The sequence below is a fragment of the Mchenga conophoros genome, linkage group LG4 (assembly GCF_057382185.1).
Source record: "Mchenga conophoros isolate Kocher_MC1m ecotype Shallow Benthic linkage group LG4, M_conophoros_male_GT1.1, whole genome shotgun sequence".
Lineage (NCBI taxonomy): Eukaryota > Metazoa > Chordata > Actinopteri > Cichliformes > Cichlidae > Mchenga > Mchenga conophoros.
Genome location: NC_140529.1, coordinates 1,116,020 through 1,188,108, shown reverse-complemented (window position 1 = coordinate 1,188,108; position 72,089 = coordinate 1,116,020). Strand labels below are relative to the sequence as shown.

The 72,089-nt window shown below is 40.7% G+C and overlaps 1 protein-coding gene, 1 long non-coding RNA gene and 1 pseudogene across 4 annotated transcripts; 1 reads left to right on the top strand and 2 right to left on the bottom strand.

Annotated features, from left to right (window-relative positions):
* The first annotated feature begins 14,920 nt into the window (after positions 1–14,920).
* On the top strand, positions 14,921–19,702 carry LOC146575221 (uncharacterized). The gene is made up of 3 exons (XM_085269838.1): positions 14,921–15,888; positions 15,998–16,279; positions 16,775–19,702. The coding sequence occupies exons 1-3, from the start codon at positions 15,672–15,674 to the stop codon at positions 17,803–17,805; spliced, it is 1,530 nt and encodes a 509-aa protein (XP_085125964.1). The 5' UTR covers positions 14,921–15,671; the 3' UTR covers positions 17,806–19,702.
* A 16,575-nt stretch (positions 19,703–36,277) lies between these two features.
* On the bottom strand, positions 36,278–42,887 carry LOC146575220 (sterile alpha motif domain-containing protein 3-like; annotated as a pseudogene).
* Positions 42,888–57,998: 15,111 nt separating this feature from the next.
* Positions 57,999–69,570, bottom strand: LOC146575219 (uncharacterized). 3 transcript variants are annotated; one of them, XR_014892084.1, is made up of 5 exons: positions 69,089–69,570; positions 66,142–66,188; positions 65,693–65,762; positions 63,432–63,564; positions 57,999–61,951 (listed from the first exon to the last, which is right to left on the bottom strand). It is a non-coding gene; the product is annotated as an uncharacterized LOC146575219 (long non-coding RNA). The 3 variants fall into 3 exon arrangements; XR_014892085.1 differs by lacking the exon at positions 69,089–69,570 and having other exon boundaries at positions 65,693–65,759; positions 66,142–67,113; XR_014892083.1 differs by lacking the exon at positions 69,089–69,570 and having other exon boundaries at positions 66,142–67,112.
* Between the last annotated feature and the right edge of the window lie 2,519 nt (positions 69,571–72,089).

The window sequence follows — 72,089 nt, the reverse complement described above, 5'->3', positions numbered from 1 at the left end:
TAAATTTCACCAACTTGCTGATGCCCACGGTTGTGAGTGCGGCTTCTTGCTGTACATGGGTGGATGGTTGTAAATCACATCACAGATGCCAAAAACCTCTCAAACCAAGCCCCCTTGCCGGTGATGCTGTGCGCAACCTCGTGACGGAGTCAAGCATATTCAAAACACCCCCTCACCTCCCGTGTCAAACTCAAATGTCAGCCTATTTCATGTGTCACTTTTGGAGCAGTTGCCATCCCGACGAGCCATGGAGAAGTTCGTGTTTGTGTTATTTTACTTATTTGGTGTTCTGGTGTGTTTGGGCACCGGTCAGCACCATCGTGTTGAGCACGTGTTCAGTGGGAGAATAACGGTCAGGTGTACAGTTTACTGAGCACTGGGACTCAGTATCGTTTACCAGCACAGACACGGAGACGCGCTCAGCTTCTATTGAGAGCAAACAACCAAGTGAACCCTCCGGCTGCGTCCAGTAGACGAGACACACCGTCTGGGCCGGGAGCTTTCCGAGCATTCAGACTCTTAAACTACTTCCTCGCATCTGCTTCATGAATATGAAGGGTTGTGGTGGGAGGAGGTGGTGTGAAATCCTCTTTTGTGTGGGGTGAGGAGGGGGGTGTTGTAAAAGTCCCCAAGAGCAATGATGAGAGAGTCCGGGAATGTCCGCTCCATGTGCAGTATCTGCTCCGCGAGTGCGCACTGAGCTGCCTGCGCATCCGCATCTGGCGGGATGTAAACAGCGGCCAAGATGAATGAAGCAAACTCCCGCGGAGAATAAAACGGTTTGCAGTGAATAAAAAGGTATTCCAGAGAGGAAGAGCAGTGCTGAGCAATCACTGTTACATCTGTGCACCAGCCACTATTAATGTAGAAGCAGACACGTCCACCTGTGGTCTTACCAGAGAGAGAGGCCTGCCGGTCCGCGCGCAGCAGATGAAAGCCCTCCAGCTTGAGCGCGCTGTCCGGGATGTCCTCACAGAGCCACGACTCCGTAAAACACAAGACACAGGAGGAGGCAACGTCTCTGTTCATGCTTCTCATCAGGGCCAGCTCGTCCATCTCATTCCTGAGTGAGCGTACGTCGGAAAGGAAGATCCCAGGAAGAGCAGTTCGCAGTCCGCGTCTCCTCAGACGCACGAGTGCGCCGGCTCGCTTTCCTCGCTTTCGGCGTCTCACTTTCCTGATCAGAGTCTGCAGTAAATCTGCCGCAGATGCGACAAATATTGGAAGTAAATCCACAGGTGTTGTAGTCCTGTAGTTAAGAAGCTCTTCTCTAGTGTAAGAATATCCAGAGGAGTGCCCAGACACAGAAGTTATGCACAAAAACAAAACAGAAGTAACGCACTGAAGCACCGGGGCATCCATACGCGGCGGCGCCATCTTGGAACAAGGGACTTGTCTTTGAAAGGTAGAGTGTTAATTACTAAAGCTGAAGGGATATCCCGATGAACATATGCTGCTCTCTCCTTACATCTGGATAAGAAAAGTAGTAAAGATATTGACCGTATGCTCTTTAATTTTATATGGAAAAACCGTACGCACTATATTAGAAAAACTGTTGTGATGAATAAGTACGAATCAGGTGGGCTTAACGTCTTAGACTTTTCTACTTTAAATAACACTTTCAAAATTAATTGGGCCAAACATTTTCTTAAAACCCTACCTCTATCTGGAACTTTATACCATACCACATTTTCTCTCGTTTTGGTGGCTTTACTTTTATTTGAAATTGTAATTACAATGTTGAGAAAGTCCCTGTAAAGCTTTCATCCTTCCATAAGCAGGTCCTCTTAGCGTGGACCCTCATTTATAAACACAACTTCTCACCTCACAAATACCTTATCTGGAACAACAGAGATATTTTATAGAAAAATAAATCACTTTTCCTGGAAACTTGGCTCCAAAATGGGATCCTATTGGTGGCTCAGCTGGTTAGTAAAGAGGGACAACTACTTACTTACAACGACTTTATTGCACTATATAATTTTCCAATCAGTGTTCCAGATATCAAGCGGAAGACAGTCTGGATGGTCCCCCATAAATATTTGATTGTAAATAAGGTGAAAGAAGTCTCTTTTAAAATTCGACATACATGTTATCCAGCCAGTCACTACATGGTCAAATTTAAAAGGGACATAAATACTAATTGTACTTTCTGTGGGGATCATCCAGAAACGGTGACACATCTTTTTTGGTACTGTTCTTTTACACAGAGATTCTGGAAGGAATTTAGCAGCTTTGTTATTGTCCATATTTTAAGGGAGTTTTCTTTACGATGGGAAAATGTTTTATTCTGTTTCTTTAAGTTCCCCAAGAAGTATGAGAAATGTTTTTTATGATAAATTTCTTAATACTTTTAGCTAAATTTTTTATCCATAAATGTAAGTTTACTAACAAAACACCATATTTCTGTCATTATTTTAAGGATGTGCACATGCACATACAATCAATATCAGACTGCACCAACAAAAAGGCTCTCACAACAATATATGTATGTGAATTTTTGCGTGTATTCTTATAATTGTTACCTTTTTCTTTCACCCTTGGCTTTTTGTGTTCATGTTCTGTTGTATACTTCATCTGTTCGTATGTTGTATACTCATTGTTTGTTAAATAAAGTTTTTAAAAAAAGACACGCTTTGTTTAGACCCCCAAAATCCTTTCCACGCCCACCCCCGTGACATCACGCTCCAAAGCCCTGTTACGTCACAGAACGTGGTGATGTCATAGTGACAGTCCTTTCATCCTTTGATGTTCAAGTCTATAAATAGAGGACAGCTGTCAAAGGGAATTCATTAAGCTATCGTTTTGTTGGAGTGATACAGCACATAAAAAAGCAGAAATGAGTTCGAAAGCTAACAAAGACAGAAATGTTAATTTCTCGAAAACAATGGTTAAAAAAAGTGAAAAAGAAAAAGAAACATATGCCAGACAGTTCGAGCAAAGACTGCAGCCAATGATCGACGAGGTTGAAAAGCTCAAAACTGAGCTTGACTACTTCAAAAACCTGCATACAGTCAATAAGAAACGGATCGAGGATCTAACAAAAGAAAACAATGAACTTTTGCAGAATAATAAGCTGCTGGGTTCGGTCTTGGATGACAGGACAAACATCGCAGACAGGTTGGACTCGATAAAAGATGACCACGAAGCTCTGGTAAAGTTCCGCGCAGAGACGGAGAAAACTCTGGCTGAGCTTAAAGAAAAACACGAGGACGAAGTCCAAGTCCTGCAAGGACTGCTGGAAACAGAGAAAGAAAAGGTGGCACGTCAGCAATTTCACAACAGCCAAGTTGTTGAATTATTATTGAAACGCCACAAAGAGGAAAAAAATAAGATGCAGCAGTTTTACCAGGAAAATACTAAAAAACTGGAAAACAAAGCAAATGCTGCAGACAGGAAGTTAGAAGAGGTGATCAACATGTATGACTCCAAAATAGAAAAGCTGCAGACGGCAGTAAAAAATAGTAGAGGTGTGACCGTCAATGCGGTTAAGGAACGCGAGGAAGAACGTCAATCCTCGCAGGGTTGGATTGACGGTGTTTTGTGGCATAATACACAGTTACAAGACGAAAATGAATTTATGGTTAAAAACATGAAAGAATTAACAGAGGAGAAAGGTCAAATGGGCAAAGTGATAGACGACCAAAAGGCCCAGAATATGGCGATCAAGCAGAAATGCCAGAGTAATATTAGAGCTCTGGCCTTGGAAAAGAAAATGAAGGCTATGCTTGAAGACGAAGTTGATTCTTTGAAAAAGAAAATTGAAGACGTCAAAAAGGCCCTAAGCACAGAGCAGGAAAACCACAGAAAGACAGCAGTGGACCGGCACAAAGTAAAAGCGGCACACAATCAGGCACTGGCTGAAAAGGTGGCGCTGGAAGAGAAACTGCGCTCCACAAAAAAGCAACGGGAAAGATTTATATCCAAAGTGAATTGGCTGGAGAAGAAAGAGCGCTACTTCCAAGAGGAATTGTGCCAGTGCGTTTTGTCCTTTGAAAAGGCATTTCCACATGAAGGTCACTTGAGAGGAAAAGAAAAGGTGGAATTTAGGGATATGTTCCACTACTTGAAAAAGAAATACGTAGACGGAGTGGAAGGCACCCCCTTTGTTGGAACAACGAAGGAGTTTCTTGAAAAACAGCTGAACTGTCTACGTATCAGATGCAAGGATCTAGATGCAGCTTTACTAGATAAAACACGGGAGCTGGAATCATTTAAAAAGCAGTACAATGACATGGTAAAGTCTTCCGAGTACGCTTTATTCCGACAAAGAGAGGAGCTCATTGGACCAGTGAACCAGATTATCCAAAAGGCTGCCAATGAAGAAAAAGAGATAGGTCATCTAAAATCTAGAGTGAAAGACGCTCAACTCCAGCTTAAATTAGAAAAACAGAAAGGACAAAAGCTGGCATCGTTGGACCATAGAAGCATGATGGGGAGATGTTCTGAGGAGACTCCGTCTCAGATTAATCCTCGTCCACTTCCAGGGAAAACTACATTTATTCAGGTACGTCCAAGACACCCTGGCAGAAGTGCAGGTATGGCTTCCCCAGTGAATCCTCCTGTAGAGTCTCCATCAACACCACCTTTCCTCAATTCTGATGATGGATTACCACCAGTTGATTGTTAAAAATTAACTGCTAAAATAGGCCATTAGAAGTATACTTCATCTTGTCTCCCTATATCATGGGTGGGCATTCTCAGTCCACGAGGGCCGGTGTCCCTGCAGGTTTTAGATCTCACCTTGGCTCAACACACCTGAATCACATGATTAGTTCGTTACCAGGCCTCTGGAGAACTTCAGGACATGTTGAGGAGCTAATTTAGCCGTTTAAATCAGCTGTGTTGGTTCGAGGACACATCTAAAACCTGCAGGGACACCGGCCCTCGTGGACTGAGATTGCCCACCCACCCCCAACCGGTCGCAGCAGATGGCCGCCCCTTCTTGAGCCTGGTTCTGCCGGAGGTTTCTTCCTAAAGGGAGTTTTTCCTCCCCACTGTCGCCCAGTGCTTGCTCAAAGGGGATCATTGGATTGTTGGGGTTTTCTGGCTTTTACTGTAGTGTTTTTACCTTACAGTATAAAGCAGCTTGAGGAGACTGTTGTTTTGCCATGATGCAATATAGTATTAAATATGACTACATTTTAAAAACATCTATTATAGCATCAAAGTAAAACAAAAAAACTAAATGAAATGAATCAAAATGTCTAATCTGGCAAAACAAGAAAAGAAAAAAGGTTTCACCTTTAAATAAAAATCCAAATCACAAACACATTCTGATTTTTGTTGTGTGTGTTTTTTTGTGTATGTTGTCACGTATAAAATCGTTGCACTCTGTCTCGGTGTCTGCCCGGCCGGCTCCGCAAGGCTACATATGTTTATTGTGTTGCTGCTTTCTTCCACTCGTCATTCTGCCTGGGCGGAGCTCAGGCCCACGCACCTGTCTGCAATTACGCTGCAACGTGTCCTGTCTGTATGGAGACTGAGAGCTGCCAGAGTAATAATGTAGATACAGGCCTCTTTCTCCTTCTGCTGCTGTTCATGCTTTTATTCCATTGATGTTGCTATCATTTGTAAATATATTTATTTGCTCTTATTTTATCAATTTACTGTCGTTCATGTATTTAATCTTCTTTGTATTTAAATATGATTTTTTTTAAGTAATGCCGCGAGATGGACAGTTAAATAAAGGTTTCATTGAATTAAAAAAAAGATTTAAAGATGACTGGTGGCGGAAGCAGAGCACAGACTGTCTGTGAGAATCTATCGCCATCGTGTGGTGCAGAGATATATTGCCATTGAATTTAGACAACGAAAGCTTGGCTCACAGAGCAGCTGCAACACGAACAAAAAACATTAAATAGCAACATGATATATTATATTATATTATATTATATTATATTATATTATATTATATTATATTATATTATATTATATTTATAGCTGTCGAAATTAACGCGTTAATTGCGATAATTAAATTTTGGAATTAATTACGTTAGAATATTTAACTATTTAGCGCAACACGCAGATAAGTCGCTCCCATAATTCCACTTGATTTGTTTACCGCGCCACTGAAAATGGAGAAGCAGGAAGCGGATGGCCTTCTGGATGGGGAATTTAAATACAAGAAGAACATAGATGGGACAATAAACAAACGCGTTGTAATTTGCACTCACTGTAGTAAAGAGTTTCAATTTCACCGTTCAAATTCGACCTTAAAATACCACCTTAATGCCAAACACGCGTTTGTCGGGGCAGCAGCTTCACCCGGCCTGCGTCAGACCACTCTTAGTGAACGCAGGCCACTCGGTAAGTCTTCTTTGGACAAACTGACCGACAATATAGCCAAATGGATAGCAAAGGACTGCAGACCGCTAAGCATTGTGGAGGACAAGGGCTTTGCGGATGTTTTAAAGGTTGCATCTCAGGACGCGTCCTACAAGCCCCCAGCGAGAAGCACAATAACAATTCGAATCCACGAACTGTATGAAACGGAGAAAAAGAAAAAAGAAGAGGCTTTAGTTCACACAGAATGCGTGGCTCTGACAGGAGACCACTGGACATCATTGAGTAATGACAATTACCTGGGAGTTACTGCGCATTTAATCACTGAAGCCTGGGGTCTGACATCCTTTGCGCTGACTATAATGAAAACGGAAGAGCGGCACTTTGCGGAGGCTTGTGCAGAGCAGTTCCAGACTGTTGCTCGCAGGTGGAGAATTGAGGAGAAGGTGACAACAGTAGGCACGGACAGTGCGCGCAATATGATCGCCGCGGCTCGCATCATGCCATTCAATCACATGCCGTGTACCGCGCACATTCTACAGAGATGCATCACAGTGAGTCTCGCAGACAGTGGCTTTGTCACTGCGCTGGCCAAATGCCGCAAAATTGTTGGCCATTTTAAGCACAGCCCAGCAAACACAGCAGAGCTGAACGCAGAGCAGGTGTCACTGGGGCGCAAGCAGGAGCCGTTGGCCCAGGACGTGCCTACGCGCTGGAACTCCACGCTGGAGATGGTGAAGCGCTTGATCCGCAACCAAACTGCAGTAACCGCGACTCTGGATAAACAAAAGCATAAACTTGTCCTCCTGACGCCTCCAGAGTGGGACAAACTCCAGAGACTGGAGACACTTCTAGAGCCCTGCAGGTGAGCCTGTCATTGTGACCATAATTGTAGGTTTAGATTAAATGTATCAAACATACATCTTAAATCAGTTTTGTTATTATGAAAATGTCTTATTTAAAAAATAAATGAAATCAAATATTTTATTAATATTACCTAGTATTAAAAAGCTTTTTTTAATTTGCTGTCTTATCTCTCTCTCTCTCTCTGTGTGTGTGTGTGTGTGTGTGTGTGTGTGTGTGTGTGTGTATTCCACTGCAGATATGTGACTGAACTGCTGGGAGGAGAGGCCTACGTCTCCTGCTCTGTAGTTCTACCAGCCTTCTGCCACCTGCGCCGTGTCATGGAAGTAACTGATGAGGACCCTGCATATGTGGTGAGGTTTAAAGAGAAGTTTAAGGAAGACCTTGCTTCCCGCCAGGAACATACCAACTATGCATGGCTCCAGATCGCAACTGCACTGGACCCACGTTTTAAAGACCTACGCAGTGTGCCCAAGACTGACAGAGAAGCAGTGTGGACCACACTGGCAGGCATGCTGCATGAAGACTCTCCTAGAAGATCACACACTGCAGAAGAAGGTCCAGCCAAGAAGACTGCAACCCCCCCCCACTGTGCTTTGCCCTGATATCTGCAGTGTGAGGTTGGATCGCTCATTCTCATCCTCACACTGATGCCACTTATTTCGGTCTTTGTTTGACATAAAAGGGCATATTTGTCACTTTATTGCAACTATATTTGCACTCTTGAGCTCCTTCATTCACTGACTGATCATAAAGTTATTACTTGCGTTATGTATTCATCCGTTTGAACATAATTAATGAAGCCACATGTAATCACTAAAATTTGTATTTTGGGTACAATAAGAGAGTTTCAGATGGAATGCTGTTTTGTTTTGTTTAAATTTCACCAACTTGCTGATGCCCACGGTTGTGAGTGCGGCTTCTTGCTGTACATGGGTGGATGGTTGTAAATCACATCACAGATGCCAAAAACCTCTCAAACCAAGCCCCCTTGCCGGTGATGCTGTGCGCAACCTCGTGACGGAGTCAAGCATATTCAAAACACCCCCTCACCTCCCGTGTCAAACTCAAATGTCAGCCTATTTCATGTGTCACTTTTGGAGCAGTTGCCATCCCGACGAGCCATGGAGAAGTTCGTGTTTGTGTTATTTTACTTATTTGGTGTTCTGGTGTGTTTGGGCACCGGTCAGCACCATCGTGTTGAGCACGTGTTGGACCGTGGACACACCGGATTCAGTGGGAGAATAACGGTCAGGTGTACAGTTTACTGAGCACTGGGACTCAGTATCGTTTACCAGCACAGACACGGAGACGCGCTCAGCTTCTATTGAGAGCAAACAACCAAGTGAACCCTCCGGCTGCGTCCAGTAGACGAGACACACCGTCTGGGCTGGGAGCTTTCCGAGCATTCAGACTCTTAAACTGCTTCCTCGCATCTGCTTCATGAATATGAAGGGTTGTGGTGGGAGGAGGTGGTGTGAAATCCTCTTTTGTGTGGGGTGAGGAGGGGGGTGTTGTAAAAGTCCCCAAGAGCAATGATGAGAGAGTCCGGGAATGTCCGCTCCATGTGCAGTATCTGCTCCGCGAGTGCGCACTGAGCTGCCTGCGCATCCGCATCTGGCGGGATGTAAACAGCGGCCAAGATGAATGAAGCAAACTCCCGCGGAGAATAAAACGGTTTGCAGTGAATAAAAAGGTATTCCAGAGAGGAAGAGCAGTGCTGAGCAATCACTGTTACATCTGTGCACCAGCCACTATTAATGTAGAAGCAGACACGTCCACCTGTGGTCTTACCAGAGAGAGAGGCCTGCCGGTCCGCGCGCAGCAGATGAAAGCCCTCCAGCTTGAGCGCGCTGTCCGGGATGTCCTCACAGAGCCACGACTCCGTAAAACACAAGACACAGGAGGAGGCAACGTCTCTGTTCATGCTTCTCATCAGGGCCAGCTCGTCCATCTCATTCCTGAGTGAGCGTACGTTGGAAAGGAAGATCCCAGGAAGAGCAGTTCGCAGTCCGCGTCTCCTCAGACGCACGAGTGCGCCGGCTCGCTTTCCTCGCTTTCGGCGTCTCACTTTCCTGATCAGAGTCTGCAGTAAATCTGCCGCAGATGCGACAAATATTGGAAGTAAATCCACAGGTGTTGTAGTCCTGTAGTTAAGAAGCTCTTCTCTAGTGTAAGAATATCCAGAGGAGTGCCCAGACACAGAAGTTATGCACAAAAACAAAACAGAAGTAACGCACTGAAGCACCGGGGCATCCATACGCGGCGGCGCCATCTTGGAACAAGGGACTTGTCTTTGAAAGGTAGAGTGTTAATTACTAAAGCTGAAGGGATATCCCGATGAACATATGCTGCTCTCTCCTTACATCTGGATAAGAAAAGTAGTAAAGATATTGACCGTATGCTCTTTAATTTTATATGGAAAAACCGTACGCACTATATTAGAAAAACTGTTGTGATGAATAAGTACGAATCAGGTGGGCTTAACGTCTTAGACTTTTCTACTTTAAATAACACTTTCAAAATTAATTGGGCCAAACATTTTCTTAAAACCCTACCTCTATCTGGAACTTTATACCATACCACATTTTCTCTCGTTTTGGTGGCTTTACTTTTATTTGAAATTGTAATTACAATGTTGAGAAAGTCCCTGTAAAGCTTTCATCCTTCCATAAGCAGGTCCTCTTAGCGTGGACCCTCATTTATAAACACAACTTCTCACCTCACAAATACCTTATCTGGAACAACAGAGATATTTTATAGAAAAATAAATCACTTTTCCTGGAAACTTGGCTCCAAAATGGGATCCTATTGGTGGCTCAGCTGGTTAGTAAAGAGGGACAACTACTTACTTACAACGACTTTATTGCACTATATAATTTTCCAATCAGTGTTCCAGATATCAAGCGGAAGACAGTCTGGATGGTCCCCCATAAATATTTGATTGTAAATAAGGTGAAAGAAGTCTCTTTTAAAATTCGACATACATGTTATCCAGCCAGTCACTACATGGTCAAATTCAAAAGGGACATAAATACTAATTGTACTTTCTGTGGGGATCATCCAGAAACGGTGACACATCTTTTTTGGTACTGTTCTTTTACACAGAGATTCTGGAAGGAATTTAGCAGCTTTGTTATTGTCCATATTTTAAGGGAGTTTTCTTTACGATGGGAAAATGTTTTATTCTGTTTCTTTAAGTTCCCCAAGAAGTATGAGAAATGTTTTTTATGATAAATTTCTTAATACTTTTAGCTAAATTTTTTATCCATAAATGTAAGTTTACTAACAAAACACCATATTTCTGTCATTATTTTAAGGATGTGCACATGCACATACAATCAATATCAGACTGCACCAACAAAAAGGCTCTCACAACAATATATGTATGTGAATTTTTGCGTGTATTCTTATAATTGTTACCTTTTTCTTTCACCCTTGGCTTTTTGTGTTCATGTTCTGTTGTATACTTCATCTGTTCGTATGTTGTATACTCATTGTTTGTTAAATAAAGTTTTAAAAAAAAAAGACACGCTTTGTTTAGACCCCCAAAATCCTTTCCACGCCCACCCCCGTGACATCACGCTCCAAAGCCCTGTTACGTCACAGAACGTGGTGATGTCATAGTGACAGTCCTTTCATCCTTTGATGTTCAAGTCTATAAATAGAGGACAGCTGTCAAAGGGAATTCATTAAGCTATCGTTTTGTTGGAGTGATACAGCACATAAAAAAGCAGAAATGAGTTCGAAAGCTAACAAAGACAGAAATGTTAATTTCTCGAAAACAATGGTTAAAAAAAGTGAAAAAGAAAAAGAAACATATGCCAGACAGTTCGAGCAAAGACTGCAGCCAATGATCGACGAGGTTGAAAAGCTCAAAACTGAGCTTGACTACTTCAAAAACCTGCATACAGTCAATAAGAAACGGATCGAGGATCTAACAAAAGAAAACAATGAACTTTTGCAGAATAATAAGCTGCTGGGTTCGGTCTTGGATGACAGGACAAACATCGCAGACAGGTTGGACTCGATAAAAGATGACCACGAAGCTCTGGTAAAGTTCCGCGCAGAGACGGAGAAAACTCTGGCTGAGCTTAAAGAAAAACACGAGGACGAAGTCCAAGTCCTGCAAGGACTGCTGGAAACAGAGAAAGAAAAGGTGGCACGTCAGCAATTTCACAACAGCCAAGTTGTTGAATTATTATTGAAACGCCACAAAGAGGAAAAAAATAAGATGCAGCAGTTTTACCAGGAAAATACTAAAAAACTGGAAAACAAAGCAAATGCTGCAGACAGGAAGTTAGAAGAGGTGATCAACATGTATGACTCCAAAATAGAAAAGCTGCAGACGGCAGTAAAAAATAGTAGAGGTGTGACCGTCAATGCGGTTAAGGAACGCGAGGAAGAACGTCAATCCTCGCAGTGTTGGATTGACGGTGTTTTGTGGCATAATACACAGTTACAAGACGAAAATGAATTTATGGTTAAAAACATGAAAGAATTAACAGAGGAGAAAGGTCAAATGGGCAAAGTGATAGACGACCAAAAGGCCCAGAATATGGCGATCAAGTAGAAATGCCAGAGTAATATTAGAGCTCTGGCCTTGGAAAAGAAAATGAAGGCTATGCTTGAAGACGAAGTTGATTCTTTGAAAAAGAAAATTGAAGACGTCAAAAAGGCCCTAAGCACAGAGCAGGAAAACCACAGAAAGACAGCAGTGGACCGGCACAAAGTAAAAGCGGCACACAATCAGGCACTGGCTGAAAAGGTGGCGCTGGAAGAGAAACTGCGCTCCACAAAAAAGCAACGGGAAAGATTTATATCCAAAGTGAATTGGCTGGAGAAGAAAGAGCGCTACTTCCAAGAGGAATTGTGCCAGTGCGTTTTGTCCTTTGAAAAGGCATTTCCACATGCAGGTCACTTGAGAGGAAAAGAAAAGGTGGAATTTAGGGATATGTTCCACTACTTGAAAAAGAAATACGTAGACGGAGTGGAAGGCACCCCCTTTGTTGGAACAACGAAGGAGTTTCTTGAAAAACAGCTGAACTGTCTACGTACCAGATGCAAGGATCTAGATGCAGCTTTACTAGATAAAACACGGGAGCTGGAATCATTTAAAAAGCAGTACAATGATATGGTAAAGTCTTCCGAATACGCTTTATTCAAACAAAAACAGGAGCTCATTGGACCAGTGAACCAGATGATCAGAAAAGCTGGCAATGAAGAAAAAGAGATAGGTCATCTAAAATCTAGAGTGAAAGACGTTCAACTCCAGCTTAAATTAGAAAAACAGAAAGGACAAAAGCTCGCACCGTTGGTCCATAGAGGCGTGATGGGGAGATGTTATGGGGAGACTCCGACTCCGTCTCAGATCTTTCCACAGATTAAACCTCGTCCACCTCCAGTGCAAACTAAATTTATTCAAGTGGCTCCAAAACACCCTGGCAGACGAAGGCCTTCCCCAGAGTCTCCATCAACACCACCTTTCCTCAATTCTTATGATGTATTACCACCAATTGGAATAGGCCATTAGAAGTATACTTCATCTTGTCTCCCTCTATTCACAGAGCAGGAAAACCACAGAAAAGACAGCAGAATATGCATCTTCTTTTTGTTTTCATATTTTAATCTATATTTAATTGTTTTGTGGTTTGCAGTGTTTTGTGTTGTTTCACTTTAAATTTGTAAAAGGAAAAAGCTGAAAATTTAAATAGTTAAAAGTTGAAATGTGAATATTTGATTTTTGTATTATATGATTTATTTATTACATTTTATGTGAAGTGAATAAAAAGTATATTTACGGTTGCCCCTACAGACAAAGCACATACAAACTTCAAATCACGTATGAACTCTGAAGCACATACAAACTCCAAAACACGTAAAAACTCTGAAGCACGTAAAAACTCTGAAGCACGTAAAAACTCAAAACACGTACAAAAGACAACAGAAGTGCTCCAGGATGCTGGGCGCAGTGTTGAGCTTTTGTTACCTAGTGGCTACACAAGCCAGCAAGTACCAACGACCGGATTTGGTGTGTGGTAGTAACAGGTAAATGAACTTTTTTTTTTAATTATTTGGATATATATGAGTGCGTGTGTATAAATACACAAACAATACACACATGCTTTTAATTGTGTAATTTAAGTGATCTAGTAGCTCTGCTTTGGAAGTTCAGTTCATGCTAGAAATGTGTTTTGAAGTTTGTACGTGTTTTGTCTCTAGGGGCCACCGCATATATTTATATATAAACATATATGAATAAAACCACTTTTTTTTACGCTAGTAATTCCTTTTGTGCATAATTTTATATTATTGTTAATAATAAATTAATTAAAGCAACAAAACAACCCGAAGAGCCGGTTTGGAGCCGAAAGAGCCAGCTCTTTTTAGTGAGCCCAACCAAAAGAGCCGGATCTCTAAAAAGAGCCGGAAATCCCATCGCTATTAGGGTGGGTTAGGTTAGGGGAATGGAAATTCCTCCCTGCACAAGGAGGGCAGGAGTAGGTGCACGCTCCGCACCATGACCCTTCCCGAGACCCGCCATCCCATCTACCGTATCCGGCAATCCCCAGGTCCGAATTGAGGTAAGTACCGTCCTTTTCTTTTTCAGGTTCAGGTAAGTACCAAATTATGTTTAATTTTACCAAAGTTGTGTTTTATTTGTCCTGTTTTTTTAGGTTTCTAACTGTGTTTTAATAAAATTTGATTTCTCAATGAATTTAGTCTGTGTCATTTTTAATTCCAATTTTTAGGCTTTTAAACTGTTTTTATCCATAAATTATCCAATTTTTAGGTTATAAATTTATGATATTCCAATTTTTAGGCCAGTAAATCAATATGTAAATGAAAAAAACGTCAAAAGAAACCCCCCCCCCCCCAAAAATAACAAACTAAAACAACAAGCAAAAACACTTTTTAGCGCTGACGCATGGCTGTAGCTACATTTCGGCTGGGCTGTGCCTTCTTCAGGGTGTGCACATGCGTCGCTGGCCAAATTAAAATGAAGAAACTCTTCTCTGCCCCTCCTTTTATAGTGTGCTGTGTCTCCTCCCACTCTTGGGATTTCTGTTTTATTGGGGGTTTTTTTGTTCAGTATCTTTAATGTTTGTCCTGTGTTAGCTTAGGCTTTTTTTGTTTTTATTATTTTTCTGGCACCTCCTTCTGTAATGTCTTTTCCATTATCCATCCTTATTTTTCTATTGTTATGGCACCCCCTTCTTATTTGTCCTTTCCGTTAATTTTTTCGTGATTTTGTTCCTTTCCTGTGATTGTCCTATTCGTCCTGCTCTGTCCTTGTTATGAGATCCTCCGTGACCTTTTGTGCTATGTTGCGTTTTATTGTGTTGTCAAGTGGAATTTGTGCACACTTTCCCGAGGTTTCTTCCCATCATCTGGCACCTGGGAGTTTTTCCTTGTCTTCCTAGAGAGCCAGCTTGGCCTGGGTCAGGAGCTCTATCACAGCAAAACAACAAAAAAAAGACTTTTATGAAAGAACGACTTGAATTTTGTGTTATTTAAAAACACGTATTTAATTATTATTCAGTGTTGTGTGTGATAGCAAACTGCCAGCCTTAAACCTGAAAAAAACTCACGATTTTATAGAACTAGACAATGCATTTCCTGAAGAAAATTTCAATGTAATGATTATTTATTAATACGTTTTGTATTCAGTATTTAGTTTTATAAAGTAAATGCTGACCACACAAGTTTCCTTCTGGATTAATAAAGTTTTAAAAAATATCTGTAAAGTGTTATGAAATATAAAAATGTTTTTGTTGAGAATATGTCCACACAAAATAATTAAATAGGGCATTTTCTGTTATTTAACAGAGGTTTTCTGTTTTATAATTACACTGCAGTTTGGACGACGAGCTTCTGGAACGTTTTTAGGCATTTGTTCACATTTTGCAATTTAAGCCCCAAGAAACATAAAGATTTTATTATTTTATTCCAGCAGCACTCCATTATCATGTACACTGTAAAATCTAACATTGTGTTTAATTAAAAAAATGTAAGGATATACTAAACTCAATTTTTATCAGTTTGTTTAAATAAGTTACCAGTAGTTTTTATTCAAAAAGCTGATCAACCCAGTTTATTTGAGTTGTCTTGAATTGGAAAAACTAAGTAAGCTAGAAATTTTGCTTCTCAGTGCAGGCTTTTAAAAGATATGGTTTGAAAATGCCATGTCACTGCTATCCTCCTCACTTTGCACAGATCAGTCTGCATGTTCATGGCACCCACATTTTTTTATTGCATTAGTTTGAGCAAACCTGGGTTCAGATGGAGCAGCTTGAGCTCAAGAGATAATTTCTGTGATTTTTTGCGTGATACTCTGGCTTGGAAGTAAACTGTTTTTGTACCTTCTTTCAGTTTAGAACCAGGTTTTGAACTTGCTAGCTAGCCAGCTTGTTAGCCTAGCATTAGCCTAGCGTTGCTGCTGCTTCTCAGCTCATGTTACGTAGAAAATTAACCCCAAGTGAAAAAGATAAGCGCAAAATCACAGACAGACAGTACGCAAAATGCCTATGTCCTGTTGTGTTTACGGATGCTCCAGTAGGTCGACCAGAGAAACTGATAAACGGTATTTTAGGGTACCAAAAATAGCCCAACGAAGAGGAGAAAAATGGAAAATTCTAACCGAAAAACGTAGGAAAAAATGGATTTTAAATTTACGTTTACAGTTGGGAGGAGCAGAGTCTGCCAATGCCCGTGTCTGCAGCGACCACTTCGTCAGAGGTAATGTTATGTTTGCAAACGAACTTATTAGCATTAGGTTGTCGTTAAATTCTCGTTTACTTAGTGCTTTTAAGTTAGTAGTCTAATATTGACTTGATTGGGACTATAGGCTGCCCAAGTGCTTTGGATGACGACGAGTCGGAGGACTGGGCTCCGACGGTCAATCTCGGCTACGAACGAAAACCCAGATCGGAATCAGTTCTCAAACGAGAGAAAAGAATGAAGCTTAAGGCAGAACAGCATCGATGTGCAGAGGCGATTTTGGATATGCAACAGACGGCTGAGAGCCCGGATTTGAGCCTAGTGACAGTGGAGAACCCCGAACTGCAGCTTCCAGCTGAGAATCCACAACCAGAAGACTTCAGTGTGAATGAGACATTCACTTATCCAGGTAAGATATTGTGCTGAGATGTAAAACAAACAAGAATCATGTCAAAGAGAAAAAGATGCCATTATCTGTAATGATTATGGTCCAAGTTACATATTACATGTTTGTGATTTTTTTTAATCACAGAGTAAATCCATACCATTTTATTCAGAAAAAAAGAAAAAGTGGCACTTATTACCGTCAGGCACACACCACAGGTTTTTGTACACTGCTATGGTTCTTATATTGCCAGATTCCAGACAGTCTCCTTTCACAGATAAGTAAAGATATCCGTAATGTAAGGTTTCTGTGGTGAGAAACATATAAATATATTTTTTGTTTAGACGCAACATGTTTTTTTGTTGATTAAAAAAAATAATTACATTAAATTAACATAGTGAATTAAACACATTACACCAGATTCTAATAGCCCACTAAAAAAACTCCTACAGTGAAAATGAGTAAAAATTGAGGTTGCCTCTATTATGCTGATTATGCTCCCCCACTGTTATATTGCAGGCTGTGCGGATGCTGGATGCCAGACAGAGCTGACGATGGATGACATCGAGAAGATGGAGGATGTTTTGAGACAGAACACAGCAGAGCTGGTTGATCTTCGGAGCAAGGCTCTGGACACACAGTTCAGCCAGGAGGCTTTTGAAAAAAATGAAGACAAGACAAAGTTCTACACAGGGCTCCCCAACTTCTTAGTTTTAATTCAGATTTTTGAACTGTGCGAGCCCTATATCACCTCGGGACCTATGTCTTTGTTGTCCAAATTTGAACAATTCATACTAGTTTTGCTGAGGCTGAGACTAAATCTGCCCCTGAAAGATTTAGCTTTCAGGTTCAATATTTCTCTGTCCACTGCTTCTAGAGTTTGGCATAAAGTAATTGACATACTTCATAAAAGGTTAGAGTTCCTAATTGAGTGGCCAGAGCGACATGTTCTTCAAGCTACGATGCCACTGAGTTTCAGACAGGCATTTGGATGTAAAGTGGCTGTGATTGTTGATTGCTTTGAAGTCTTTATTGAGAGACCATCTAATCTTCTTGCACAAGCTCAAACTTGGTCCAACTACAAGCACCATCACACTGTAAAATTTTTGATTGGTGTTGCCCCCCAAGGCTACGTCACTTACATATCTTCTGCCTGGGGAGGGAGAGTTAGCGATAAGCAGATCACAATAGAGAGTGGCCTCCTAAATAACTTGTTACCTGGAGATATTGTCCTTGCAGATCGTGGGTTCAATATTGGCGATAATGTGGGGTTTTACTGTGCTTCACTACAGACACCGGCATTCACTAAAGGGAGAAAACAGCTGTCAGCCTATGAAGTGGCAGAGACAAGGAAAATAGCCAATTTGCGTATCCATGTTGAGCGAGTCATAGGTTTAGTCAGGAGGAAATATCAAATTCTGCAGAGCAGGGCTATGCCAATAGAGAACATGTCCACAAAGCCAGGTGAGACACATGCATTGATCGACAAGATTGGGGTAATTTGTTGTGCCTTATCAAATCTCTCCGAGTCTGTTGTCCCACTGGAGTAAGGGGGGTGGGTGGTAATCAATCAGTTAAAAAAAATTAAATGTCTTGTCACTGTCACGGCTCACAGAAGGGGGTGGAGAGGAAGAGTAGTGTCCAGTATCTGCTGCTTGGCTCTGGTGATAAGTAGAACAGGGTAGAGTAATAGTAGTACCTAAGTCCTGACTCCTGATTAGTCTGTAAATGTTTTCAAATGAAATATTTTTCTCCAACTGTCAAATTGTGCTGGCAGTTTGTACAGTATTATACTGTGAGATGGATTGCAATCTATTTTGTTTATTTGTTTAAAAGTCTAATCTTGTAAATAAACCACCAATGTATTATTATGCTGCCTCAATAGCATTTAATCATTGTGTAGTGTTACACAACACTTAAATGACACAATTAAATGTACAATAAAATTAAATGACAATTTGTGCTCTAATGCTACGTCAGAGCAAATACAATAGCCAGAACTCATGACTACCATCAGGTCATAACAATATTCAAAATGTCATTATGTTGTCGTCCTTTTATCACATTACACATGTATGTTTGTAACTTGCTGTCCCAGTATTTCTGGGAGTATACTGTTTCTAAAAAAACACTCAACTTTAGGAATCGCATCATCCCAAAACTCAAGGTCAGGCAAAATCCTTTCAACAAATATGTCATTGCGGTTCCACACAACAAAGTCACAGTACTCTGCATTTGCAATGTGAAGCTGTAAAAAAAGTTACGTTTTTACTGTAACACCACAAACATTTTTAACAAAATATCTTCATAACTTGAAATGCAAATAGAAATTTTTAATTTAAAAATGTATCCACAAGTTTTGCAAACAACAAAGTTACATGCAATCTTTTACCTAAAAATGCAGCAAAGGCTAAAACCGGTGTTTGTGAAACCACGTTAATGACACCGTGTACAACCATTGGAGATGTGAGCAGGACAGACAGATCAATTGATGGAAAAGTGTGGACTTTATACTAGTTTTTAAATTGTGTTGATAGGCCACGTAAAACCAGAGTTATGCTAAAAATATATGCAATGTTTGTTTTTCTTCCTGAATACTATCGCTGTTTATATTTACTGCAAAAAGAAACAGTAAAAACTGCGTTTTATAAGGAAAACGTTCAAAAGCCTGTGAGCAAAAATCAAACCATTGAAATGTGAGAGATTTGAGACATTTAGCGCAAAACTTGTGTAGTGTAGTCAATAGTTTTGTTGTGTGTGTCAGAACAATGAGGCGACTGTTGAATGTTACAGGTGTTACAGGAGTGATACATCTCCTGTTGTTCTCCTTTATCTCATAGTGGACAGAAATTCCTCAAGTCATGCACGGCTCAGCTGGCTGCAGTGTTCACGCACATCTTCAACCTTTCCCTCTCTCTGTCTGTAGTCCCAGCCTGCTTCAAAATGGCCACCATCGTCCCTGTACCCAAATCCTCCACCATCTCCTCATTGAACGACTGGCGACCTGTAGCCCTGACCCCCATCGTAAGCAAATGCTTCGAGAAGCTGGTCAGGGACTTCATCTGTTCTGCACTACCCGACTCACTGGACCCTCTACAGTTCGCATACCGCCACAACAGGTCCACTGATGATGCCATAGCCCTGACACTACATACTGCCCTGTCACACCTGGAGAAGAGAGACACGTATGTGAGAATGCAGTTTGTAGATTACAGCTCAGCATTCAATACCATCGTTCCCTCGAAGCTGGACAGGAAACTGCAGGATCTAGGACTGAGCAGCTCCCTCTGCAGCTGGATCCTTAGCTTCCTGTCTGACAGACGCCAAGTGGTCAGAATGGGCAGCATCACCTCATCCCCCATCACACTGAACACTGGTGCTCCACAGGGGTGTGTACTGAGCCTTCTCCTGTACTCACTCTACACCTACGACTGCACGGCCACTAACAACTCCAACATCATTGTGAAGTTTGCGGACGACACTACAGTGGTGGGTCTTATCACCAACAGTGATGAGACGGCTTACAGGGAGGAGGTCAGCGCCCTGACCCACTGGTGTCAAGACAACCATCTCACACTCAACGTCGCAAAGACAAAGGAGTTGATAGTGGACTTCTGGAGGTGCAGAGAAGTACACACCCCCATCACCATCAACAGCGCTGCTGTGGAGAGAGTGAGCAGCTTCCGGTTCCTTGGTGTACATCTGGCTGAGGATCTTACGTGGTCAGTACACACAAACAAAACAGTGAAGAAGGCGCAGCAGCGCCTCTTCTTTCTCAGGAGACTGAAAAGATTCGGCATGAGCCCCCGCATCCTCAGGACCTTCTATCACTGTGCCATTGAGAGCATCCTCACTGGATGCATCACCACCTGGTATGGCAACAGCACCGCCTACAACTGCAAAGCTCTCCAGCGAGTAGTGCGGTGCTCTGAACGGATAATTGGAGGTGAGCTTCCCTCCCTCCAAGACATCTACAGGAAGCAGTGCCTGAGGAAAGCGGGGAGGATCATCAAGGACTCCAGTCACCCCAGCCATAAACTGTTCAGACTGCTTCCATCAGGAAGGAGGTTCTGCAGCATCCGGTCCCGTACCAGCAGACTGAGAGACAGCTTCTTCCATCAGGCCATCAGACTGCTGAACACTTCATAGACACCTCAGCTTCACTACTGGAACTTTAACATTATGCACTCCATACTGTACAGTAACGCCACTGTTTTGCACATGTCTCAACTCTGTATATTTTTATATATTTTATTTATTGTTGACTCTATTTAATTTGTAAAATATGTGTACACACACACACACACACACACACACACACACACACACACACACACACACACACGTAGAAAAATATTTAGTATACACATCCAGAAATGCATATACTATTATATATTGTACATATATTTATTAGTTTCAGATGTAGCCATTCTTGTATTTTGCTTGTTTACATTATTGTATTTTGCACAACTCTGTTGCTTGTGAAGCTCGCACACAAGAATTTCACTCACATGTGCTGTACCAATGTACCTGCACATGTGATGTGACAATAAAAGTGATTTGATTTGATTTTGATTTGAAATTATTTTTGGAGTGGCACAAATAATTTGTGTGGCATCAAATTTGATGCAGAACAGCTGATTGTTCTGTAAATAGTTTGAAATGTTTATTTAAAAAAACGCCTTGGCTGCATTTTAAGTAAACAGCTGCAAAAAACTTTGTTTGCATAGATCAGTTACTTTTTTGAAGACGTAATTATATAATTAATTGCCCAACATTGGTCATTATATACTGTATTTTGCAGACAGAGAGTTACAGGACTCTCTCCCAGACCACAGACTCATACTCATAATACAAGTCAGAGCTTTTTTTTTTTTTTTTTAAAAAAGAAAGTTGCGTTTTCAAAATTGGAGTTCAAGTTATTTTTACTTCCAATAGTGTTAACATACTACACAGGTCATGAACAAGATTTTTTTTTGAATTTTTGTTGTAAGTGGGCTAAAGGAGTTAATTAAAAAAAAGTCTAACATAAATTTAAATGTTGTAATTTGATTATTTTAATAAACCATGTAACTTGGATGGATTCAATGCTGACGTGACCACAGTGCACACGCCTGCTGTTGCTCACAGTGGTCCAAGGGACCGCTCAGAGAGTTTGTGTGTTCGCTCAGACACATGAAAAATTAGAGGGAACATTGGACCCAAGCTTCGCCCCCACAACAGGGTCCTCAACCGTCCTGGAAGAAAGTCTAGTGTGGTATTCTACTGATCAACTGAGCATGCCACCTTTCCCAGTTTGTGTCCATAAACCTCTTTGTGTGCTCCCCTGTTGATCTTCTCTCATTCCTACACTGCTCTTTTGATGGTCATGTGATCTGTACACCTAAATACAGCCCAGTTATTGTTGTTGTTCACACCTGACGCCTGGGCTCATAAGTTGTCCTCAATATCTTGCATTTCCATCCCCCGTTTCTGACTCCCTGCCATCTGTCTTCTCCTTGATATTCTTCTATAATGAAACCTGCAATCATTGCAATCACCAATGAGTCAGCTGAATGGCTAGCTTATCACTTTAACTGAAACACTGTTCAGTCTCAACTTTGCAGTTACTATTTTCATCATTTATGTTACAAGCATTTGTAAGTGCAATTTGTTTGGAGGCACAATCGTCTGATTTTTGTGTGTGACAACATTTCTGCATCTCAAGAACGGTTTAGTTTGGACTACTTGCACAATTTTGCGCTTTAAACTGACCTGCAGTTTGGTTTGGCTAAAAACTTCAGAGCAGACATTTGCCCAAATTTCTGGGCGCTTTCTTGGGTCAGCACAGCTTCTCAGTTTAATATATGAAGTGCCAGATCTTTTTGCATGTCCACTTAATTTCAGAATTTAAGAAACAATCCATGTGACTGAGGCCTGGTATCAGCTTGGCATCCTTTCATCTCTCTAGCCTTTTAGTTAATTATGCCTTACTAAAAACATGTAAAACAGAGAGCACAATCTGTGATTAGGTATTGAAACAGCTGTTTACTCCCCAGATGTTTGTGTCCTCAAAGAAATTCCATTTTGATTTATGTGAATGTATTGTGCAGGTACTTTCTCTGCTTCGCCCTCATTGCTTGCTTTATCTGAGAACATAATCTGCCTTCTTTTAGCTTGGGGTAGGCCTCAGTTTATGTTTTAAATTAAAACGCTTGAAGACAAAGTGAACTCTGGACAAGCGTGCGACCTAACTGAAGTCCAGGTGGGCTTGTTGATAATCACATTTTCACACTCATCTCGGGGCAGACCTGTGGTGTTCTGGTGCCAACCTGTCCCCTCCGTTTTTTGAGTGCCCCCCCCCCACATATAAAAAGAGACGGTTTATTTTATAATATTTTAGACAACAGCATATAAAACACCATTTGCTTGCACTTGTGTGTGTGTGTGTGTGTAAAAACTGAGATGTTCAGAGGTCTTGCTTCATGGTATCGAGCAGCTCACACAAAACAGGGTCTTTGTATTTTAATGTAGGTGCTGATGTAAACCACAATTTTCAGCAAACATCTATCAGGTCATTGCACTTTTCTTTATTTTTAAAGCTTAAGTATGCGTACATGGGATATATTAAAAACTGACAAGCTGTTTGAACATATGATGTGAAATCACTTAATTAACCTGCTGGATTTGCTAAAAGTTAAAATATTTATACTACTTTGGCTAATGGGTTTTGCACATTACTCTTAGCTTAGTAAGTGGCTATTAGTGAGGGTCATGATAATCAATTCAATTGCGTAATGGGCTGACTAAGTATTTCCAGACTAAGAGAAAAAGTCAGTGAACATATCCGTTGGTTTAGGTGTAGGCTTAATCCATTTCTGAGAAAACTGAAGAGCATAAGTGACGTTCTTACTTCGATTCGTCCAAATTCATGTGAGTTCCAGTCTGTTCAGCCTGTTTCTGTGTAGCACCAAGCAGTAGACCTAAACCTGGATGTGCTTCTGGGTTCTGCCTCTAATGAAAACAGACGAGTGTAAAATGCAACCATTGTTTGTAGTTTGCTGCCACCTACTGAGTGAAAAAAGAACTGAAGCTGTAAAAAGCAAACACGTTACAATAAAGTTGCTCCTAAATTCCTAATGATAGGCTTTATTTTGTTTCAGTTTCAGCTCACCATTCAGCTCATCAGACTGTTTTCCCTTTACATTTTGATATAATAATGATGGATTGCATTTATATAGCACTTTTCTAGGCACCCAAAGTGCTTTACAATTCCACTATTCATTCACTCTCATATTCACACACTGGTGGAGGCATCCCCAGAGCCACGGTCGCCCCATAATAGCTTTTTTGTACTACTGATACACATATTGTTAATTAATTACTGCCTTTTTCTTCCATTAGAGTAATATTTTCTTGAGCTGTGTAACTGGATTTGTTCAAATATTGTCCTTCAAGAGAAGGACATTTGCTCTCAACTCTTTCCTTGTTGAAATGTTATTCCAAGGAAGTGAGTTTCCTACAGGGTATGGAGGGTTAGTATGTGTTAATGATTTCAGTGTCATGCAGGGGAAAGTAGCATTCAGTGGAAGCTTCTCGGTGATTGTTTTAAATCCAAATGTGACCCTTATTTGTGGCGCATGTTAGCATACAGTCAGCTCAGGAGTTAGTATCAGTCATGTGGTTGTAAAATGAGTAAAAACAACCTCAGATTATCACATATTGACTACATCTATGTTTATGTAGCAAAAGTTGAGTCAAAATGCAGAAGCAGTATGTGAAAAACTATACTGTTACTGTTTCCATGGGAATTAAAAGGGTAAGAAGCAGTCATTTGCTGCTAATAATTTAATGCAAATGCTCTAGATTGACTTGTTGCACACTCTGTGCATCTGTCTTTAATAAAGAAGTGGAACAGCCTGACTCCTCGTTTCTCTCAGATGAGTGACATGAGGGGGTGGAGCTTCATTCAGCTTCCACTTATTTCACTCAGGTGTGCCCACATCCTCATTTTAGGTTTGACAGTGGCTGTATCCCAATTCAGGGTCTGCACTCTGCAGCCTTAAAGTACGCAGCCTTAACGGTCCACAAGGGCCGCGTACTCAAAGACCGCTAAGGCCAGAAGTGCGAGGCCTGTGAAATGGGACGGTCCAGCCTCTGTCGCGCTGCCCAGGTTGCCCAGCAACCATGATATGAACTGCTGGAAACGTTTCAAACAGCTTTGTTTGACAGAAATGAAGGAGAAAATCTTTTGTTCATTTGTTTGTTTGTGTCAACATGAGCTTTGCGTGATTTGATAAGTATCTGAGGCTGAGACCAGAGGACTGTAAAACATGATTGTTGGGCTTCATGGTTGTACTGAACAGTCATTTTAGGATTAGTTAGTAAATAACAATTAGCTAATGTTGTTCATGAGACTAAAGTCATCTCACTTTGGTAATGTAAATATAATATGGCCAATATTAAAGTTAGTATTATATTAATCAATATTAGTTATTACAGCTTCAGTAAAGATTCAAGTTGCAGTTATTTATATTTCCTATCACCTTAAATCTTCACTCAAAGACAAGTATCTCTCACAGTTTATATATACACACACATGTATTATATATAAGAGACAAATATTGTTCTTTTAACATGTTGGCTCAATGCTTACATTAATGTGTAAAAAGAAAATGTACGAGCTGTGATAACTGTTTCTGATAGAATGAAGAGTAGACTGATATATTAAATATTCCTTTATTGGGTGAGAAAATCAGACCATGTCATAACTGCTTTAAGTCACACAGAATAGATATCAGAGCCTTAAACAGGCTGACTTCTGCTAAATGGGTCTAACTGGGCAGAAAGTATACAAACACATAATATCCTTATAGAATATGATGTAACACTATAGATCAACTTACCTCAGAATATATAAAGCATATAAACAATTACAGTAATGTGATGCAACAAACACAGCAGTGCTACTAATCCAAAATACTCAAAGCTTCATAGAACTGAAACAAACATTTATTTTTAGGTCCATTCTGCTGCTGATACATACTTTATGTTTCTGAATATTAAACTTGTTGCTGCCTTTCATAGTGTGTAACTTGAAGGCCCTGAGTACTTTCTCCCACACTGAAAACACTGGGATGATAACATTATTTGAACATTACCTAATAAGACTGATTCAGGACAGACAATTAGTTATTTTAAACTTTTCTAGCAGTCCTTCACAAACAGGGAACAGTCTGTCTATTCTCTCCATCTGTCAGCTGCTGCTGGCTCTTCCTCCTCTGCTTCCTCACACACTGCTGAGTTTGTCCTGATGGATCATCAGGGGTGCAAAGCCTCACAGATGATGTGCAGCAGTGGGTCCCTCAGTCTGTCTGCAGTTGTCACACATGGAAATCAAATGTGTGAGAAGCTGCAGGATTCAAACACAAGTGTAACTTATAAATACATGTTCATACTTTTATTACACAATCAGAAAGAAAGACAAAGAGAGAGAGTGCAGGACAGACAGACAGGTGACAGTCTCAGGTGTATACACTGCTACAAACAGCACAAGAGAAGGAGGATTTGGTGTTTGTGTTATTACAAGTGCTAAACAAGAAGAGTTCCCAGATGATTCAGTGGACACATGTGTGACTCCTGTGATTAAAGCATCTTTCTTTCAGCTTAACGAGTGAACCGCCAGCTCGTTCAAAGACACGTTAAAGTCTGTTTGGTTCGACATCACCGAACAGAGGCAGCAATATAACATAGCTAAAGTTAACAGTGCAGTGAATCCTGCTTGTGCCGTGATATTCAGGACTGCAAACCGAACAGCATCACTGACTTTCAGCTTGTTGTGTTTGTGGATATATGACTGACTTTAATTATCCATAAAAACATCAAATTCTCTGTAAGACTAAGGTTGACTATTGAGCGGAGTATATTTGAAAGCTTCAGCCGTCTGCTGTTTTTTCTGGCAAAATTATCCACACCCACCGCCATGCTATGAAGTCTGGGATATGTTGGGCCATGAAGGATACACATACCCATCCTTAAAATTCAGGGAAATGAAGGATGCATTTGAGGGCCGCATTTCGAGCCGCCTTCGAATTGGGACAGCCTTTGTCGCGTCGCTGTGACGTAATTGGCCTTAAAATGAATTTGAATTAATGATGGTGCCTTGTATGTGGGACTGTCCAAATTCATGGGCTGCATCCTCCTGAGGCCGCATTTGTAGGCCTACAATCACTTGACCCATCCTTCAAATTCGGGGAAAAGGAGGACGCATTTGTAGACTGCATTTGGAGGAGTCTACGAATTTGGACAGTCTTTGTCGCGTCGCTGTAACGTAATAGGCCTACAAGCCGGGAGCGAGCTGGAAAAAAGCACACGCATTTTTGAGAAGGAGGCGGCTGCTCAGCCCCGGCTGTGTAGTCCAGAAAGGTCAAGTCAAGTCAGAAAAACTGGTCTGTTGAGTGCAATTACCAAAGTCACCTTGAATTTGGTTTTTATTAAACCTTTATTCATCCAGGTAAAAAAAATCTCATTAAAAATCTAATTCCCAAGAGAGATCTGGCATCGTGGCAACAAAAGTCAAAATACACATACGACATAAGGATAAGGTTGCTACTTTTATTATCGAGATTACGGTAAGGGTGCTGAGTAGCTGAATAAGAAGTCTGTGCTGCAATTTTGAAACTGTTAATTTATTTGCAAAAGTTTCATTCTGCTACTTAATTCAATACAGGTTTTTATAATAAATTATTATGCATACATTATAAATCATAACTGTAGTTGCAATTCCTTTACTTTTGAAAGATCAAACGTCCCACAACTTAAAGTCCACAAGCCACTGCTGCATTGAGGTAATATTTCGTACGCAGGCAAAAGAAGTCCATTGTCCAAACATTTTAGTTGAGAGTTTTGGTTTATTTATCCATCTTGGCAAGCAATAACAAGATCCTTCCTGCTGCTTCTCCTGCTCTGGTAAAAAACCACAGGCCCACCCCAATGCATGCTGGTCCTATACCAGTCTCTTTATTCATAGAAACAAAATGGCCCTACAGCTCTTACTAATTTAACAAAATAACAACAAACAAAACAAATCATTTAACCCTTGTGTGGTGTTCATATCTTTATTACTCAGCCAGTGTTCATGGGTCTGGTGGACCCGCTAGAGTTTTGGCTTTCCAAATTAACACTATCAAACAATTTTATGTTAAATTACTCAACAGATGTTTACTTCATCCCAATTACAAGCCATATGAACAGCAAACATGGTTAATTTTTTCCCTTTACCTTTGTTAGATCACATTTATGAATTAATGTGCTTCTCTTTTTTCTTTCTTTCTTTTTTTTATAAAATGTTATAAAAAGCCCCTCTCTCTTCCAAAATCAATTGGATGGCCCTCGCCATCTTTTGCCATCTTGTTCAGTTGTGATAAAGAACCACACTGGCAAAGTCTTATTTATAATATTTATGCCCCTAATTTGCCAGTGTGGGACAGGGTATGAGAGAATAAAATTTGGATCCCTCAAGAAAGAGGGTAAAATGTGTGAGGTGTAAGAGCAGACGGTGTTGATAGTTGAATTTTCAACAATGTTGCAACTTTGTGCGGGAGCAGGAGGGGAAGAAAACACTATCAGCAGCACCAGAAAGGAGGAAGACAGAGTGTGGGAACACAGGACCTGCACTTTCAACACTTTTATTAGACCTGGGTCCAGTGGACCCGAACACCTTGTATGTAATGTAAATGTGTGGGGGGAGGTACAGTATGAGGCCATTGAAAATTAGTTCGGATTTATGTTCTTCACAGAAAATAAGCCAAAGCCAATGAATTTCAGGTTGAAAAAATAATTAATTGTTTAATTTTTCTTTTGAAAAAAACTGAAAACGGGTCTCACAGACCCGAACACCATACAAGGGTTAAAACAAAATATTAACCGACAAATAAACCCCAAAATATAAGTAAACTAACAACAAACTTTAACTAATTTCAAAAAAAATAAAGAAAGAACAAATAGCTCCAACAATAACAAAAATGTAATGAGTCATAAATCATGTAATACGTAAATCCTTAAGAGCTGACAACAAATCTGTAAAGAAATTCCATTTTGACTTTCATTCTATCGACAATTACTATTGATTGATTTTCATTACAAAAAAGATTTAATAGGTTCCTTTAAATAATAATAATAATAATAATAATAAAGAAGGAAAGAAGTCAAAAGTTATCTCGATGAATTATCAGATGAGTGCGTCATAAACTTTAACTCACCAAACTAGCAGCATAAATTATGAAACCAGATAAGGTTTTATCAAACTTAATTTAAATCTCTTCTTTCAGCCAATTGGAAACTGTCAATCACATGCTAGCTTTCTAAATTGCCACTCAGCCACCAAAACAAAAATGTTGTAAAAGGGCAGGGAGATGCAGAACTCAAGAGAAAAACTTTATCGCTCTGTTTCTTTTGAAGCTGATATAAAATTGTATCAAAAACTCACACAGACGCAAAAGATTTGGACGTTTTTGGAATTCTAGCAAGTGTGAAATGACTTGCTATTGTTGGGATTTCTGGTTTATATATTGGGGATTTTACCTTGCAATATAAGTCCTTTCATACAACACAATAAAACACAACAGAAATCAGAAGGTTTTTGTGATTTGGATTTTTATTTATTTATTCATTTTTTCTCTTCTTTTTTGGTCAGGTTAGTACGGTGGCCCTCAGAGGCCAAACGGACTGCAACTTTAGAAAACACCAGCGATAAGAAAAATGCTGTTTTGTTTTTCCTATTTCCGTTGTGTTTTGTGTGCTTTTGCAGCATTTTTCTTACTGCTGGTGTCCGTTTGGCCTCTCAGGGCCACCGTAGGGTTAGAGATTTTGATTAATTTCATTGAAGTATACTTTAGTTTTATTGTTTTACTTTGATGCTATAATAGATGTTTAGAAAATTCAGTTATATTTAAGATTATATAGCATCATGGCAAAACAACAGTCTCCTCAAGCTGCTTTATACTGTAAGGTGAAAACACTACAGAAAAAGCCAGAAAACCCCAACAATCCAAAGATCCCCTTTGAGCAAGCACTGGGCGACAGTGGGGAGGAAAAACTCCCTTTAGGAAGAAACCTCCAGCAGAACCAGGCTCAAGAAGGGGCGGCCATCTGCTGCGACCGGTTGGGGGTGATGGAAAGAGAATAGAGGGAGACAAGATGAAGTATACTTCTAATGGCCTATTCCAATTGGCGGTAATACATCATAAGAATTGAGGAAAGGTGGTGTTGATGGAGACTCTGGGGAAGGCCTTCGTCTGCCAGGGTGTTTTGGAGCCACTTGAATAAATTTAGTTTGCACTGGAGGTGGACGAGGTTTAATCTGTGGAAAGATCTGAGACGGAGTCGGAGTCTCCCCATAACATCTCCCCATCACGCCTCTATGGACCAACGGTGCGAGCTTTTGTCCTTTCTGTTTTTCTAATTTAAGCTGGAGTTGAACGTCTTTCACTCTAGATTTTAGATGACCTATCTCTTTTTCTTCATTGCCAGCTTTTCTGATCATCTGGTTCACTGGTCCAATGAGCTCCTGTTTTTGTTTGAATAAAGCGTATTCGGAAGACTTTACCATATCATTGTACTGCTTTTTAAATGATTCCAGCTCCCGTGTTTTATCTAGTAAAGCTGCATCTAGATCCTTGCATCTGGTACGTAGACAGTTCAGCTGTTTTTCAAGAAACAGCTGAACTGTTCCAACAAAGGGGATGCCTTCCACACCGTCTACGTATTTCTTTTTCAAGTTGTGGAATATATCCCTAAATTCCACCTTTTCTTTTTCTCTGAAGTGACCTGCATGTGGAAATGCCTTTTCAAAGGACAAAACGCACTGGTACAATTCCTCTTGGAAGTGGCGCTTTTTCTTTTCCAGGCAATTCGTTTTTTGTGTGAATATTTCTGTTTGCTTTTTTGTGGCGCGCAGTTGCTCTTCCAGTGAGATCTTTTCAGCCAGTGCCTGATTGTGTGCCGTTTTTACTTTATACCTGTCCACTGCTGTCTTTCTGTGGTTTTCCTGCTCTGTGCTTAGGGCCTTTTTTAGGTCTTCATTTTTCTTTTTCAAAGAATCAACTTCATCTTCGACCATAGCCTTCATTTTCTTTTCAAAGGCCAGAGCCCTAATATTTCTCTGACATTTCTGTTTGATCTCCATATTCTGGGCCTTTTGGTTGTCTATTACTTTGCCCATTTGATCTTTCTCGTCTGTTAATTCTTTCACGGTTTTATCCATCAATTCATTTTCGTCCTGTAACTTTGTATTACGTGTCAGAAGACCCTCAATCCAACACTGCGAGGATTGATGTTGTTCCTCGCGTTCTTTAACCGCATTGACGGCCACACCTCTACTATTTTTTACTGTTCTCTCAAGCTTTTCTATTTTGGAATCATACATTTCCATGACCTCTTCTAACTTTCTGTCTGCAGCATTGGCTTTGTCTTCGAGTTTTTTTTAGTATTTTCCTCGTAAAATTGCTGCATCTTATTTTTTTCCTCTTTGTGGCGTTTCAATAATAATTCAACAACTTGGCTGTTGTGAAATTCCTGACGTACCACCTTTTCTTTTGCTGTTTCCAGCAGTCCTTGCAGGACTTCGACTTCGTCCTCATCATCTGTGATTAGGTATTGAAACAGCTGTTTACTCCCCAGATGTTTGTGTCCTCAAAGAAATTCCATTTTGATTTATGTGAATGTATTGTGCAGGTACTTTCTCTGCTTCACCCTCATTGCTTGCTTTATCTGAGAACATAATCTGCCTTCTTTTAGCTTGGGGTAGGCCAACCCCACGACTCTCCACTGCTTCCACAAAGTAACCTCCGATAACCTTTGGGTCACTGTTAGTGTGTGCGGCCCGCAGCCAAATGATGTTGCGTGAGAAACCGTCGATGCATCCATTAATACATATCCCATATGGCTTTAGTTTGTCATAAGAGTCTATGTGCCACACAAAGTTAGGCCCCTGAGCAAAATATTGCCTCCTTCTGAGACGTGTGGTCTGGCGAACCTGGGAACCTAATGGGTCCAGTAAAGAGATGAGGATCCTGACGTCTTCTTTCCTGATCGCAGTGCCGTGTTGTTTGCACTTTGTAAACATCCACCGATAACCGTGATCCTTCCCAGGCCCTTGCAGTTGGTTCACAATAAAATCTATCCCGGCGTCCAGGTCGTACTTACGTCTGTAAAGCGACTTGGCTCTCAATATCCGGTTTAAATGTCTCTCCGTAATGATGGTTCCTTGCATTGCCAGGCTTTTCAAAATGCGTTTGTAGCTCATTCCCAGCCTAAAATAAAACTCAATCAGACTGTCTCTGTCCATGGTGTATAGGTTTAGCTTCTTTTAGCTTGGGGTAAGCCTCAGTTTATGTTTTAAATTAAAACGCTTGAAGACAAAGTGAACTCTGGACAAGCGTGCGGCCTACCTGAAGCCCAGGTGGGCTTGTTGATAATCACATTTTCACACTCATCTCGGGGCACATCCGTGGTGTTCTGGTGCCAGCCTGTCCCCTCTGTTTTTGTGGGGGTCTTCCCCACATACGAAAATGGCCGCTTCTGCCTGGAGGGAGTTTTTTATTTTTGCTTTGCAGCTGCACAGGATCTGTATAGAAGTTTTAAACACTTCTATTTTAGGCAAATTTATAATATTTTAGACGACAGCACTGTTACGAGTTCAAAAATTGGGGATGGAGACAAGAGGAAAAACCACAATAACAACACTGGTCCGGCCGGGTTAAGTCAAACGATGATTTTAATGATCACACGCGTGGGAGATGGACACTGTATGCAGACAGCCTCAGATCTCAAAATGGTGGAGCATTGATCAAACTCTTATAGCCTCTGGTGCCCCCACCTTATCATAAAAGCCTAAACATTCACATGCTTTCTCTCACACGGCGCCTAAGCTACGACCTTGGCTCCCTGTTTATCTGCTCCTGCTGAGATGGGGCAGAAAACTCCAGCATGTTCCGTTCTCTTCTAATCAGACAAATAAGGCGATGACTTTTCTGCAAACAGTATTTCTTATAACTCAGCAGTATAATGCATCATGAAACAATATCATCCATTCACAATAAATCAGCAGTGTAATGCAAATCAGTTTAACAAATGCAATAGTTATCACCCTCTCCTAATTCAGGAGAATAATGCAAACTAAAACTACATAATAATTCACAATCTTTAATTAGGGGTCTAACATGGCATAAAATAATATTATAAACCTCACAGCACATAAAACACTGTTTGCTTGGATGTGTGTGTTTGTGTGTAAAAAGTGAGATGTTCAGAGGTCTTGCTTCATGGTATCGAACAGCCCACACAAAACAGGTTCTTTATGATTTAATTTAAGTGCTGATGTAAACCACAATGTTCAGCAAACATCTATCAGGTCATTGGACTGTATTTTTTTAAAGCTTAAGTATGCGCACATGGGATATATTAAAAACTGACAAGCCGTTTGAACACATGATGTGAAATCACTTAATCAACCTGCTGGATTTTCCAAAAGTTAAAATATTTATACTACTTTGGCACATTGCTCTTAACTTATTAAGGTGGCTATTAGTGAGGGTCATGATAATCAATTCAATTGAGCAGAAGTGACATTCTTACTTCGATTCGTCCAAATTCATGTGAGTTCCAGTCTGTTCAGCCTGTTTCTGTGTAGCACCAAGCAGTAGACCTAAACCTGGATGTGCTTCTGGGTTCTGCCTCTAATGAAAACGGATGAGTGTAAAATGCAACCATTGTTTGTAGTTTGCTGCCACCTAAAGAAACTGATGGACATTATGAACAATGCTGGGCATCCTCTGCACACGGCCATAAACAATCAGAAGAGTCTGTTCAGTGACAGGTTGCTTCTCCCCAAGACAAGAACTAACAGACTTAAAAACTCCTTTGTCCCACACGCCATCAAACTGTTTAACTCCTCTCGGGAGGGGAGAGGGAGGGGAAACAGGAGGACAAAGGAGGGGGGAACAACTAAGCTGTAGTGCCTCTTCACCTCACTGTACAATACCTTGTGCAATACTTTTTGTAAATAGTCAACAGTGCAATAGACTCAATACTTGAAATGTGCAATTCACTTGTATTTTTATTTTTTATTCCTATTTATTCTATTTATCCCCTTTGTATATTTTATTTATATTTGTCTCTGTATTTATATATGTGTGTGTGTGTGTGTGTGTGTGTGTGTGTGTGTGTGTGTGTGTGTGTATATATATATATATATATATATAACAATTCTGTAACTGTAACTTCGGTCGTTGCTGTGCTTTTTGGAAGTCGAATTTCCCAGAGGAACCCACCCGAGGGATTAATAAAGTTCTATCTTATCTTATCTCTTACCTACTGAGTGAAAAAAGAACTGAAGTTGTAAAAAGTCAGTATTCCTAATGATAGGCTTCGTTTTGTTTCAGTTTCAGTTCACTATACAGCTCATCAAACTGTTTTCCCTTTACGTTTTGATATAATAGCTTTTTAGTACTACTGAGACACATACTGCCTTTTTCTTCCGTTAGAGTAATATTTTCTTGAGCTGTGTAACTGGATTTGTTCAAACATAGAGGTAGTTTGGATTCACTGACACAGGAGCCATACGCCCTTTCTGCAGTTTCTATGCTTCCTTAGCTCGTTTATGTCGCCATTGTTAATCCTGTCCTGTGCAAAGAAAAGCCCAAGCTACACTTGTCTGACTGACAGAAGGTTCAAGAGAAGGACATTTGCTCTCAACTCTTTCCCTGTTGAAATGTTATTCCAAGCAAGTGAGTTTCCTACAGGGTATGGAGGGTTAGTATGTGTTAATGATTTCAGTGTCATGCAGGGGAAAGTAGCATTCAGTGGAAGCTTCTCGGTGATTGTTTTAAATCCAAATATGACCCTTATTTGTGGCGCATGTTAGCATACAGTCAGCTCAGGAGTTAGTATCAGTCATGTGGTTGTCACGAGGTTGCGCACAGCATCACCGGCAAGAGGGCTTGGTTTGAGAGGTTTTTGGCATCTGTGATGTGATTTACAACCATCCACCCATGTACAGTAAGAAGCTGCACTCACAACCGTGGGCATCAGCAAGTTGGTGAAATTTAAACAAAACAGCATTACATCTGAAACTCTCTTATTGTACCCAAAATACAAATTTTAGTGATTACATGTGGCTTCATTAATTATGTTCAAAAGGATGAATACATAACGCAAGTAATAACTTTATAATCAGTCAGTGAATGAAGGAGCTCAAGAGTGCAAATATAGTTGCAATAAAGTGACAAATATGCCCTTTTATGTCAAACAAAGACCGAAATAAGTGGCATCAGTGTGAGGATGAAAATGAGCGATCCAACCTCACACTGCAGATATCAGGGCAACGCACAGTGGGGGGGCGGGGGAGGGGGGGGGTTGCAGTCTGCGCGCACAAGAGGGCTAACAACGCTGTGAGTGACAGAATCCACCCAAACTGAGGAACAGCTTCTTCCCCAGAGCTGAAGCCTGCACTGTTTGCACTATAATATAATATAATATAATATAATATAATATAATATAATATAATATAATATAATATAATATAATATAATATAATATAATATAATATATCATGTTGCTATTTAATGTTTTTTGTTCGTGTTGCAGCTGCTCTGTGAGCCAAGCTTTCGTTGTCTAAATTCAATGGAAATATATCTCTGCACCACACGATGGCGATAGATTCTCACAGTCTGTGCTCTGCTTCCGCCACCAGTCATCTTTAAATCTTTTTTTTATTCAATGAAACCTTTATTTAACTCGCAGCATTACTTAAAAAAATCATATTTAAATACAAAAAAAATTACATGAACGACAGTAGTAGAAAATTGATAAAATAACACCAAATAAATATATTTACAAATGATAGCAACATCAATGGAATAAAACCATGAACACCAGCAGAAGGAGAAAGAGGCCTGTATCTACATTATTACTCTGGCAGCTCTCAGTCTCCATACAGACAGGACACGTTGCAGCGTAATTGCAGACAGGTGCGTGGGCCTGAGCTCCGCCCAGGCAGAATGACGAGTGGAAGAAAGCAGCAACACAATAAACATATGTAACCTTGCGGAGCCGGCCGGGCAGACATCGAGACCGTGACAGAGTGCAAAACTTTTATACTTGACAACACACACAAAAACCCCCACACACAACAAAAATCAGAATTTTTGTGATTTGGATTTTTATTTAAAGGTGAAACCTTTTTTCTTTTCTTTTTTTTGCCAGATTCGACATTTTGATTAATTTCATTGAAGTATACTTTAGTTTTTTTGTTTTACTTTGATGCTATAATAGATGTTTAGAAAATTCAGTTATATTTAAGATTATATAGCATCATGGCAAAACAACAGTCTCCTCAAGCTGCTTTATACTGTAAGGTGAAAACACTACAGAAAAAGCCAGAAAACCCCAACAATCCAATGATCCCCTTTGAGCAAGCACTGGGCGACAGTGGGGAGGAAAAACTCCCTTTAGGAAGAAACCTCCGGCAGAACCAGGCTCAAGAAGGGGCGGCCATCTGCTGCGACCGGTTGGGGGTGATGGAAAGAGAATAGAGGGAGACAAGATGAAGTATACTTCTAATGGCCTATTCCAATTGGTGGTAATACATCATAAGAATTGAGGAAAGGTGGTGTTGATGGAGACTCTGGGGAAGGCCTAGTCAAGCTCAGTTTTAAGCTTTTCAACTTCATCAATCATTCACACTCAGAAATTAAAGTACAGAAATGTACCTATAGGGGTACAATGGCTTGTCACTGGGGTGGTACCCTCTAAGGTACCGTTCTGTACCCTAAACTGTGGGTACTGATTTGTACCCTTGTAATTTGTACCTTTTACATGTCAAACCTGTACTTTAAAGGGCAAAGTTGTACCCTTAGTATAAAGTACAAAAAAGAACCCTTAAAAGGAGTACAAAAATGTCTTTCTAAAGGTTCAGTATCTAAACACAGATTTCCTACATTTTTCCTCTCAAGATTTGAAAAATTGAAGATACAAAGTCAAAAATACTTGTCACATTTATTACCTTCTTAAATACATTGCTTAACTGTTACATACAAACTGTTATCAACAGAGTATGTGTCATAAGCTGCAACATCAATTTCCTGTCCAGGTTTTAGCAACGTCCATTCACTATCAACTCTAACACTGTATGAATGAAAATGGTTGTCATATAACAGAGGAATGAGAATTTTTCCACAAAAGACCCACATTGTGTCAATATTAAATATGTACTTAATTTGCCAGAACAGAGGAATCTTCTCTGAATGCAGTACATCAATGACAAACACATCTCTTACACAGTATTTGACACTGTTCACAATTACTTCTGACACACGCTGGAAAGCTTTCTTAGCACTATCAACTTCAGAAAAGCCACAATAGACTGTCAGTGCTTGTTGCAGTTCCAGTGGTAATGACAAAAATGGTGTAGTCACACTTTTTCCAAAAACATTTTCAAATTCACCAAGTAAACTTTTGTTAGAAAACTCCCAGCACTGTCTGAACTGATGTCTGTTGCTCAAAGTTGTAGCAATGTTCATAAAATTTCTACAATTGCGGGACAACGTTTTGAAATACTGGTGCTTACTTTCAAATCTCATACACCATAACAAACGTAGAGGGCCGAACATTTCAATCAGTCTTGCATAGTGGATTAAATAATGACACTTTGGTGTAATTACATCCCCAAATACACTTTTCAGTTTTGTGAGAAACTCATGGACAAGCAACTTCAACAATAAAATATTCTCTTTTCGCACTTTTTTAGCCATTACAATCTCTGTTATTTCACGACATAGAAGAAAAACATGCCAATATTTACAATTAGGTGGCACACGGTCTGCCATCAGAAATGGCAGCAATCTGAACAGGCACCACTTTTGAGATGCTGATCCAACAATACCAACACTCTGTAGTCTTTCTGATAACTGTACTGGTTTGTTTGTTTTGTCATTCTGACCAATGGGCATTTTTTGCAATTCTTCATTGATCTCTCTAATTGTAATATGCTTCTCAGTGTGGGCTTTACAAATCACTAGTTTCATAACTAGAGGAACTACACCTTCCAACAGATCATGCATTACATCAGGTGGTAAAGCTTGTGTAACACTGAAATAACTCAGTCTGTCAAAAGGACATGAACTATTTACACCATATATTGTTTTATCATCCGGAAATTCTTGGATTCGTGCAAGATGATACTGGTGAACCTCTGATGTTCTTAAAACAAAGCTTTCTTCCTCAAAGGATTGTTTCATATCTTCATAAGAAGCCATGCAATACCGACAAATTCTACCAGTGTTAAATGACATAGAAAAACCACCAATCATGTGAGCTGATAAATTATCACAAGATAAAGTTGCAAGAGCAGCATGAATAGTGTGTTCAGTTTTATCAATGGTAAAAGTAAAGCCATCAGTGGAAAGTTTTTCCAAATCATCAAGCAAAGGTTTAAGGATAACATGCCAACCACACCGCTTAACGAAAGAATAGCGTACCAATAACGCTAGATGAATGTGCCTCTGCTGAGAAGTGTACCTTTTGTCCAAATTGCCTACAGTGTAATAAAATGCACTAAGTTTGTGTTTGGATCATTTAGATCCTAGAGGATTAAGTACTTCAAATTCATCCTCATAAAAATGGAGTCGCAGTGCATTTGGGTTATCCTTGAAGAATTGATGATGTCTGAAGATTTCTCCATCAGAGTAATCTGTTAGAAATTCATCAGTTTCCGAATTGCCACTTGAAAAAATGTGATCTTTTATGTCTTCATGAGAAAGATAATTTTTTAGCACCTTATCAACAGGCACATATGAATACGAGCTAACTGTATGACCCACAGAGTCTCTTAATTTGCAATGAACAGGCTCTGTCATGTTGATCTTTGATTTGCAATGTTCTTTGACTAAATAAGGAGATCGAATAGCTGTTGAAGCCTTCTCAAAAAATTCATTTGAATGCAGGACATTTTTAACCTCTGGACACAAAGACACGTCAAGACCCATTTTCTCTAAATGATATGCTATAAAAGCATCGTAGTTCTCCTTGAAAAAACACATCAGAAAATTTACGTCTTCCACAATTTCTTCCTGAACAGAGACCGGTAAAGAATTTTTCTCTCTGCACTTAAGAATGAACTTGAAAAGATTGTCTCTGAAATTTATCAAAAATTCATCCCAGGATGGAGGGGTTTCAATATTTTCAGTTATGTCATTTGCAAATTCATTTGGGTGTGGACTGACTACCTCCTGCTCATTTTCATCTAAGTCTTTATGGGGACACAACACTTGCTCTCTGTGTTTCCTATACACATGTCGTCTGAAAGATTCATATTTTTTGAAGGAAGAACAGCAGTCACTGAGTCCACAGGTTATATCAAAATTGGCATCATGGGAATGAATAAGTCCTATGTGCTGAATAAGCTTTGTCAAACTAAAGGTTCTTCTGCCACATTTGGAGCACTGATATGGCTGAGGCATGGTGGTCAATACAGAAGATTTATTTGTCTGGTGACTGTGATTGGCAGAGGCCGGTCCTCACCCTCATCTATTTTCACAATGTACTTTTGGAGAAAAATCAGGGTGTTCTTCAGATGTTTTGGATAAGCAAGGTTGAAGACAAAATACAAGCAGAAATAAGAGATGATTCCTTCAAAAATACACGAGCTTCTGCACACTTCACTGCCATCCAACTTCACAATGTTTGGAGCGCTTCTGGAGAACACTGGTTTCCAGTCTTCATGAAGTAGCTGAACAGTTGGATAGGGGGTTTTCGGATGAACCTTTGAAGTCAAAAGAGAAGGTAGAGGAAAGCAATATCTTAGTCTCTTAACAAAAGATACATTTGTTTTCCTTTTATATAGACTAAATATTTTAATACACACACCTCTCCAAGTATGACAAAGAGATCCAGTTTCTCCTTGAAGACGTATGGCAGGAATAAAAGTGCAGCCCTTGTGTCAAGATCTGCCAAAAAAACAACAAAACACAAGATCACCCATGCATTTTATCTGGCATTTCCAGTTACCTATAAAAATTATATAAAATGGAAGCCTTGAAGTTAAAAAAAAAAAGCAAATACCTGGTAGGTCATCAGTGAGAGCCTCCTCTCTTGCATCAAGGTAGAGCTGGTAGAGTGGGGTTTTCCCTCGTGTAAGGCCAATCACCTTCGCTGGCTTACATTACCCGTTGTTGGTTGGATCCACCTGAGTTCGTTGCACAGCTACAAGTAAAAAATTCATTTTCAGTACAAAATAACAGTGTATGAAAATGAAATAATCTAAAGTTGATATTAATTATGTATGGTGCTGCATAATTATTTTTTTTATAGAATTTAACAACAATACTGTAAGAAGTTACATGAACATACAAAAAAAGGAAAGAGGGACAGATGAAGAAAGCAAGGTCAAGGGCAAATAAAATATACTACTATAAACATGTTAAATGTGACAGCTATTTCCAAGTTCAATTCAGCTTTCTGACTTACACCAGTAGGCATCCCTAAGAAGGGGTACTTCTTCAACACATCTTCCACAGGCATACCATTTGCAATTTCTTTCTGCCGCCAAGCAAACGTTTGCTGCATACGGTTATGAACCACCATGGTATCTGGTTGCATCTTCTGATATTGGCACTGTATGACCTTTAAGTGGGCGTCTATGGATAATAAATCCTCTCCTTGGACGCATGGTCCCTTGAAAGAAAGCAAGAGTGAGAAGAGAAAGTCAAAACAGATTAGAAACCCAACATAAGACTAAATATACAATTAGAGCTGACACGATCTGTGCATCACAAAGAACTCGTATCGGTTAAAGTTAACCGATACCATGAACCAATATTTAAAATATGGAAACTCTGAAATAATTTCACATAAAATCTTAATTGTTAACTTGAAATTTTAGTTTTGGAGTCATATTTAAAATGGGTTTTTTTTGTTTTTGTTTTTTAAATCTAGTTCACCCTCTTTTAGCGCCTTCCAATTAATAATTTTTTGTGAGGTAGAAGTATTAGCACTGGTACTTTGTATTAGCAAGTGCTCTAATCCAAGTATTGGTATTGTTTCGGTTTGAAAAAAGGTACAGTTGCATCCCTAATCCTTAGTTTTAGATGTAATAACAGAGGCAAGAACATTTTATAGCTCAAGGTGTCCCTCACACCAACCTGACAAACATTTCTCTGACTTGTTCGTTGACATTTATTAGGCTGCCCTCTCCTCGTAGAACCAAACTTCTCCTTACAACGCCTCACTGCCTCACTGTCGACTAGTGGTGCCCGCTCTGATTTGAATTTACGTCTCAAAGACATATGCCATGTGTGCTTGTTGAACAGAAACATAAGTTACTGTAAAAACAATCTACACAAAATACACCCAACAAAGAATCAGTAAACATATGTTACAGAGTATAGCATGGTGGAAAAGGATGGAGAGAATCCCCCACTAAGCTTTTGGGTTGGCATTTCTTTAGATTTTGTTTTGTATTAATTGCATGCTTTGGTGTTTTTTTGTGTTTGATGTGAGGTGTGGGCCACACCCATGTGGGAGTGGAGATTCTACTCTAGTCCAGCTGCCAGCTATTTGGAGTTGAATACAGGGAGCAGCTGATTGGGGAGGATTGGAGCCCTTCTCTATAAAGGGGAGAGGAAACAGGAAGTAGGGGTTGTCGTTGTTTTTTTTAGTAGGACACTGGTGAAGCAGGGAAGCCTCGAAGATCCAGGATGAAGTGTGCACATTTTAATGGAAAAGATTTTTAACCTGGCCTGGTTTTGCTTTTAAAATAAACTGAGGATGTTGGAGGGAGGACTCATTCTTATTGGGATGTGAGTGGATGTGCTGGAAGGCAGGAAAACAAACACTGGACTGGAGACTCTCTGTGCCCCTGACAAGGAAACTGGACCAGTTTTGGGGAAGTTCCAGCTCCCAGGATGTGATCTGGAGACCCAGCCTCGAACGAAGTCAGGCCTGAAAAGGCTAACAACCCTGACCGCGGTGGCTTTGGGCCTTGGATTCCTGGCCAGAGTTGTGTCTTCAGCCAGTAGTTTTACCCGGAGAAAGAACAAATAAATCTTGTGTAACCCATTACAGTGTGCGTGTGGTGGTTCGTTACTGGTCAATATTAGAGCTACTACTTTCTTGTACGGAGGCCATTTTGGGCCTTACGTAACACATACTTCATACAAACCTACTGAGAGGCTACAGATTGTCTTACTAACAAAACAAGATCGAAAAAAGCTTCACTTTTACTTTGTAATCTTGAAGGAACCTTATGCTAATTTTAAATTTAACTTACATAACCATTTCCCTCATGATCCTTGAGGAAAGGATACTTCGTTACCAGCGTCTTCACAGCTTGCACATATTCAGAATTTGTGGGATACCTGTAATATCAGAAGAAACAGAAGTGTTAGAGCAACTGCTGACAAACAAACTTTATCAAGTGTTAGTTATTGTTTCTTAGTAATGTAGCGTTTATTTTCAATATGACAGATTCAGCTTTTTCTAAAGCAACAAGCTAACATTACCCTGATTAACTTACATAGTATACTGTGCCACAGCTTCATATAGAACTCTGATTATTGTGTGTCTGTCCCTTGGATTTTTATGGCACGGTTCTTTGTTGTCCAGTTTTAGTTGCAGATTTTTGGGAAATCTTGGAATTTCAAAAGAGGCTGGCAGTCTCAAAGTATTTTCATTGCTGTGAAAACAGTTAAGTGTTTGTTTTTATTGCATGAATTGAAGTATAAAACACTACAGTAACAATACATATGGTAGAAACAATGATCATATTAACTAAATCCTAAAAGTGCATAACGGCCAACATGTATGCTTCAGACATACTAACTTCATTATAAATAAGAAAATACCTTATTGAAGTTGACGAAGTAGATGGTTGCCAGTCTTCTGGAGAGACAGTCTGTAGAGTCAGACTGACTGAAGATTCCTTCATCCTTGACACAAACTGGTTGAATTTAACCTGCTTTTTGAAGGATCCTTGGAAAAGGTATGCAACCATAGTCTCAGTAAGACCGCAGTCAACTGTGTCACCATCAACCTCATTGTCTGCAAGATAAATGGTAGTACAAACTCTAAATTCAATGTAAGGATATTTATCACCACATTTTTACATGGGTAAAAACCGTATATCACACACATTAAAACCTTTTGTACAACTTCTTTCAGTTCAAAGAAATATTCATTTAAAAAAAATCAGTAAATTAAATAAAATAAACCAAATCTTTAGAGTGAATCCTCTCGATATGCAAAGTTTTCATTTTTAAATTTAGATGTTTGTTTGGGACTACTGGACACAGGAGAGCAGAGTCTGAGCATGCTTTTGTGCCCTTTCAAGTTTGGAAGAAAAAAAAGACTAGAATGCTGTAATGTGTTAATATTCACTACTAAGGTGACTCCTTTCTCCAGATTTCCGACAGTTTCTGCCGTCTGTTCTTTCAGACCGATTACTTATAGTGATAACACCGTATTACAAGCTCAGATTACATGCTGAAAAAGTTCCCACATTGCTTAAAACGCGACTATCAAACCCCAGCTGCGACACCCTTGTTATATTTTAAACAAGTGCGGCGTCAAGATATTTCCTTTAAACGTTATTATCAGCTGCCCATGTGTGTTAATGGCCTTGGAATGGATGTAAAAACGTGATTTTATTAAACCATTAATACACTAACGGTAAACTGCATTCAGCTACCAGGGAATCAAATTTCGCGCCGGTGTTCCAGATCTACTGGCGTTTAGATCAACTGGCGTTGGTCGAACAGATGTGTGGCAGTCTTGCGTTTCAGGAGCTGCTACCGACAAACCAGCAAAAAAACGCCAAATGTGTCATCTGTGACACTTGTGAGGTTATCTCAAACACACTCCGTCAGTCTTGATGCTGTTGAACAACAAAATGTTTAAAATGTGGCGAGTTTATCTGGTGATATCCTCATGCGCGACGCGATCGCGAAAACAGCAAACAAGTAACACCACGCCGATGTTGTTCACAGGACAGCAAGAGTAAACGATCGGGAGACTCTTGTCGTCGTTATCGTTCCGCTCGCACGTTTTATTTCTCCGGTTTCAGCGTTTTTGCTTCACAACTAAAGCGAGCAGTTTACTTTGTGCACTAACATGGAGTCGAGTCAACCAGCGCCACCTCTGGCCAAGTGCCACAGCCTACAGCCAGATCAACCTGTGACACACATCTGCACCACGTTTGAATTCGTGTCATGCACATTTGTACCTTTCAATTGTGTCTGTTTGTGCGTCATGCAAATAAACCTTTGAAATGAATGAAATGATATCATATATTCCTTATTGGCCTACATTTGTACAAAATTCCAAATTATATACACAAAGTCATAGACATCACCACTCCAATTGGTCATCATGATTTTGATATTCTCTTTTTCCATAACAATGAAATACGCCTTGGACAAATATGACACATCAATATTTCATTAGTGTTGTCACATCACATCCTGTAAGCATCATCTGCCTGTGTCCTTTCCCTGGAAATGAATATTTCCAGCCAATATTGGCAATCCATCAACATGGCTGGAGAGTTGGTAGTTATATACAGTCTGTATAAGTGTGGTTAATCTAATGAAGATTTGTAAGGAGACGGCAGTTACTGTGAATTCACAGCAGTTACACAGTGATTAGTAATAAACAGTCAGTGAGTGTGAGTGGATATGACTGTTCCCACCACTAACACATGGCCCTACGCTGTGTTCACTGCATCATTCCATGTTTGGCACTGATCACCACCTGCACTCATGTATATATCTATCTATCTACTTAGCACTTTTAATTCTTATTTTTATTTTCATGTCTATTTAAGCTTAATTTATAACAGTATGTTTGCACTGAAGCACCGCAGCAATTTCCTAATATCCTAACTCCTAACTAGAAGGGGGAATTATGTTAAAATGCTCTTCATAGACTACAGCTCTGCATTTAACACCATAATTCCCTCCACACTCACCACCAAGCTGGAGCATCTGGGACTCAGCTCATCTATGTGTCAGTGGATCTCCAACTTCCTAACTGGCAGACCACAGGCAGTAAGGATGGGCGGACATGTCTCAGCCTCCACCACTCTCAGCACTGGAGCCCCCCAGGGGTGTGTTCTGAGCCCCCTGCTGTACTCTTTGTACACATATGACTGTGTGGCCACTACCAGCTCCACCACCATCATCAAGTTTGCTGACGACACCGTCGTGGTGGGCCTGATCTCTGATAACAACGAGACGGCCTACCTGAAGGAGATTAGGAATCTGGAAAACTGGTGCCAGTGGAGAGAGTGGACAGCTTCAAATACCTCGGAGTTCACATCACGCAGGACCTGTCATGGTCCTGTCACATCAACACCGTGGTGAAAAAGGCCCGACAGCGTCTCTACCACCTCAGACGCTTGAGAGACTTCCAACTGCCCTCCAAGGTGCTCAGGAACTTTTACTCGTGCACCATAGAGAGCATCCTGGCGGGAAACATCTTAACCTGGTTCGGGAACAGCACCATGCAGGACAGACGAGCTCTACAGAGGGTTGTGCGGTCAGCTGAGCGCACCATCCGCTCCGAGCTCCCTGACCTGCACTCAATCTACAGCAGGCGGTGCTGGACCAAGGCCAGGAAGATCGTGAAGGACCTCAGCCATCCCAACAACAGACTGTTCTCTCTGTTGAGGTCAGGAAAGCGATTCCGCTCCCTGAAGACCAACACAGAGAGACTGAGGAGGAGCTTCTTCCCGCAGGCGATACGGTCTCTCAATCACACCACCACACAGTACTGACCCACACATATGGTTCTTACACACACACTGGACTTTCTGGACATTGTTTTTGCACAACACTGGTCACTATATTCTTCATTTCCGGTTAATACTTGTACAGCTGCTGTTATTGTGTATATATTTATTTATATTTAGATTTCTTCATACATTCTTATATAGTTCTATATTGTGTATTTTGTTGTACAGTTATTTCATTTTTAACCTTAATTTATATTTTATTCCTTCCTAGTTAAATTTACCCTTTTTAATTTTTCATATTTATTTCCTATCTTATTCATAGCCTTTTCCTTTTTTGTTCTCTTTAGGTCACGAGCAGTTGTCCAAGCATTTCACTACATATCGTACTGTGTATGACTGTGTACGTGACAAATAAAATTTGAATTTGAATTTGAATTTTTGAATTTAATGTTGTAAACCCGCTCAACATTTGGCAATAAAACCCATTCTGATTCTGATTCTGATATAAGAAAGTCAGTGACTCAGGTGTGTCGCTTGCTTTGTCATCTGTTTGTGAGACTGTAGGAGACGTAGAAATCTTTTGTTTTAAATCTTAGTTAGGAAGGTTCCTGTTTGAAAACAAGCACTTTTTGTGAGAAATGCAAGAAGTACATCTGCAGAAAGCACACCGTTACATTCTGTCCATCATGTGGACAAAATCGAAAATGTTGAGCATTGAAAAACTGAGAACGTTGGGCAAGTTCAAAAGAAATGTGTTTGTAAGAACGAAAAACCAAATTGTTCCTAAAATAGTTATGGAAAGTCTAACTGTTGTATGTCTGTGTTCTACATGTTTATCTAATCGAAAATAAAGGTGCTATTGTTTTATTGCAGTTTTTGGATAATTCTGAGTGGATTTACACAGTACGGGTCAAAATGACCCGCAACAAAATGTCATTTTTTTGTTCTTCAACATAATACAAGGGTTCATTTCCAAAACTTGCTTATGATCTTCAATTTGTAGCAGATCCACTATCACACAGCAGCTGGAGCAGTTTCAAATGGGGGTCAGTCCACTGCTGCCACCTGTGGCCAAGTGCCACAGCCTACTACTAGATTAACTTGTGACACATCTGCACCTGCTGCTATGATCACAGTGAGTAGAGGCTGAGTGGCTGCACTTACCCCGGGTACATCCAAATCTACCCACAAACATGTTGAAAGATGCAATGGCAGCAATGTGGATTGTCAACACTAAAAACAATCAGTAAGCAAAGACAACAGGGATCAATTTTTACTGTTTATTTAATACCCACAACATTTGTAGTCGCCTTCGGCACAGGGAAAGTCCACACACACTGTGTGGTACCACTTTCCACAGAAGGTGCAATCTGCAAGATTGAATGAGATTGTCAGAGTCATTGTCTGACTGTTTATTACTAATCACCTGCTGTACATTCACAGTAACTGCCATCTCCTTACAAATGTTTATTAGATTAACCACACTGTATATAACAACCAACTCTAAAATGTTTGTTCGCAGAGAAAAGACACAGACAGACTACGCTAACGACATGTGATGTTACAACACTAGTGAAATATTAGTGTCATTTCATTCTTTTCAAAGGTTTATTTGCATGACGCACAAACAGACACAGTTGAAAGGTACAAATGTGCATGACACGAATTCAAACGTGGTGCAGATGTGTGTCACAGGTTGATCTGGCTGTAGGCTGTGGCACTTGGCCAGAGGTGGCGCTGGTTGACTCGACTCCATGTTAGTGCACAAAGTAAACTGCTCGCTGTAGTTGTGAAGCAAAAACGCTGAAATCGGAGAAATAAACCGTGCGAGCGGAACGATAACGACGACAAGAGTCTCCCGATCGTTTACTCTTGCTGTCCTGTGAACAACATCGGCGTGGTGTTAATTGTTTGCTGTTTTCGCGATCGCGTCGCGAATGAGGATATCACCAGATAAACTCGCCACATTTTAAACATTTTGTTGTTCAACAGCATCAAGACTGACGGAGTGTGTTTGAGATAACCTCACAAGTGTCACAGATGACACATTTGGCGTTTTTTTGCTGGTTTGTCGGTAGCAGCTCCTGAAACGCAAGACTGCCACACATCTGTTCGACCAACGCCAGTTGATCTAAACGCCAGTAGATCTGGAACACCGCCAGTCCGAGTGTCAGGTGAACTGAACTTCAGGTAAGAAGTTATGACCTGCAGTCTATCTGGGTCAGATATAAACCAAGTTTAGGTGGAGTTTATTTTCGTTGTGCTGACTTTTTACCCTCAGTTGCAATAACTAGTACTGGTTCTAGCCAGCTTGACAGAGTTTATATACAGCTGGGTGGGTGCTATGACGTTACTGATAGTGAACTTTATTTTATTCATAAGGTTAGTTAGTAGAGTTGCCAACGGCTCTTTAAAAAAATGGAATGGTCCCTCATTCAGAGAAAATATTACACGTTTCGTATTGAGCTGAGAAGGAACACAGTTTGTCCCGGACTTTCGCTATAATGAAAAAAAGACACAAAGCTGGAGTTATTCTGTCGTTACGCTGCACAGCTGCCTCTTCTCCTCTCATCCTCTCCCCTGCCTCTCCTGTTGCTACTTCAATCATGAAACTGATCAATGATCAGCTGATTGGCTTTTCTCCCTTGTTTATTTATCGCCCACTTTGCGCCAGAAAGAGGAAACCAGCAGATGTCGCGCTAAACAACAGCAGCACATTTAAGCTTGATCAGCTGTTGTTAGAATTTATTTGATATTACTTTCTAGTATCAGCTGATGTTTGCTGGAGTCACAGCTGTAAAAGCTGCTGGTCATGATATCGGTTTGGATATGTGGTGAGAGGGAAACATGAAGATGAAACCAGGAGATGTCCTTACTGAATCATCAGAGCTGAACAGGTGATGGAGAAACAGGTTTACCTTTTAGTTCACATGAATGAGTTGAAGGGAAGTTATGAACTGTTTCTGAGACACAAATAACACCAGGATCCTTTTTTATGTAGCTGACAGCTGGCAACTGTGCAGGGGTGGATCTAGGAAAGTTTTGCCAGGGGGCCAGGTAGGGCATTAACAGGGAAAGGTGGGGCACAAAGAAATACTTTTCTTTCTTATTCTCATTTAAAATATCTAGCTTTTATTAAATAATTATCTAAATCTTACAACCAAAGTTTTTATCTGACGTAAAATGTATAGAAATCATACATATACCAACAAGACAGTGTACATCACTGTCACAACAGCATTTGTTTTCAGTCAAAGTCTTTATGGCTTTAATACCTGGTGGGCCGGTCTCTAGTCAAAATGCCTGATTTTCTGTCCCAGTCCAGCCCTGCAGGTTAATACTGGCAGTGTCACCATGCCAGCTGACTGTATTTCATCATCAGCCAGTGTTGTTCTTGATCAATATTACCAAAGTTTACCATAAGGCAGCATAGAAAGTATTTACTTGCTTTCAGGTTTTATTCAAATGTTAGTCTTTTCAGTTGTTTCCCCACTTTTTTCCTGTTTCAAAATCAAACACCAGTTTGTGAGAAGATTATCTTCTTTTTTTTAATAGGCATTGGTTTTGCATTGGCATTGGCTAATTTGTCAATTCTTTGTTACAAATGTTCGTATTTTAATATTCAAAAATGTTTTTGCCCAAAACATATGTGCACTATATGTCAGTAAAAATATTATGCAAATATTGCTGTCCTTGAATGCTGAGTAAACACTGACAAAGCACTGATTGTATCTCTTGTACTTTATCAACGCAGTATCTAAAAACTTTGCACCATAGTGGTTAAAATCTCATTCTAATAAGAATTAAAAGCGCATTCGGTTATTAGGTTTATAGGATTATTGAATTATGGTTAACGGTTGGTAGATTTTTTTTTTTTAAACATTATCTGCCAATTACATCTGCCACCCTTCTCCAAATCTGTGCCCCTACCTGGCCCCCCAACAAAAATTTTCTAGACACGCCACTGGGTCCGGGTGGATCTCCACCAGCAGCTCAGCAGGCGAATCCGAAAACTGACACTGACGGCCAAACTCGCAGCGGTGCTTGGAGTAAGCATAAGTGGACCTGGACCTCACCGGACCTGGAGTACCTGATGATTAAGTGCCGGCCATTCTGGCTACCGAGGGAATTTACAGCAGTGATTATTACGGCTGTTTACATTCCCCCACAAGCCGACACTGACCGAGCACTCAGGGAACTGTACAGCGCGATCAGCAGTGAGGAAACCGCACACCCAGAGGCAGCGTTTATCACAGCCGGAGACTTTAATAAGGGAAACCTGAAGAAAGTCTCACCCAAACTCCACCAACACATCCATTTTAACACTCGTGGAGACCGGCTACTCGACCACTGCTACATCTCTTTCCGGGATGCGTACAAAGCCCTCCCCCGCACCCCATTCGGCCAATCAGATCACCGCTCCATCCTGCTCCTGCCCGCCTACAGGCAGAAGCTGAAACAGGAAGCTCCAACCCGGAGGGCGGTGCTGTTTTGATCACGCGGACTGGGAAATGTTTCACGTGGCTGCTAGGGACATTGACGAGTACACAGACTCAGTCTGCGGATTTATCAGGAAATGCGTGGAAGATGTCGTCCCATCCAGAACAGTTAAATCCTTCCCAAATCAAAAACCCTGGATTAACGGAGATGTTCGCGCGGCACTGGCGGCACGGAGCACCGCCTTTGCCTCCGCGAACACATCGGACTACAAACACGCACATTACCAACTCCGGAAGACTATCTAAGCAGCCAAACGTGAGTACAGGGACAGGGTGGAGCAACAGTTCGACAACCCTCGGAGTATGTGGCAGGGACTAAACACAATCACAGACTTTAGAGGGAAAACCAGCACACCGCAGACCACGGCCTCTCTGTGTGAGGATCTAAACGTATTCTACGCTAGATTCGACACAGCGAACACCATGAGACCGGACAGTGTGCGCACCGCGGATGACGTCAGTGCGCACACTGTGTCTGAGGAGGATGTGCGGAAGTGCTTCAGGAAGGTGAACGCACGCAAAGCTACTGGTCCGGACGGGATTCCCGGCCGCGTCCTCAAGTCATGCGCGGCTCAGCTGGCTGCAGTGTTCACGCACATCTTCAACCTTTCCCTCTCTCTGTCTGTAGTCCCAGCCTGCTTCAAAATGGCCACCGTCGTCCCTGTACCCAAATCCTCCACCATCTCCTCATTGAACGACTGGCGACCTGTAGCCCTGACCCCCATCGTAAGCAAATGCTTCGGTCACTGGACCCTCTACAGTTCGCATACCGCCACAACAGGTCCACTGATGATGCCATAGCCTTGACACTACACACTGCCCTGTCACACCTGGAGAAGAGAGACACGTATGTGAGAATGCTGTTTGTAGATTACAGCTCAGCATTCAATACCATCGTTCCCTCGAAGCTGGACAGGAAACTGCAGGATCTAGGACTGAGCAGCTCCCTCTGCAGCTGGATCCTTAGCTTCCTGTCTGACAGACGCCAAGTGGTCAGACTGGGCAGCATCACCTCATCCCCCATCACACTGAACACTGGTGCCCCACAGGGGTGTGTACTGAGCCCTCTCCTGTACTCACTCTACACCTACGACTGCACAGCCACTAACAACTCCAACATCATTGTGAAGTTTGCGGACGACACTACAGTGGTGGGTCTTATCACCAATGGTGATGAGACGGCTTACAGGGAGGAGGTCAGCGCCCTGACCCACTGGTGTCAAGACAACCATCTCACACTCAACGTCGCAAAGACAAAGGAGCTGATAGTGGACTTCCGGAGGTGCAGAGAAGTACACACCCCCATCACCATCAACGGCGCTGCTGTGGAGAGAGTGAGCAGCTTCCGGTTCCTTGGTGTACATCTGGCTGAGGATCTTACGTGGTCAGTACACACAAACAAAACAGTGAAGAAGGCGCAGCAGCGCCTCTTCTTTCTCAGGAGACTGAAAAGATTCGGCATGAGCCCCCGCATCCTCAGGACCTTCTATCACTGTGCCATTGAGAGCATCCTCACTGGATGCATCACCACCTGGTATGGCAACAGCACCGCCTACAACTGCAAAGCTCTCCAGCGAGTAGTGCGGTGCTCTGAACGGATAATTGGAGGTGAGCTTCCCTCCCTCCAAGACATCTACAGGAAGCGGTGCCTGAGGAAAGCGGGGAGGATCATCAAGGACTCCAGTCACCCCAGCCATAAACTGTTCAGACTGCTTCCATCAGGAAGGAGGTTCTGCAGCATCCGGTCCCGTACCAGCAGACTGAGAGACAGCTTCTTCCATCAGGCCATCAGACTGCTGAACACTTCATAGACACCTCAGCTTCACTACTGGAACTTTAACATTATGCACTCCATACTGTACAGTAACGCCACTGTTTTGCACATGTCTCAACTCTGTATATTTTTATATATTTTATTTATTGTTGACTCTATTTAATTTGTAAAATATGTGTACACACACACACACACACACACACACACACACACACACACACACACACACACACACACACACACGTAGAAAAATATTTAGTATACACATCCAGAAATGCATATACTATTATATATTGTACATATATTTATTAGTTTCAGATGTAGCCATTCTTGTATTTTGCTTGTTTACATTATTGTATTTTGCACAACTCTGTTGCTTGTGAAGCTCGCACACAAGAATTTCACTCACATGTGCTGTACCAATGTACCTGCACATGTGATGTGACAATAAAAGTGATTTGATTTGATTTTGATTTGAAATTATTTTTGGAGTGGCACAAATAATTTGTGTGGCATCAAATTTGATGCAGAACAGCTGATTGTTCTGTAAATAGTTTGAAATGTTTATTTAAAAAAACGCCTTGGCTGCATTTTAAGTAAACAGCTGCAAAAAACTTTGTTTGCATAGATCAGTTACTTTTTTGAAGACGTAATTATATAATTAATTGCCCAACATTGGTCATTATATACTGTATTTTGCAGACAGAGAGTTACAGGACTCTCTCCCAGACCACAGACTCATACTCATAATACAAGTCAGAGCTTTTTTTTTTTTTTTTAAAAAAGAAAGTTGCGTTTTCAAAATTGGAGTTCAAGTTATTTTTACTTCCAATAGTGTTAACATACTACACAGGTCATGAACAAGTTTTTTTTTAAATTTTTGTTGTAAGTGGGCTAAAGGAGTTAATTAAAAAAAAAGTCTAACATAAATTTAAATGTTGTAATTTGATTATTTTAATAAACCATGTAACTTGGATGGATTCAATGCTGACGTGACCACAGTGCACACGCCTGCTGTTGCTCACAGTGGTCCAAGGGACCGCTCAGAGAGTTTGTGTGTTCGCTCAGACACATGAAAAATTAGAGGGAACATTGGACCCAAGCTTCGCCCCCACAACAGGGTCCTCAACCGTCCTGGAAGAAAGTCTAGTGTGGTATTCTACTGATCAACTGAGCATGCCACCTCTCCCAGTTTGTGTCCATAAACCTCTTTGTGTGCTCCCCTGTTGATCTTCTCTCATTCCTACACTGCTCTTTTGATGGTCATGTGATCTGTACACCTAAATACAGCCCAGTTATTGTTGTTGTTCACACCTGACGCCTGGGCTCATAAGTTGTCCTCAATATCTTGCATTTCCATCCCCCGTTTCTGACTCCCTGCCATCTGTCTTCTCCTTGATATTCTTCTATAATGAAACCTGCAATCATTGCAATCACCAATGAGTCAGCTGAATGGCTAGCTTATCACTTTAACTGAAACACTGTTCAGTCTCAACTTTGCAGTTACTATTTTCATCATTTATGTTACAAGCATTTGTAAGTGCAATTTGTTTGGAGGCACAATCGTCTGATTTTTGTGTGTGACAACATTTCTGCATCTCAAGAACGGTTTAGTTTGGACTACTTGCACAATTTTGCGCTTTAAACTGACCTGCAGTTTGGTTTGGCTAAAAACTTCAGAGCAGACATTTGCCCAAATTTCTGGGCGCTTTCTTGGGTCAGCACAGCTTCTCAGTTTAATATATGAAGTGCCAGATCTTTTTGCATGTCCACTTAATTTCAGAATTTAAGAAACAATCCATGTGACTGAGGCCTGGTATCAGCTTGGCATCCTTTCATCTCTCTAGCCTTTTAGTTAATTATGCCTTACTAAAAACGTGTAAAACAGAGAGCACAATCTGTGATTAGGTATTGAAACAGCTGTTTACTCCCCAGATGTTTGTGTCCTCAAAGAAATTCCATTTTGATTTATGTGAATGTATTGTGCAGGTACTTTCTCTGCTTCGCCCTCATTGCTTGCTTTATCTGAGAACATAATCTGCCTTCTTTTAGCTTGGGGTAGGCCTCACTTTATGTTTTAAATTAAAACGCTTGAAGACAAAGTGAACTCTGGACAAGCGTGCGACCTAACTGAAGTCCAGGTGGGCTTGTTGATAATCACATTTTCACACTCATCTCGGGGCAGACCTGTGGTGTTCTGGTGCCAACCTGTCCCCTCCGTTTTTTGAGTGCCCCCCCCCCCCACATATAAAAAGAGACGGTTTATTTTATAATATTTTAGACAACAGCATATAAAACACCATTTGCTTGCACTTGTGTGTGTGTGTGTGTGTGTGTGTAAAAACTGAGATGTTCAGAGGTCTTGCTTCATGGTATCGAGCAGCTCACACAAAACAGGGTCTTTGTATTTTAATGTAGGTGCTGATGTAAACCACAATTTTCAGCAAACATCTATCAGGTCATTGCACTTTTCTTTATTTTTAAAGCTTAAGTATGCGTACATGGGATATATTAAAAACTGACAAGCTGTTTGAACATATGATGTGAAATCACTTAATTAACCTGCTGGATTTGCTAAAAGTTAAAATATTTATACTACTTTGGCTAATGGGTTTTGCACATTACTCTTAGTTTAGTAAGTGGCTATTAGTGAGGGTCATGATAATCAATTCAATTGCGTAATGGGCTGACTAAGTATTTCCAGACTAAGAGAAAAAGTCAGTGAACATATCCGTTGGTTTAGGTGTAGGCTTAATCCATTTCTGAGAAAACTGAAGAGCATAAGTGAGGGTTAGTATGTGTTAATGATTTCAGTGTCATGCAGGGGAAAGTAGCATTCAGTGGAAGCTTCTCGGTGATTGTTTTAAATCCAAATATGACCCTTATTTGTGGCGCATGTTAGCATACAGTCAGCTCAGGAGTTAGTATCAGTCATGTGGTTGTCACGAGGTTGCGCACAGCATCACCGGCAAGAGGGCTTGGTTTGAGAGGTTTTTGGCATCTGTGATGTGATTTACAACCATCCACCCATGTACAGTAAGAAGCTGCACTCACAACCGTGGGCATCAGCAAGTTGGTGAAATTTAAACAAAACAGCATTCCATCTGAAACTCTCTTATTGTACCCAAAATACAAATTTTAGTGATTACATGTGGCTTCATTAATTATGTTCAAAAGGATGAATACATAACGCAAGTAATAACTTTATAATCAGTCAGTGAATGAAGGAGCTCAAGAGTGCAAATATAGTTGCAATAAAGTGACAAATATGCCCTTTTATGTCAAACAAAGACCGAAATAAGTGGCATCAGTGTGGGGATGAAAATGAGCGATCCAACCTCACACTGCAGATATCAGGGCAACGCACAGTGGGGGGGCAGGGGAGGGGGGGGGTTGCAGTCTGCGCGCACAAGAGGGCTAACAACGCTGTGAGTGACAGAATCCACCCAAACTGAGGAACAGCTTCTTCCCCAGAGCTGAAGCCTGCACTGTTTGCACTATAATATAATATAATATGTTGCTATTTAATGTTTTTTGTTCGTGTTGCAGCTGCTCTGTGAGCCAAGCTTTCGTAGTCTAAATTCAATGGAAATATATCTCTGCACCACACGATGGCGATAGATTCTCACAGTCTGTGCTCTGCTTCCGCCACCAGTCATCTTTAAATCTTTTTTTTTTATTCAATGAAACCTTTAACTGTCCATCTCGCAGCATTACTTTAAAAAAAATCATATTTAAATACAAAAAAAATTAAATACATGAACGACAGTAGTAGAAAATTGATAAAATAACACCAAATAAATATATTTACAAATGATAGCAACATCAATGGAATAAAACCATGAACACCAGCAGAAGGAGAAAGAGGCCTGTATCTACATTATTACTCTGGCAGCTCTCAGGCTCCATACAGACAGGACACGTTGCAGCGTAATTGCAGACAGGTGCGTGGGCCTGAGCTCCGCCCAGGCAGAATGACGAGTGGAAGAAAGCAGCAACACAATAAACATATGTAACCTTGCGGAGCCGGCCGGGCAGACATCGAGACCGTGACAGAGTGCAAAACTTTTATACTTGACAACTGTTAAGAGTTCAAATATTGAGGAAGGAGAGTAAAAACAACCATGGTCCAGAAGAGCTTGGTCAAACAATTGATTTTAATGAACACACGCGTGGGGGGAGTAGTCGGAGTTTCCTGTCACTCTGACTTTGCACAGAGTGTACTCAGAATCAACAGAATCAGCACATACACACTTAAGATTATAACAAGCATTCAATCAAAAGCATTTATTATAGATTCAACTCAGTTTAAATTGGTTATAACTGCACCTGTAACAAAGGCTAATTGGGTGCCAATATGTTTAAACATCTGAATGCAATATCAGTGCTGTAGATTATATTATTAATGCAATGGTAATGATGATGATTATTAACAATAGCAGCAAAATAATTTCCCTGATCTCCACACTCCCTCTTTTGACCCACTTTCCCTAAAAAGAGGGTCACTACACTTTACTTGTTTCATTTCTCTGACATCCATCCTCTGGCTCAGCAAATCAGACAACCTCATGTCATCTAGGTGGTCCAATAATAAAATGCCAGCTCCCACTTGAGAACACTCCATGCGTAAGATTAGGTTTTTTCTGCGTCCCTCTCTTGTGGTCCATCAGGCCTCGGGCCTCCAGGATCCTCACCCCCCTGTGGTCGCCGAGATCTTCTGCAAAGGAAACAAAACAGCTTTTCCTGCGCCTCCCTAACTTATGTTTGGGACTCTTTAATCAAAAGCATGATCCTAATTATGTTCTTGACTTATTGACTTGTATTTGTACACACACACACACACATATATATACTCTTCAACGTTACTCATCATTTTAAGCGCTGCTTTCACGTCCCTGCATGTTTCCTATTGCTCGCCTTATCTGATCATCAACATCCTGTACACAAAACTGTCGCTGCTGCAAGTGCCTTAACTCTGATCTAAAGTCACCTTTCACAAGAAAATCATTATAAGCGCCTATTCTACTAAAAGATCCAAGAGAGAACAACCATTTTAATCAATTAAGTTTAAGCATATAAGCAATTACTCATGCATACATTTTATCATAGCTAAATGCTGCCTAAAAACAACTCCTGTGTGTTAACACCAACTTCATTTTAACACTCACATTTCCTATGTTATAACCCGTTTTTGGTATAGCCTTTTTATTTCATTTTGCTCCTTACCCCTGGAGGGTCTTGGGTCGATTTGTGGCTATTTTCAAATTTTGATTACATGCCATTTGCACAGTGTTGAATGGACTATAGCCAAATTCTCCAAAAAAAAAAAAAAGTTTGATATGATTTTATTTCAAAATTCAAGTCCGACTTCCTTCAATTAGCTTCAGTGGCTAAGCTACAAATAAACTTACACTATTGGGCTTAGGGTCGATTTGTGCCCCATTGAAAGCCATTATAAACGCTATTTTTCACTGCAGAATTATTACCGTTAACATCTGGGTGACGGCTTAGGTTTCGTTTTTGTTTTGGACAAGAGGCCTTAGAATTGTAATTTTATTTGTCCACCGGGTGGCGCCCTTGCTCCACATTTGACCCGGGGCTGGAAAACAGCAAGAGCAACAGCGGGCTGCTTTGACAGACCTGCGGGAAATGAAGCCTCATTTCCGGCGTGCAGCAGCGGCTTCGCCCGCTGATCGGGCGGGACCATTTTCTGTCCCTAGGACCGTTAGAGTAACAATTTCTGCTTCAGTTTTACCATCTCTAAATGATCAAAAACCCCAAAAGTTATAAAATAATCCTAAAACCCATTTCAAATTAAACCTTAAATTCCCCCTTTTTTGACACATCTCATGTGTCAAACTAAAAATGCTCCACCCAAGCTTAGGAAATTAAAAGAAAAATACAGTTAGTCATATCATCCCTCAAAACACCTCAGCAATCCTCCTCTCAGGTATATTTGCTCCGACCCTGCAAACCTGTCTTTAAGGAATGAAATCCATTTAATCATCATGTCACATCTTTTCGAACTCCGGCTCTATCCACAGCCTGCATCCTTGGAACTTCCTAAAAACAAAACCTGAACTTCACATTCCATACTCAGTTTTCCCCTTTATGATCCAATCTGTGTTATAAAAATAAACTTAGAACAGTTATCAGTCATGTGTTTCTTCAGTTAATGGTAACATGAGTTATATCAAAAAAATGTTTCCCCTTTAGCATTCTCCCAACAATATACTATAATACCATAATCTAACCCCAGTCAATAAAACAGAAATTTTCTCAAAGCAAACATCAGCAACCCAAAATCAACATCGCCAGAATTAAGCCTTCCACTCCCCTTGCTTATGGCAAAAGCAAAGCAAACCCTTTCTCTTGCTGGCATGGCAAGTGGTTTGTCCACATTTATTCATCCCCACCTTCATCCAGTCACACACACATCCACACCATGTATTCACACCAGGTATTGCTAATAGTGGAGCCTCCCGCGCAAGTAATCAGATTCTCCACTCTCAGCAAAATGAGCTCATTCATTTGTTTTATTTGTCATAGTAAAATAGTTCTTTATGCTTTTGGACCGGATTGACTCGCTATTATTGTCCCGATTCGTATTTTGAAGAAAAGACAAACGACTACAAAGTCCCAATAAGGTGCGTCAAAACAAGGATTTTATTGAAATATATATTGGGGGGGGGGGGGGGGGGGGGGGGGGGAGAAGTAGAGCACGATCACTCAAACAGCGGCGATCTTCCCCGAACAATACTTGGGGTGTAACATACATATGATGACCAGTAATATGCGTCACCGCAGATGAAAAACAACATGCATGTTCCCCCCCCAGTTGTTCTGCAAAGCCCACCATGGCGTCCCTGGTAAGGTTTGAGAGCCTCAGCAAATTATAATGAACATAATTAATGCGATCAACATTTTTATTTGGAGTTATCCATAGGAACACACTTTCAAATCCTGCTGCTATTTGGTTAACTAATTTATATTCATCAGGAACTCCCCTGGGAACTCCAATCGAGTCAATCCAGGTAGGCGAGTCAGTTCTCGGGTCATAAATCTGTGTACCCGTTGTGCTTCTTTCCCTCAACATGCGTCTCCTACATCTGACTGTCAATGTACGCGTGTCATGTTGTGGAATGGCTTTTACCCTACTCCCTATTAGCATCAATGGTGCTCCTAACCGCACCATAGCACATGTCCCCACACTCCCCAAAGGAACATGCACCAAAAGGGTGTGATGTCCACAGTAATAATACAACCCACCTCTAGCCCATGTACCTATTATGGTGTTTGGGTCACTTACATTATTTGTGGTCCTTCCCGTGAGCGTCCTCTCACACCAACTAGGGTCAATTTCTCCCAGAGTGTATTTCACGGCGTCCGTAGAAAATTCAAAACAGGTGTAATTATTTTGTTTAGGTATGAATGAACCTGTCTGCGTACGCTTGTCAATTGGTGGATATAAACTTGACAGTGTGATGCAGTCACCCGTGGCCACAGCTTCTCTAGTTAATCTCAACATGCAATTATAACCCCACTCATCCTCTGGATACAGAGGCGCAGGCTCAGTAAACAAACGAGGTCTAGCTGTAGCACAGGCAACACAATCATCTACATGCTGTTCCCTAGCATTTTGAGCCACCCAATCCAGCCAGAGATTGCTGTCACTGAATCCGGTGGCACGTTCAATTAAATCTTTTCAGGCGAGTGTAGTCAACTGCAACTACCTTCCTATCTGAGTTTTGGTTAATTTTTATCAGTGATGTCCCATTGTCCCTTACTACAGGCCTCATTGGTTTAGCTTTACTAAGAAAATTAACTTTTATTAACCTTTTTGGATCTATCCCTACAGTTTCCACACCCAGAACTAAATATAAGGAATTTTGACGCCACCAGTTCCCCATTGACAAGGTCAATGGATTCTGGGCCGGACTATAATCTCTCTGAAGTTTTAGCTCATTCTCTGGCCCCTGCTCTGACGCCTCCCAATCTTCCCCAGTGTAACCTTTTACCTGATCCCAGTTCCGACACCAATTGGCATAAGGACGACTTCCCCTTTCACAATATGTGTTCACAGCATAATCCCAACACACCCACACATTAAATCCCCTCCAGCTACTGTCAGCTCCCTTACAGATAAAAACGTTGCACAAATCAAACGTGAATGAAGTGGTGGACCCATTAACATAGTCTAATTCTAGTCCACCATATATGCTGAGGCACTCATCCCTTTTACCTGAGACTTCACGCTTAACCTTCCTTGGCAACGCAATCAATTTGGACTCTGAAGCGGGTAGACCTCTGCGTCTGGGCAATTCACCTGTCTGCCAAAAAACAAAGAAACATTAGAACACTCACGCACGCCAACACCCCAGTTATTTTCCAATCTCCCCACAAGCCCATGGTTTTGGTTCCCCTACTCTCCTCTAACTCTAGGCTGGAGCCCCAGCCTATCACGCTTCACGCCTCTTTGGCACCTCCTCTTTGAGTGAAGAGACGCCCCGGATCCTTCTCTTCTTTCTTCGACTTCCCAGGTAGACTATTTGGGGATGAGCTTGTCTCCACCAAGCTCTCGTCTGCCACTGCACATTGAGACCAATGGAACCAGGTCTGGCCTTTCCCCTTCAACTGGACCGCTGTTGTGGTACGAGCGTTCACTTCAAATGGCCCCGTCCACCTCGGGTCTTTCCACTTTCGCTTGATGACCTTCAGCCACACCACCTTGGCGTCGGACCTGTCCACCGTGGTCACTCCTGCTGCAACCTGTTGTGTGAAACTAGACACAAGAGCTTTTAATTCTTTCCAATATTCTGCATGCGTTCTGTTACTTTTTATACTCTCTTCAGCCGGGACTGCCGTCCAGGGACCTGGAAACTGTCGTCCTGTCAACAGCTCGTACGGCGTGAAGCCTGTGGATTGGTTAACAGAACATCTTATGATCATTAATGCAATGGGCAGGGATGCGACCCAATTTAGCCCCGTCTGAGCACAAATTTTGTTCTTCAAATTTAGATTCATCCTTTCTACTTTCCCTTGGGACTGAGGATGATACACAGTTCCAAACGTGTGTTGCACCCCCAGCCTCTGTTCTGCCTCCGCCAAATCTTTGTTTTTAAAATGGGTCCCATTATCTGACCGAATTCGCTTGGGGAACCCATACCTCCTTTTAGACAGGGACTTTCAATCTGATCAGGTCCCCACTGGTAGCCTTCTCCTCAGCCAGTTGTAATCTGGAAAGCCCACCTTATATTTGCTCTCCCGAGAATTTGTCACCGCTGTTATTCACTGTTGCAGGCCTGCTTAGAACAAAAATGAGAAAAAAAAAGAGCTGATTATTAGCTCAAAGCACCTGACAGGTTTTCTTTAAGTGCACTGTTACAAAAATAATGGGCCCCTTCTTAGACGTCCATGTTTAATAAAACTCCCTCTATTAAAAACAAAAACAACCCAAACCTAACTGACAGAATCAACCCATCTCCACAACAACCTCAAAAATCTTAAACAAAAAGTTGTGCCACCAGAGTCCTGACACTCCCAGGTCAACTCATGTAATTTCACCTCCTCAATACACCGAAAGTCTTGTTAAAACCACACAATTTGCACACAACAATCGCCCCCTTTATGCACTTTAACATACTTAGATTCAGCATAAGATAACCCCATTACAACAACGTATCAACACTAAACTATAAATTTCCTATCCAAATCTGCTATGCTTCCTCTCCTGAAAGAGAGGCGCACACACACACACACACACAGTCATCTCTCAATAAGTTGCTGTGACAAGACAAATACATGTTCAAACATTACCACCTTGTTAAATTATTTTATTTCTTTCTACAGTGATCACTGGTTTTGATCACTCAGTACGAGGGCACTCCTAAGTCACTCTTTTAAAACTACTTCAATCACTTTTTCTTTTTTCCATAATTCACTCCCTTGTCATATAGCTTCTTTTGAGTTATTCCTCAACTTCAAACTCAAGTGCATTTTATTCTTTTTTTTTTGCCTGTCCCGTTTGGTTCTTTGGCCATCAGAATTATTGTCTGAAGGCGAGAAAAGATGCCCAACGGATTTACTTTACCAAATTGACCATCCCAGCCTTGCCGTAATGGTCTATTTGATTCATCTTTTATGGTTTATTTTCACTCGCTTTGCCCATTTGAAGATTTAACAGATGAGAGAGCAGTTTGGTCCTGTAACTTTGTATTACAGGTCAAAAGACCCTCAATCCACACTGCGAGGATTGATGTTGTTCCTCGCGTTCTTTAACCGCATTGACGGCCACACTACTATTTTTTACTGTTCTCTTAAGCTTTATTTTGGAATCATACATTTCAATGACCTCTTCTAACTTTCTGTCTGCAGCATTGGCTTTGTCTTCGTTTTTTAGTATTTTCCTCGTAAAATTGCTGCATCTTATTTTTTATATTTTTTATTTTCACTCGCTAGATACGGGACTGACTTGAATGAGGAAAAGAAAAGGGAGAAAGGAAGAGGGGGGAGAAACAGTGGAGAAGAGGGACGGGGATAAAGGGCAGAAAAAACCTCGCGTTTTATGGTGACTCCTGAATTTCCTCCACTTCCTCCTCATCCTTAAAATACTCCGGATGAGTGTCCACAGCATTGTTCAGTCTGATGGCATCCTCCATGACCTGGACAACATGATACCATTAGAATGACATCATAGAATGAGGGGTGTGACCAGAGCCAGAAATGCACTCATTGATCCTTTTGTTGATTTATTGCTATCATACACTACTAATCAACTAATCGAAGTGCAAGTGTCACAGTCTGTTATTTATTCTCCCTCCATGCAAGGCAACATCTAGGGGTGGTGCTGTGGGTTCAGCATGGCTGGCAGCCATTGTTCAATCATGCCTCCCCTATTTCAGTTGGAACGCTGGGGCCTGGAGGAGAGAGCTGCGGACTGCCATGCACCATGAGCAGCCGATGGGAGCGAGAACAGTCGCAGTTCTTGCTTTTTCTGTTGGGGGAGGCCCAAATAGTGCCATTCAACCTTCAGCAGCAGCAGCAGCAAGGGGCTGTTTTTACAATGTCTGCCAGGTAATTCTACACCGACTGGGTAGAGGGCATCAGAGGGCCACTACTGCCATTTCTGAGGAGGACAGATGGAGCTGGGGGACAGGCCCTTCGCATATGCTAATGCACAATGCAATAGCCAAAGACCACTGGAAATTAAACCAAGGGGCAAAATATACAGCCCAAGGCTGCGGTTCGCTCCTGCGTGTGTAACGGAGCAAAGGTGATTTTATTTTTTCCACAGTGTTTTTAAAGGAGGGAAACCTTCCTCCAAACGGACAGAGCAGTGGAGTCGCCAAGGGAAAGCACACAAATTAAAAACTGTGGAGCCTGCGGCTTAATTTGACTCAACATGGGAAACCTCACCCGGCCACGGAAAGGATTGACAGATTGATATTTATAGTTAAAAATATAAAATGAATTAAAACAACCCTGGCCAGGGGACAACACAATAAAAATCAATAAAACACAACATTAAAAGTCCAGTGGCGTCCGCCACGGTACACTAAAACAAAAAAACAACTCTTTAAATGAACAAAAAAAAAAAAAATCATGGAAAGAATTTCCACGTGATTAAATTGCTTTATTTTAGCATTATGCAATTCTGTTACTCCAACTTAATGCACTCAAGTCGGACCAACTTAATTAAAGATTGATTCATCAATGTATTTACTGCATTTTGATCCAATATATTTTAATAGTGTTGATCCAACAAAGAGTTTTGTTCCAACTCAATTCAGGTTTTCTCCAACTAATTTACTAAATTTGGTCCCAGCTTAAGTTAATTGAGTTAAACCAACTCATACAAATTAAGTTATTCCAACACAAGTCTTTAATGCTAATAGAAAACACTTTAATCACATGGAAATTCTTTCCATGATTATTTGAAGTTAATTTAAAGAGTAATTTTTTGGAGCATTTAACAAAGTCTAGAGTCTGGTTAACATACATTTCACTATTACATCTAAAAGGTAAATACAAATTTGTCATACACATCTTTTTGTTTTCTCCAATTTCTAGCAAATTTCAGGTTCAGTGAATAGACCAGACCAAGCAACATTGTCACTGCAAAAACTACATTGCCCAACTCACCCATCACTTCCACCCCCTCTAGAACAATCATAACATCCTGAGGGTCATCGCTGGCTCCGCACCCTCTGACCGAATGACACAGATTCCAAAGACTGTCTCTGCTATGGCAGTGGCCATGCTTTCTATCAACTTCCTGTGACAATAAAACAAACAAATTTAAAAAAAAGATAATGATTTCTCACTAATGTCCATTGCAAACAGTTTTAAAAGTACATCTGTTTTACATTAATGTAAAATACCTAAAAGCTTTATTCATTCAAGCCTTATAATAATGTAAATGTAATCAAAAATGACTGCCCGATATTTTTCCTCACTCAAGAGAAGTTCATTCAATACCTCAACAATGTTCTGTCTTTCAAAATCTTGAGTTGTGATAGGGGTGACTGTGGCACAGGAGGTAGAGCAAGTTGTCTACTGCTTTAATCCCTGGCTTCTCTAATCTGATACTAAAACTATCAATGGGTAACACACTGAACCCCAAGTTGCTCCTGATACATCCATTGAAGTGTAAATGTTACATAAAAATCTTGTATGAATGAGGTTGTTATAATGATATTATAATAATGATAGTATAAAACACTCAAGAATGCTGCGTGTAGTTAGGGCTGCTCAATTAATCGAATTTTAATCACGATTACGATCTGGGCTTTCAACGATCATTAAAAGTGACTGAGCCGATTATTAGCCCCTCCCTCGTGCTTTACTCTCGCGCTGCTCCGTGTGGCAAATCGAGCGCACCTCTTGTTTCCAACACGCGTCACAACAATTAAGAGGACCCGAGGGAAGCTCGGAAAGCTAAGCAGAAGTTATTTGGAGAGGAGAGTGACTGCCGTTGGTTGAAAAGAGGGGTAAAAAAAAAAAAACAAAAAAAACTTCAGTGGTGTGGAAACATTATGGGTTCGCCGAGTCAGACATCGTGTGTAAACTTTGCTACGGTGTTGTAGCTGCACCACTGCAAAGTTCACTAAACAGATGTTTACATTTATTTCTTATATTGCAAACATTTGCACTGTTATCAGTATTTGCACACTATTTTATATTATTTGTTAAAGTCATTATTCAATACATTGTTATTGTTAACCTTTACAGTCAGAGCGGGCATGCTCCGTTTTGCGTAACTATTTTTAAATCCCTGTAGAACCGGAACCGCGTAAGCTAGCGCAATAATTTTTTGCATATGAAACCAGAGGAGTTGTACTTACATCTTATGCTATCAGCTTGTCCTAGGTCACGGTTGCAAAAATTGCACAAAACGCACTAGCAGGAACAAACACATAATATTCCAGAAACACGCTTTGCCGATTTGATCAGCTGTTCGCAACACTTCCCACATTGAAACAGACGTCAGCGCGAACTATCGCACGTCCGCCATTTCCTGCCAGAAACCCGAAGTGACGTCATCTTCGCGGAAACTGTAGTTTTTTTACTTGTAGGCCTTAAACACCTATACTGGTGTTTTTATAAGTCATGTTAGACTTTACTGAATAGTTTCTGGGATGCTTAGAACTCATATTGCACTGCTGGAAATAGTTTATTTTGATGCACATGCTGTTTTCTTTGCAAATTTGAATCATAGGATTGTTTTCCCTGCAGTATATAAAAATTGCTTTATCTCCAAAATAAAACTATGAAGGCACTCAAAATAAATTTCCTGTTGTTGTAAACTATTTTTTGCATTTAAAGTTTTGAGGGATAAACCTCTTAAATTTCTCCAAGTAGAAATATATGTAAAAAACGATTTTCAATTTTTTTGTAGTTTATTGCACTTTTTGCAATTAATCAGAATCAGAATACTTTATTGATCCCTGGGGGAAATTATTTTTTGTTACAGTGCTCCATTTTAATGTAGTTACTATGGACTTAATGCATACATATTATTAAAATATGGGCTATAACAGTTGTATTGATGTATAGCAACTTGAAATGCTCCCAATGGCACTATAACATGTAAAAAAATAATATAAGCTCTGGCGGACTTTGTTCTATAGTAGGTCTTAAAGGGTTAAATAAATATCGTCAAATAATCGAGACCTCAATTTCAGTGAAAATAATAGTGATTATCATTTTTGCCATAATCGAGTAGCCCTACGTGTAGTATCCAGTGAGAAACTTAAAGCTCTTACTTTTCCCATTTTAAAAGCTATTTTTTTTACAGCCACCGGTAATTTATAGGAAAACCCCATCCCCTGAAACTTTTTGCATGTAGTTCAAGCTTATCTTTGATCATCTCCTTAGTTAAGGATACAGGCAAGTTAACATACCAGGTAATCCTTCACCAGCTCAGGATCTTCATTCAGGTACACGCAAAGACCTTTGGCGATGTATTCTCTTCTGATTTCAACAGCATCAGTACACAGGGGGGGGGGGGGGACAAATATATACGGAAATCCATCTCAACGACCTAGCAGTGGGATTAAAGAACTTTTAACTGAATTACCAGGAATTTGTGAGAAATACAGAGGCTATTGTTTTACAGTCTTAATCTTTTCAAATAGTATTCATGCATTTTAGACAATTCTGTCATTCTAATATTGTTTTTTACTTTGTATTAATTTAATCATGCCATACCCCCAATTCAAGAAAGTTTAGATGATGTGTACATAAAATCAGAATGCAATGTTTTCTTGGTCTCAAAACTATGTCACTTACAAATGAATATATTAAATTTTTAACATGGGAATGTGATAATTTAAGAAAAATATTAGCTCACCATGAATTTGATGAACGGGCCTGCCAGCTCTCCAGACCTTTCACCACCTGATAAGATTAAACATTTATTATCTTTACAGGAGGGAACTGCAAGTCTAAGTTTAAGTAGAAAAATATTTAATTTAAAAAACAAAAAACAAAACAGGAAAACATATCTGTTCATGTTTTGTCTTTCCTCCTCAGTGTACTAAAAACACAAGTTGTTAAATAAACCACTCTCCATCAGTTGCAACTTACAAATTTCAACAACCCACACGTAAAATGTAAATTTATCACAACAGTCTCTGTGGTAGAGCCAAACTAGCTTATGTGCAGAGTTTAAGTTATAAACAATATCTATATTTGGAGTAGCTAAGTCTTTCATATTAGGCTATCATGCTAGCATGACATTGTGCTATATTCTTGCACTAATGTGTTAGCTAGCTATCCATCCATCCATCCATTCGCTTCCGCTTATCCTTTTCAGGGTCGCGGGGGGCGCTGGAGCCTATCCCAGCTGTCATAGGGCGAAAGGCGGGGTACACCCTGGACAGGTCGCCAGTCTGTCGCAGAGCTAACACACAGGGACAGACAACCATTCACACTCACATTCACTCGCACATTCACACCTAGTGGCAATTTGGATTATCCAATTAACCTATCCCCACAAGCTGCATGTCTTTGGACGGTGGGAGGAAGCCGGAGTACCCGGAGAGAACCCACGCAAACACGGGGAGAACATGCAAACTCCACACAGAAAGACCCCGGCCTGATGTTGGAATTGAACTCAGGACCTTCTTGCTGTGAGGCAACAGTGCTAACCACCGTGCTGCCGTGTTAGCTAGCTAGAATGGCATAAACAGATTAAAAAAAACAAAACAACAACAACAACAACAAAAGAACAAATGTGAATAAATAGAACTGAAAAGAATCGACAAACTAATGATACCTTTGTGCAAAAAGTATTTTCATCAAGATGGATGAAGATAGATTCACTCTTACCTTTCCAAGATGACTGTGGAGCAAACCATGTGCTTTCCTGCCTCTTGTTTAGAATCTCACGTGATCTTGTGATATCGCGAGTCTTTAAGGCAGCTAACCACTCTTGTTAGATTTTATCATGTCATATCAACAAGAATTTAAGAGGTGCTAGTTGGTGAATTTCATGTAGATCTTATATGATTTTATTACGTTCACCTTAGAAACATAAATTCATTGTGTTCAAATTACATGTTAGAGTCTTGTAAATGCAATAAACCACCAAATTTCACTTTGAGTGTATAAGAGTCACTAAGAATTAAAAATCCAGTGAAGCGGTGCAGGAGGGAAACCCGGCGGCGTCCTCGCCTTCCTCTCCGCGTTCTGCGCCCCGGTGCGCTAAAGAAAGGAAGGCAGCGGTAGTCACTATTCTTTTAGGCAGCTATAATTCATTAAAGGGGACAAGTCAAAAGACTTACCCCGGGTGGGCAGAGCTCTTAACTCTGCCCGCCGCTTCTTTGTAACCGCCAATCGGCACCGGCCCGCCTCGCCGCCTCTAATTCCCTGCAGACACGTAATCTGGCCTCCTGTTGCTGCAGCAGTCGGACCGCTCGCTCCGTGTTGCTGGCACTGTATCCTCCTCTCCTGAACGCCAAGCTCCACCAGCCCTCCGGGCTTGCAGGCGCCGCCGCCTGACACCACTCACGCCTGCCCGTCTCTCAAGCCTCTTTCTCCATGGTCTGCCAGGCCCTCTTATTGGCCTCTGTGACCTCCCAGGTGTGATCAGGTTTATAATCAGGTAGGGGCGGAGTCTTTCCAGGACAAGTCACCAAATAAATACCATAAAAAACATGCAGTAAAACTCATAAAAATAAACCAGTGTACAATATTAAAATATTGAAAAGGTAAAACACAGCAAAACATGCATAGTAAAAAACCCTAGATAACTTGTCCCTTTCCACCCCGTGACACGTGACACACACCTTGACTTTGGGAACAGATTGATGTGATTGCTGTGATTGATGCGATATTTGGCCACATTGCTATAACGACACCACTCGATTACTTCACACGCATGCTACCAATAATCCATAAATTGCTGCTTAAGGAACTAAGGACAATACATTTAAATGCAAGTTCTTTTTTCTAATGTGTTGTACAACTATCAAATTCATTTTTTTATGTTACATAGTAATATGGTCCTTACCGATTGTGAAACTAAATTAATTCGTTTCATAGATCTAATCCATACTGCTCCTTTAAGGCAGCAAACTCGCTATATTCTATTCATTATACCAATTAATAACACCAGTGGTAAACAAAAACACTACTTTAAAACAACTCAGTGCAAATAGGCATGCATGTTCATTTGCTTTCAACTCACAACAACAACTCAACTTCCAAACCAAAACACCAACACAAAGGAGTGTGAGTTTAGACAGCACCAGTTAGCTAATCACATAGAACTGTAATCTTTGACATTTGTTTACCAAGTGAACAGCTTTAACATTTAAGCAGCTGTAACTGTTAGTGCAAACACTGTGTATTTATAAGGAAAGAGCTTCAAGTCTCCAGATCTACTAGCTAACAAAAGACACATTACGCTTTCACCTGCTTCTCTGCTTCAACAGCAACAATGTTCCTCTTACGTCAGAGGCACAGCTACAGCAAGTGTAGAGCCAAGCAGCCTCACCAGCGTAACCAGTGTTGCTCTTTTAGCTTTGAATGTTTTAACTTAAATGCACTAACAACTTGTGTAATAATTCTAACAAAAGGTTTCTAACTTTTATCTGTTTGTAACCCTGGGCTACACAACATCCATAAACAACATGTATCCATTCAATATCAATCCAACCAACAAACCTGCATTAACCCAACTATCCATAAAGCCAGCAACCATCCAGCCAACATGCATCAACCCAGAACTCCAACCAGACAGCATGCATCATAGTAAGACTAGGTGGACTGCTGTGGATTCATTTGAATCTTACTCTGCACAGCTGCAGAACACTGTTGATGTAGCTCTCGTCCTTTTCGACCTTATTCCTGAAAAGGCTGGTTTGTTTCTTGTCAGCAGGGTCGATGTCCTTGGGCCACCCCCCTCCACTTGGTTTACTCCACAGCTTCTTGTCTTGTGAAGTTTTGTGTTCACCTGAAAACAACAAGTAGCACCTGAGATTCACACAGACAGGCAATTCACACAGTGCACTGTTAATCAGGAGGTAGAGCAGGTCACTAATCAGAAGGTTGGTGGTTCAGTCCTTGGCTGCATCCCTTGGGCAAGATACTGAACCCTGAATTGCTTTCTGATGCATTCATCAGAGTGTGATAAAAAACACAGAAAAGTTGCTTTTATGAATGGGTGAATGAGGCATGTTCTGTATATAAGAACCACTCTCTTTACTCTGTATGTAATTTCAACCCTTTTGGCAATCCAGTTCAAGCTGTGTGTAGGTGATCAGTTACTGCAGGAGCGTCACACTCATTTTAGCTCATGGACTGCTTCTAGCTTGATTTATCCTAGCCCAATACTAATAAGATAATAATAATGAATACTGTATTGATCCCCGAGGGAAAATCCCTCTCTGCATTTAACCCATTCACTCAGAGAAGGAGTGGGAAGACACTGGGCACCCAAAGAGCAGTGCGTAGAGACAGCACCTTGCTCAGGGGTACCTCGGGGGAGCCGTTCAGTGGATTCGAACCCCCAACCTTCCAATCATAGGGCCACCACTGTACCTACTGAGCTATCCCTGCCCATAACTCTAGAGCATTCACATTTCTCTGTGTAAAGGCAGCTGATCTGTACGGAGCCCCTCTGATGACATGGTACAAAAAATAAATAAATTGTGGCCACGAAATACCATTTCAAGGCCACGAAATAGGTATAACGTGCTCACGAAACACTTGATGATATATATATATATATATATATATCATCCCAGGGCACATTCACTAGAGCCTGCGTCAGCCATAGTACGGAGTCCTTGCTGTTGGTGATGTCCTTAAGGTGAGTGTATTATATTTTATATTTATTTCATATTGTTATCCCGCAATTCGGCAGTTATTTATTCAGACCTATATTGTTACTATGTTCTAAATTGTATCTGCTGACGTTTCAAATGTTGTATCCTCATGTTGCTACTACACGTTGTTTTGTTGTGCTAATATGTAGCCGTAAACTCATTTTTAACTGTAGGACGTTTCAAAGTAGAGCAAGGCTGAAGGCTACTAATAAACGAGGTATGTTCAACATAAAACCTTAGTTCTCTGTGTCACGAAGTTGTCTCTCTTTTACCCTGGCCACATCACCATACTAGCTGGTGCAACTAATCTGGTCTGGACAATAATAACAGTTTTAGACGGAAAGCATCTTAAAATTGCCTCTTTTTTTCGCTGAACATCTCCTTTGAAAGTAGCATCATGTGAGTCACACTTGTCAAGGTAATGCATGCTAAATGAGCCGTAGCTTTCAATGCATCACCGGATGAAGCCTTGCAGTTACAGTAGCTCACTGCAGGTATCACGTTGCCAAGGGAACTAATAAAGCATACAGTGATCAGAATGATTTTGTATTGATGCAGGTTGCCATTGCTAATACTGAACTACTTAAACTCCAAGTAGACAATCGCTCCATTCCTCATTACCATAGATAATATCTAAGTAATAAAACAATCATTATCAAATTCTGATTTGCCATATATAAAGTGATTTTATAGGTAGGCTATCATGTAAAAATCTGCTACATAAAATTTATAACCGAGTGTAAAAATACTAATTTCATTTTCATGTGGTTTGGAGGTCAGCTATGGATACTCGGCTGCGAGAATTTTTAACAGAGCGTAAAGTTGAAGAAGATGTGATCAAGAAACTTGAAGATGAGAATGTAAGCCACTGCAGCTGTTGCTGTGTGCGTGTGTCTGTGTGTTTGTTTTTGAACGGAGAGCCGCAATCCACAATTTACTATGCACATTCTAAAATAAATTATTGAATTTCATATTTTGGTTTAATCAATGACATTAATTAATGACATGATATGTTTAAAGAGTAATTTAAAAAGTAATTTTTGTTCATCTTATGTTGGACAAATGTGTACCACATTACCAAAAGTATCTGTTATCAAAAGTAGATAGCAAAAAACAACTCTAAAATATGCAGTTGTATGTATTCATTGTTTTTTTAATATTGACACTTTTATTAATTTGTTATTTATATTTTTCAGATTGATGAAACTCTCATTCCCTTAATGACAGACAGTGACCTGGCAAAGTACATCCCCAAAGTTGGCGATAGAGTCTCCACTGTGGCCTTCTGCAGACAAGCAACACGTCACCATCCAGGAAAGAATCTATACTCTCAAGGCTACGACAAAGACTGACAGGAGCTGAGGGAATGCCTCCTAAAAAGAAATTGTCTCAGTGGGCAGAAAATACAAATGCAAAACGAACAGTGAGACGAATTGAGGTTGGCTGGATGGATTTTGATGAGGAGAAGGGTGGGTTCAAACAGGTGACGTGTGTAAGTGGTGGTGGAACAATAATGGATTGGATTTATATAGCGCTTTTCAAGGCACCCAAAGTGCTTTACAATGCCACTATTCATTCACTCTCACATTCACACACACTGGTGGAGGCAGCTACAGTTGTAGCCACAGCTGCCCTGGGGCAGACTGACAGAAGCGAGGCTGCCATATCGCGCCATCGGCCCCTCTGGCCAACACCAGTAGGCAGTAGGGTAAAGTGTCTTGCCCAAGGACACAACGACCAGGACAGAGAGCCCAGGGATCGAACCGGCGACCTTCTGGTATCCCAGATACGCTTCCCAACCCCCTGAACCATGGTCGCCCCAACAAGGCATTTATCTGTAGATAAAAATGAAACAGTGTCAAATATCAAACTTATGGCTGAAAATCAGTTTTTCCCCAATGGCACCTCAAAAAAAACCAAAAGTCTTTCTCACTATTCAACTCATATTGAGAGCTCACAGATGCAT

What these genes read in the sequence shown, in the direction of transcription:
- LOC146575221 (XM_085269838.1), top strand. Translation starts at nt 15,672, where the DNA reads ATGCCTATGTCCTGTTGTGTTTACGGATGCTCCAGTAGGTCGACCAGA. An exon ending in CAGCGACCACTTCGTCAGAG is followed by an intron (nt 15,889 to 15,997) that starts GTAATGTTATGT and finishes TTGGGACTATAG; the next exon opens with GCTGCCCAAGTGCTTTGGAT. An exon ending in TGAGACATTCACTTATCCAG is followed by an intron (nt 16,280 to 16,774) that starts GTAAGATATTGT and finishes GTTATATTGCAG; the next exon opens with GCTGTGCGGATGCTGGATGC.